Source organism: Aythya marila, assembly GCF_965140915.1.
Source record: "Aythya marila genome assembly, chromosome: 6".
In the NCBI taxonomy this organism is placed as follows: Eukaryota; Metazoa; Chordata; class Aves; order Anseriformes; family Anatidae; genus Aythya; species Aythya marila.
The window spans coordinates 17,691,241-17,763,329 of record NC_139047.1 but is presented as its reverse complement, the minus strand read 5'-3'; the positions used below and the strand labels follow the sequence as shown (position 1 = coordinate 17,763,329).

General features: G+C 39.3%; 1 protein-coding gene across 3 annotated transcripts; it reads right to left on the bottom strand.

Annotated features, from left to right (window-relative positions):
* Window positions 1-35,654: 35,654 nt before the first annotated feature.
* Window positions 35,655-71,226, bottom strand: SP3 (Sp3 transcription factor). 3 transcript variants are annotated; one of them, XM_082762988.1, is made up of 8 exons: window positions 70,968-71,226; window positions 70,480-70,604; window positions 70,158-70,268; window positions 58,987-59,077; window positions 57,715-58,881; window positions 46,437-46,629; window positions 39,446-39,642; window positions 35,655-37,428 (listed from the first exon to the last, which is right to left on the bottom strand). In XM_082762988.1, the coding sequence occupies exons 1-8, from the start codon at window positions 70,972-70,974 to the stop codon at window positions 37,112-37,114; spliced, it is 2,208 nt and encodes a 735-aa protein (XP_082619114.1). In that variant the 5' UTR covers window positions 70,975-71,226; the 3' UTR covers window positions 35,655-37,111. The 3 variants fall into 3 exon arrangements, with proteins under 3 accessions (XP_082619114.1, XP_082619113.1, XP_082619115.1); XM_082762987.1 differs by having other exon boundaries at window positions 57,715-59,077; window positions 70,968-71,225; XM_082762989.1 differs by lacking the exon at window positions 70,158-70,268 and having other exon boundaries at window positions 57,715-59,077.
* Window positions 71,227-72,089: the final 863 nt, after the last annotated feature.

Here is a 72,089-nt window from a genome sequence, read left to right as displayed (position 1 = left end):
AGAAGTTAAGGACAGCAGAAAATGACAGCTCACAGTGAATAGATGGAAAAAGCCTCATTGCTCCTCTTGAGATGTTAGCCTTCTTGGCATAAAACACTGGATAGGGGGTGACTCGGGTGGGAAAACAATTACATTCAAATGCTTAGAGGGAAGGTCAACTTAAAAACAACAAAAAAAAAGTAGCAAAAGTAACAATACCTGAAAAAGGTCCAAACTATTTGACAGATCTGTTTACAGATGGAATATCACTGATGTCTTTGATTAGTCCCTCTGTAATATCACAGAAATTGCTACTGACATCGAGTCCAAAGGTTTAAAAGTCATTTCACTGCCATTAAGAACAAGCTGCACTTCAAATAAAGAAGTGGATTTAAATGTTGTCTCACTGCTTTCAGCCAGATACTGAAGAGAACACTTGATAACTTTGAACAGCCCATCTACAATCATGTGGTCTATGTATTCAGTGTACAGTTTCCATTCATCAGAAAGAGGATCTGCCTGGAGCAAATACTGATTGTCCTGGAAAGAGTAATTTAGAGAATCAGTAACAGGGGTTTAGAATTGCTCTTCCCAGTGTGGATTTCTTATCCCAGCTAACTGATCAGTTGAGGAATAAAGGAACTCTCACTTTGATGAAGAAAAGCATTCCCATTATTTACAACATAATTACCTTTTCATTGTACTTGTAAAAATTACATCTGGAACTAATTACTGAAAACTCTTTTCCTTTGGAGTTAGATTTGCATCAGCAAGTGCAAATGCTTGAAAAGAGTTTTAGTTTTGTTTTGTTTTTGTTTTGTTTTATTTTTTTATTTATTTTTTAATTATTTACATCTATTTATGGACAATTGCTACTCCCAGTATAAAACGTTTACTGTACCTACTATCATGTTGAATGTCTAGTGGGTCTTTTCTACTGTTTCTTAAATCACACTCCCTAGTTTTTTTATTGGACCGAAGGAATTATTTCTGTAATCTTTCTTCGCACACACACACACACACAGACAAAGTTATGTTTTTGTTTGTTTTTCTTGTCAATGCAACAGCCAACTCCACAATATGCATGAATATTCAGATTATCTCATCCACATTTTAAACAAGGTCACCCTGTCTGCTCAATACAATCCCAGAGATCATCACTCTGCCAAGTCAGAGGCAGGCATCCGTTGTTTATCAAAACTCTCCAATTCACGTATAGAATCATAGAATGGTTTGGGTTGGAAGGGACCTTAAAGATCATCTAATTCCAAACCCCCTGACACAGACAGGGACACCTCCCAGGTTGAATCCACAGCTTCTCTGGGAAACCTGTTCCAGTGCTTCACCACCCTGTGAGTGAAGAATTTCTTCTGAATGTCTAATATATACCTACCCTCTTTTAGTTTAAAAACATTACTCATTGTCCTATCATTACAGTCCCTGACCAAGATCCCTCTCTGCTTTCCTGTAGGCCCCCTTTAGGTACTGGAAGGCTGCAGCGAGGTCTCCCTTTCTCTTCTCAAGGGTGAACAACCCCAACTCTCTCAGCTTGCCTTCACAGACAAGGTGCTGCAGCTCTTTAATCATCCTTGTAGCCCTCCTCTGGACTCATTCTAATAGGTCCTTGAATTCTACTTCTCTTTGCAGTATGGTCTTCCACAGCTTCTGGCATACCTTTGCAATTACAATTAAATTTACAATAAAAACAGAGCAGGAAAAACTTACTTCTTCTAAAGTTATCAAAAATGTTTTTGAGTAGATTCCTTCCTTCTTTGTTCAGTTTATTTAGTCAAGAAACCTTGAAAAATCAGTTGTACTGAAACAGAGTTTACTGGTTATGCATTGATATTTTCCCTTAGGTGTTAAAAAAAAAAAAAAAAAGGGGGGGGGGAAAATCAAATGTACTCAAACTTCTAGCTTTAAAAACATCAAGTGCCAAGTCCTCAGTCAGTGAAATCAACCATGTTAATATTAAATCAGTGAAGTCTGCATCCTATTTATGTATTAGTAGAGAATCTGACTTTCAGAGTAAACAAATGTGCCAGGATAGCCTGGAAAGCTGAATATTTCTGGGTGTCCATAAGACAGATGATTGCGCAAAAGCAGGACACTTTCTCTACACTGCAGCTCCTCCTCTGTCTTTCTGACATAGCTTCTATGTGAAACAGATTTTAGTTCACAGGCAATGGAACCAAACTGGTAAAGTTCTGAGTGTGGAGATTACCCTGTTTTAAAATAGGATAATACCAGTTTGCTCCTATTATCTAACAGCCTGTTTAGACCTCAAAAAAGTGTATTTTATTGGCTGTGTATATGCAGACCAGAACTATCTTACATAAAATCAATCCAACAGAATATCTTTGATTAAAAAGGAACTTACAACCTTTACAGAAAAATCCAACATGTATCTGCAGGGTTCCTGAGATGCTGTTTTCACTGGCAAGAAGTCATCCAATCAGGAAATTGCTTTCTTTATTTCTACAGTAGATGATGCAGCACTCCCAGTCAGTACTCACTACAGTAATGACCATAGTTTTGTCAGCATACATCTCTGGGAACTGGACTAAAATCACCAACAGACTTTATTCCAGTCCCTGAAAACCATTCTTTTGGCCTACTAAGAGAAGTTTCATCATCTGTTACTAGTCTTGTAAAGCACTTATGCTTGATTTCATAAAGTTCCTGATGGGAAGGATTAGTTCTGTCCCTGCATTTACAAATTAATGCATTAGGAGTCACCCTTCTGTATTCAAAGAAAAACATACATACACTCAATAAGACTACAATGTATGACTAACTACAAACTACAGAGTAACAACCATACAGAGGATAAGATAATTGGAAAAATAGTTGAATACAGTTTGGTTTTGGTTTAGCGTAGCTGAAGATTTGGAGAGATTATTATGGTTATGTCAGTTTTCTAGTATGTATTTATATTCACATACATCTGTCAAAAAGAATCTTCCTTATTTACCTAGTAAAGTGTCTCTTGGAATACAAGAGCACTGCAACTGCTTTGTGTTAGAAAGATGTTTTAAAATCTCAAGATATTTCACCTCTTGCAGAAAGCTGCAGAATAACAAAATGTTTATTCAGAAAAAGGCAATCAGACACTAAAAAGCTTGTTCAAGTTATTATATCATGAGTAAATCTTACAGTATTTACTGAAGCAGAATTTTCATCAGCCTCCCAAAAGCAAGAGCTTCAAGTCTTTATCATCAGTATGCTTCAGTTCTACTCACTTCATTTAGGTCCCACAGCCTCTAATGTTTCTCAGGGAACAGGTATTGTAGTACAAATACATGATCCTGTAACATTTTTTTTGCACCCTGAAGTAAAATCATACGAAAAATGATACATAACTTGCATTTATCTCTACAGAAAAAGAGAACTTTTAACATAAAACAAGATAATTGCTAAAATAATTAAAATAAATCCATATCATACTGATATTTACTAATGTGTTACTTTATGATTAAAATTACTTCATACAGTCCAAATGCCAGAGAATGATTACATAGAGGTCAAATGTATAGAGAAGTATATTTTGTGATCTTTAGAAGTATACATACTGTGTCTAGCAGAGGTACATTTCTTCACCATATCAATCCATCCATCCCACTGCTCTCTCACATTTTGCAAAATAGGATTTGTTTCCACTATCTGCAGTGTTCTACAGAGACAAAAGAGATTTCACCTCAATGTCATTTTAAGTACACAGTACAGCTATAACTTCAGAAAGTGCCTGAAGTGTTTTAAGCCCTGTTGTACAATGTTTTACAGTAATACTTATAGATGATTGATGTGCTTAAACTGTGTTCTGTGCCTGAGAAGCCTCTCGTAACTCGTGAGACTATTTTAAACTGCCTGCACTCACTGGCATGTTTTTTTATGAAGTGCATCACATCTTTTCCTTAAATAAACAGAAACATTTATGGTGATAGACTGCCAACTTTACCATTGTATAAGCTGCACATAAAAACCAAATTTGCTCTTTGTGACTAAACGAGTAAGTAGCTTCAGATCCAAAACAGTGCCTCCAGGCAAAATTCCTAGAGACTCCATAGAACGTTATACTGGGTGGCAGAGGAGTTTCAGGTGCTCCAGGGACAGGCTTTCATTTCTCCCCTCTGTGAAACATCCATCACTCTAGAAAGAATGAGGCCTTCTGCTGGCTGCAGGCAAGTCCAGTTATTGCAGAAAAATCCCAGTGGCTTTTCTGACAGGCCCCAGAAAGGAAAACACATTTCTGAAGCCTGGAGAGTTGCAGGGTACTCCTTGGGTGAAACTGCAAGGAACAATGTATGGATGACACTAAAACAGAGGGGGCTGCAAACACAAATAAGGACACTGTTGTGTAGTCACAAGGTCCCTGAAGAGGATATGCCTGTGAGACCTCATTTGTTTTGTCACCTTGCAGCTCTGTGACTCTTTAAGATCACCCTGGAACCTAGTTTCTGTTGTAATTACCAAGATAACAAATTACTCTTCTTTTAGATTTTTCTTACAGAGAACATGCATCTTCACATTTGTGATTCATGCTCATGGAGCAGTTTATAAAAATGAAGAAGCATCCTATGAGAACTTTATGAGCACATTTCCACATTTGTCACTCATGTCAAAATATACCTGTAATTGCTTATATAAAGATCTGCAGATCTGAATTTTTAGAGACAGGAAATAGAGCCAAAGTATAGCTGGATACATCAGCTTTCCTTTATGTCTAGGCAATCTCTGCTGTAATTATTTTCCATTGGGATTCTAACGAACTGGATACGGCCTATCAAATTTTTGTATAATTCCATTTATCCCTTAAGTGTTTTGCTTTCACTGAATTTCATCAGAAGGTAATTTGGTTGTGAAAAAAATTAAGAATTCTGAGCATCTGCATACTCATTTTAAAGTGGAGGTTTAACATAATTTGAATTTCAATGAAATAAAATGAGAAAGTGTTCAGATTTCAAGTATTTTTAAATTTCTCATGAACATTTCAACAGCCTACGGAATTTGTGTTTTGGTTCACAAGAGCATCCGCCTTTTAAAATCTCCCTGTTTTCTGCTACTATTGCTACTCTGTCACATTCCTTATTATAGTATTTCCTTTCCAAATCCTAATGCAGGGAGAATTAATCTGCCACACTCAAAAGTACCAGTGTCTTATTTCCACATAGGCAATAGGTATCACTAGAAACTTGATCAGTGGAGAGAGAATTTAAAACATTCAACTTCCAAATCCTACATATTGTCCAGAAGAACTGGCAAAATGCCACAGTAAATCTCTTCCAAATCAGCTAGATCATGAAATTCTCACTAAATATGCTTGTAATCAAGCTAGAAATACCATGAAAACCTGCCTCTCTTTCAGGACCTTTAAAGAATTCTGATTTTGGTTTTGTTTTGAAGCAAGAAGTACCAAACCTGACAATGCATGAAAATGAGCCACGTTACAAAAGCCAGTTCAGCATTTCAAGAAGATCAGCAAAAATCCACTGGAAGTTTATACTGAATTCTGTTCAGTTTTACCAATTTTGCTAATTTCATTATCGGGGGGAATATGTTGCCTGACTTTCTGATTACTTTAGATAAAGAGTTAATAGCCAGACAAAATTTCATTTTTTACCTTAGCAATTGCTGGCTTGCAATTGAAGACACTGTTCTTAGTTTTTTTAATGTTTCTTTCAAGGAGAAAACTTTGCTCCTCTTGTTATATAATAAATAATAAATACATAATAAATAATAAATACATACATAATAAATATCCTAATAGGTACAAGTATGTACCTGCAGAACAGTAATACTACTAAAAACACTGCACAGCATAAAACAAAAGAAGCCCTTGGAACTAGACTCCTTTGAAAATATGGCATATAACAGAGAAAATCGGTAGGTATAATCCAGAAAACAGGCAAAGAAAATTACTATGCTCCAGAGACTGTATATAAAACTGTAGAAAAGACATAAAAATATAGAATGGAAAATACCTAATTAATTACTTAAAACTTTTGTCAAACACAAATTCAAATAAAACATAACTCTCTGGAAAAAAAAAAAAAAAAAGTGGTAATAAATTGTATTAATAAGAAAATAGAGAGTACTAAAATTAATAAATGGTAAAATTAAAATAAAAGAAATTATTAATAAAATAAAAATAATAATTGAGATAAAATTAATAAAAGAGAGGATATTTTCCCTATTTTTTGTCTTTGATTCACTTCATAGCAGGTAATTTCTGCTTCAAACACTGACAGAAGAACAGCAAAATTGGGGTAAAAGCTGGAACTCATGGCAAGCCTCTTCAGCAAATTACTAAATATATGCAAATCTGTAGAAAAATCTTTTAGCAATAAAAAAAAGAACTGCTACTTAATTATAAACCATATTACTCTAAAACCTGATTTTTTTCCCATGGAGATTGCTTTACAAATAATATTTTGTTAAAATTACTTCTTACTATCTTTTTAATTTTTTTTTTTCCTTTTCTTTTTTGGAAATTTTTTCCTCACATGGAATCTTATTTTACAGTTAGATTAATGGATTGTGTGAAATGCTATGGTATGAAGGGTGGGGAAGAGATTACTAAGAACCAAATGATGGGAATGATAATAAAGCTAATAAAAAAGCTATTCAAATACAATATAGGAATATAAAAATAATCGAAAAATTTAGCTACTTTTAGCGTGACTAAAAAAATGAATACAGAAGAATTTGCACAAACCATTGTAGACCTATTCCAAACTGCAAAACACTGGACTCGTGTTTTGTATACATGAAGACTAGTAGTATATGTGAGGAAACACAGCATTTTTAGGCAGTGCTGTGGCCCCACAAGCAGGGATAGATGCTTTATTAGGCATTATCTTCACTAGCTGTTTTGCTACAACAGTGGGCAAAGAAGCCAGTGGCAAAAAGCTCTGAGGAGACTATTCTGGCAGAAAAGAGGAGGACATCTGTACTAAAGCACTGTATAGTCATAGTTTCTCCACATACCCAAATAGTCTCACAGATCTTGATGGACTGAGACAAGAAAAATCATTCCTTCTCTGATCTGGTTGCACCCTTCAGTTAAGATCACTTAGTAAAATGCTATCAGGAGGAAATCCAAGAAATACTTAACTGTTCTGCACCTTCCTATTGAGCCTGTGACAATCCAGTTTGTCACATAGGAGTACTCACAGGCGTAAAAAGTCTTCTTACTTAGCACGTGTTGTTGCTATTCTCATGATACTGTGAGAAATGGCACTCATGCAACCACTTCTTCAGATGCCCGTAAACCCACTCTGCAACAGACAAACTGCAGATGCTTCATGGACAAATTCAGAAAATGCAACCAAAAATTTTACAGAGTGATTTTACATATTTTTTCCCAATAATATTTCCCAATAGTATTTGAATATGTATTATACGCAGCGGCCTCTGTTTCTGAGAGTTTGTGGTTAAATATCCCATAAAAGGTAACTCACCTCTTCTATTCTGAACTCACTGTAGCCCTGCTGACAGCCCAAATTACAGCATTTTATTATATTGCATCTTTACTGTCTGTTTTATTTATCTCTGTTGTGCCTTCAAGTTTTTGGCATCTATTCAAAACCTTTACCTGTGTCCTCCTGCTGTTTGTCCTTCTGGTAAACTGTTCTGTTTCTTCTGTATTTTTTTATTTTTTTATTTTTTTGCTTTCTACACAGAGCAATAGCTCTTATTTTAATATGCTACAAAGTTCATTAGTTTACAGAGCTTATGAAGACTCTCAATGACACCAAATTGTGCTTCTGAATTTCTCGACAGCTGCAAATATAGCCTGTGCATTCAATTACTAGTTTTGACAACCTATGAAACACTGTTTGTAAATATGCTCTTTATAGTATAAAGACAGCTTAATTTTAAGTGAAATATCACAGTAAATGTGTACGTTGACTATAACCAATTCACAATTCAACTGGTTGTGCATTGTCTATTTGCTATTCATGAGAATTTCACATCTTGTCTATTTTTATGTCTCATCACAGGTTCTGATAAGATAGCATCCATAAAAACTGGAACTTTTCATGGGATATCTAAGTTTGCTCCATGATGTAACAGCTACATGAACTTGTTTCTGAATTTCTTTGAAGGAGGACATTCCTCCTAGATCTTAAAAGCTTTAACAATTAATGCCTTCACTTGGCAACATATCCTATTGCATAGCTCCTAGAAGTAAGTACTTTAAGTCAAAAAGTCTTCAGTTAAGTTTGGTTTACCTCTAGAGTCTGAGGTCACAGACCAATCTCACCACAGAAATAAAATAACATACTTTCATTCACTTCAATGGTTGCGCAGATGTGAATGATTATTGAGCTTCATTTGGTGACATTTAATTTTGTCATTCTTCATATCTATTGCAAAACTTTGTCTTCCTTTTTAATGTTTCTGAAGAGATTTTTATCAACAACTTCTTGTTTAGTTGCTTGCCTCTCTGGAAGGCAATTTCCAAACAGTAACTTATTGAGAAAAGAGCTTTTACCCACTTCTGTTTGGATGAGATTTTATAAGGGTCATAAGCACCAGAGTTGTGTAAAAGCAAAAGGAATGTGGGTGGTAATGGTCCTATGTTTCTTCTGAAGCTTCCCACTATGTTTAAAATCTTAAGTATCAGAAGTGAATTGGACCTTGAAACTGCATCACATATCAGATAAAGTCCTATGTTTCATTGTTCTTAATTTTATGTGACTAGTGAGTTATTTTGCCGAACTTACATGCTGGATAAAATAGAACTAGCTTCTCCTTGTGCTGGTAAAACTCACGACCTTCTGAAAGTATGCTGATCACTTTCCTCAGAATCACCCTTCTAACATGAAGAGAGTGCTTCCCATGGTCCTGTCAGCCATATTCTATCATCAACTTTCTTCCTCAACCTCAGAACATCGTCCATTTTCTATGTGATTTTTTTCCCCACCACAGTTCCCCCTTTGTTCCATCTCTTCTGTGTCACATGTAGTATGTTTGTATGCGTATACAAACTCCTTCTCCTACCTCTTGATTTTATGATACATCTGCTTTTGTGTTTGTTGTACTTCTTGGGATGTATTTCTACAGTGTTGATGGTAAACCTGTTCTGTCTCAGCAGGAGGCTGCTCCTTACAGCAATTATACCTGATGACTTCCTTTCCATTTTCCCTTCAGCTTCTCATGAAATTGTATTTTCTGAAACCCTGTGAATTCCCCCTTACATAACTCAATGTATTCAACCACCTCTTTTCCATCCAACTTGTTTTCCATCATCTTTTTCATTTTGCTAGATAGTTGGCTCATTTACTCATGTATTATCTACTCCACTACTTTATATTTTTGCCCACTATTTTGACTGTCATTTCTTCAAGATTTCCAGGGTTTATTTGAGATCAAGGTACACAACTCCCACTGATTTTAATAACTCCCACTGACATTTATGTGAGTTTTGTGGCTAAATCCCTGGCAACTTAGAAAACACAGGGCCTGGTGGCTATCATTTATACTTTGTACTTCCAACAGGAATTTAGAATCATTTTTTTTTTTTTTTTTAAAAAAGAATAACCCTTTTAAAGCTTTTTTCTGGTTTTGTGATCTGACATTACTCTGACTTTTAATAGCTGAGGGACAAAAGAAGACATTTTCTTGGAAGTTAGTCTTTGAGTTCTTCACATCCACGTTCAGAACAAATTAAGAAAGATTAGTCGCTTCCCCTTGAGTCATGGCCAAATTTTACCCTTGCTATTTATCATTGCAGTCTATGGTGGTCTTCTCATTTCTATGGCAGATGAGCACATGTCTTGAATAATGAATGACTCTGCCATCAAAAATATGCAAATTTTGTTCTTCATTTCAATATTTGGACATATCAATTTCAATTTCCTAAATCATCTCTTCTAACTTGAGCTATTAATGATGCTAAGACAATTATCAAAGTCTACCATACTGCCTATTGTTCATTCTGCAGAAACTCCTATTTTTTCTGGAATGTCAAACTATTTCTGTAATTTTCACATATCAGTTCCTTATTCTTCCACAGAGTTTGTGTATCTAAGTAGTATCCTTGGTGTGTACAGATAAAGGACAAGGAGACTTTGTCTGAGAAAGCAGTATTTTCTAATAGATCATCTGATATAACTAAGAACAACAGGTGAGCCTTTAGGTTTAATCCCTTTATCTGTAGGTTAATGCTGTATTATTTCCATCAAGACTACAATCTACTAGCAGACTTTGGCCACCTAAAAATGTGGTTTTCTTCCACTTTATTCCTGCATCTCCAAAAGCAGTTTCTCCAAACCTGAGCATTTTTGTACCTATGTTTCTTTCCAGAAATCAAACCATTTCTCACATAGCGGCAAGTGCTAGTGTGATTGCAGACAACAGCATTTTGCTGCCCAGCAGTTTACAACATATGAACATTCGAAATACCTAGCACAAGTGGGAACTTGATGTCTTTATTCAAGGCCGCACTGTGATTATCCTTTATATGATTTCAACAGAAAAAAATAATGAAAGGATTTTAAATCATAGTATAGGATGCTGTAGAGCAAAAGACCAAGGTGTTGGCAGAGCCCTGAGTCACCTATCCAGGATCAGTGATGAAACTGGCCATGAAGAAAGAATTCAGATTCCAGAAAGTTCCAGGCACTTGGATGCACAAATGATTTTGCATCTCCTGTATCAGAGAGGTGACCCACACAGTTTCTCTCATTGTGAGCAAACAGAATTATATCCACTATCTACCATTGCTTCTTAGACAAAAAAACTATGATATTGGAGTCAGGGTCCCTATATATAAAGCAACTTTCAACCACAATGACTGATATAATACATGTCTTTAAAATACTGCAATATTGTTGTATAAACAGATTTTCAGCTATTCACATTGATTTTCATTGAGAATGAGGGGATATATCTCATTTAGTCCATATTCTGCTGTTTTTCTTTTACCACTTCACAATGTTCCTTCACTCCAAGAAATTTACTCCATGTGAAAGAAAGCTTTACTGTAAAAGTTGAGAATATTATGCAGCAGCAAAAGACTTGGGCACTGAAGAAGGAATATTAGCCAAAATTATGCATTTCCCAACATTTTATGTTCAATTCCATGAAGGCTAAAAGTTGCATATACACCAAATATAACAACAAACAAACAAAAGCTATACAGGTAGAAAAAAAAAAGGGGGGGGAAAAAGAGAAAAAAAAATGCAGGACTGTAGGTGTGGAAAGATGTTGGCTGCAGCATAATTTATTTTCATTCTGCAACCCTTATTCATGTTATGTTGAATGTTAGCATCCAATCCTGAAAATTGCTCCAGGGAGCTAAGTTTTTATTGGAGGTTTGCCTGGAGCAGTTTTCAGAATCAGGGCCTGACTCATCAGGTGGTCCTACCAATATGAATTACATTAGTTCAAAGCACAATTCTAATACAAATTAATCACAGCATGTACTCAAATATTTATCAAATGTTTCTTAACCTAGTAATTAGGTTAGCAACTCTCAGACTATCAAATTTTAAGATACAAAATAGATTAAATGTTTTACCTTAAAATCGGATTCCTATCCTTCCGACTTCTGAAATGCAGGATTTAATATTGTTCCTAAGTGGTGATCATTCACCTGCCAAGTGAATCGCACGTAGAGAGATTCCCACATTACAAATGTATGGAAAGTTCTACCTCAGAATTCAATTAGAAATATCAATACTTGCTATTCAGAGCAACAGCTCCAAATTAAAGCTCTTTAATTTCAGATTATAATTGAAAGTGTAACCAAATTATTGCATACTCGGTCACTTTTGGCACCACTGACACATACAAGAACTAATCCTGTACCTGTTGCTCACATTAACACTAATGCATGTAATCCCATTCAAATTAAGGATGTGTAAATAAAGATTACTCACGTAAGTAAAAATTACAAGATAGGGTAGATAAATCTCCTGAAATTGAATGATACAATCCAATTAGTTTCTTTCTCTTAGGTATGTGGTTACACACGCCTGGCTGAAACTAAAAGTACAACTGAAAGTGTAAGACCCTAAATAACAGATACTGCATAAGGTGCAGTCAGCAGCCCTGATACCAGTTGCTGAGTGTATGAAAAAAGCAGTTCATGTTTTCTAACATGCTTATAGTGTTTAAGAGGCTCCTGACTGAAGCATAGGGCTCAACGTGCTTAACTATTACTTAAGCAGACAGACCCTACTACCATGAGCAGTTCCTTTACAGAGAGTGAGATAGAAATAAACATTTGCAGGATCACACCTAGAATTCTCTTCTCTATTATTCTGCCTCAGTTTTATATCTTCACCGCACCACTATTCAGTCACAGCCCAGATGACTTAACAAGAAAAGGCATTATAACCAAGAAACTAGCATATCACCATTCTTCTTACAAAAGGCTGAATAAATATGCTATGAATATAAACTAGCTAGATTCTGACTACATTTTTCCAACATGACCAGTACCTTCAAACATTTATGTGCTTAAAATCTTCTCATGCACAATTCCACAACTGGTACTGGTTCATTCTAACTACACTCCTGACATACAGCCACAAATGGAACTAGCATGGCTGAGCTGGTGAAGAGGGCAATTCACTTGTGCAGACCGAGAGTTACTTCCCAGTGAACTTCCCATGATTTCTAGACACCCTGAGCCATAAGTCATGCCTTCACCTGCCTCGATGGCAGCTGGACTCTTTGCCAGCCCTCCTTACAGTCCAGTTCCTTGAAGTACACTCAGTCCTTCAAATGGCAATGTAAAGGCAATTTGTAAGGTTAATTGAAAAGTTTTGTGAATTGACTTTGTAATCCATGTCATCACTCTCAAAAGGGTAAGTATTTTTATACAATTTGTTTAAAAAATAAGCAAGCCATATCTAGATTGAGCATGTGTCTTCTGTACAAGAGTAATAACCACATTTCACCAAAAATTGAATAAGTCTATCGTGTAAATGAAGGACTCCCTAAGCACACATTAGCAAGAGAGACTGTAGCAATCTATCATTTCAATGATTCCTGAACAACAGGATCTGTAAGTAATTTTGATAGAACAGACTGTGACAGCTTCATAGGAATTATTACAAGTTGCACAGACAAAAATCTACAGAAATCAAAATAGGCTGCAGGCTGTTGTGTCAGTTCACATATGATCAAGCATTGAAACTAGCCTTGCTAAAAATTAGTGAAAAGATTCTCTGGAACAAACAGATAAAGTGATGGTACAGGGATGCCTCAGGTGTCACATATAAGTTAACCACATTGAGAAAACCAGTCTTGTTGTTACAAAAAGTATAAATAAAAACAAAATATTTCTTTTCATCTTTCAGAAAAAGCTAAGCAAAGCACTGTACTTCTAATCTTATAACTACTATTAAGAACGGTATGCACATGCATATATAAGCAAGCTTGAGTGACTCCAGACAGACAATCTGTGTAAGAACAGAAAAGTCTGGATCTTTTACCCATCACTTCTGTCATTTGTCCTTGTATGTCACCTTACACTGAGATAGTCAGAAGAAATTTGCCAAATGGGACAATATTAGAAAACTGCACCAGTTGCCTTCTTGCGGAACAATTCTAGTTTTTGGAAAATATTTCTCCGTTTTACAAAACTCTCAAACAAGACACTTACAATGAAATACTTCAAAGATTGTTAAGAGCAGACAGTAAAATATGGCCGTCTCCCCTTAACTTCTCTGCAAAAGAACTAAGAAATTGCTGTCTGTGAAAATGAATTACTAGAATTTATCTGCCAATCCCTACTTGTGAATAGTCAGAGATGAAATAAATTAGAAATAAATTAGAATTGTTCAGAAGATCTTGTCCACAGTAGTATAAACTTTCATGTCAATATTTCTTTTACTACTGACATTAGTGCATCCTATAATGCTTTATCCTAAGAACTTTCTTTTCCTCAACATCATGTAAGATGTAGTAAATATTTACATCCTCACACTTCACTCTCCTCCCCTGTATAATGATATTCTGCCACACCTGAACTGTCTTCATCTAAAATCTGATTCATTAGTGACTTTAAGACACACTGAGAGGCTTACTTAGCAGAATACCAGAAACAGCTTTTGCAAAGAGCATCCTAAGTGAAGCGTTGTTATAATCAAATTCAACTTTTCCAGAAGGTACAATTACTTTCATATGTATTTCTTCTTAAACATTAGAAAGAATGACGCTGAAAGTTTTTAATCAGCAAAAAGGCACTGTTATCCACATTTAAGTACAGCAGGGATATTTAACAATGAGTCTATTTTTAACATCTGGTATTTGTGATCTGGAAACCATGTATAAGGATAGGATTAAACTGATTCTTATCAGACAACAGAAAACTGAGGGTTAAAATCTGCATCTCTGCTTTGTTCCTGCTCTCATGTGCCAAGGTGCAACAAAGAGACCTAGCTCCAGGTGATTCCATTTGCCATATGCACTGCATTTCCTGCACATGCTAGGAGTTGAGAACAGCATTTCCAGGTTTGCAGCTAGTCTGATTTTCTTGCTTTTTGTCAGTTTAAGCCTGCCCCCTCCTGTTGTTTAGACATTTTATTTAATTTGTGTCTTTCAATATTTTTATGCCAAGGACAATTAAAAACATACCTCCAAAAAAGCACAGGAGGAATGGAATCATTCGCTGAGAGACTTACAGCCAAATTCAGCCCTTTGGAGAATCTGCTCATGGAAGCGTGAAATTTTCACAGATGTCTGTGTAGTGCAAGGGTAGCATGACTGACTTGTTCTGCTGCCCTTGCTATTCAAAATATTTTGGTGTATGGCTCTGGTTGTGGGGGGAGCTTCTTTTTCACAGTGTTTCAAAACATAAATCAGCATAGACATTTTCAAAAGGGGGAAATACTAAAAACGCTGACCCCATATGCTGAGCTTTAGCATTTTGGAGTGGTCCCACTGACTCTGAAGTCCCTTCTTCATTCAGATGTGAAAGGCACAGCATCTGGTATGGGCTCAATTTTATGGCTTGATTTTAGGAGGTACAGCTGAGCTTTTTTGAGGCAACTCAGACTGATGAACCTGTACTGAGCTCAGCCATGGAGGAACGACAATGAACACAGGAAGCAGAGGTGCTGCGGGGTCATACAGCAGCCAAGCTCTACAGAGCTTCAACACTAGTGATGCTTTCAGGGAAAGGAAAAGAACAGGGAAACAAGACCAGACTAAATTTCCATTGGGGATGCGCTCTTGGACAACAGCTATTATTGTAGCTACCATGTGGTATATCTTCCAGTACAAAAACATCCTACATGCAAAGGGCAGTTCCTCAAAGAGTAGTCAGACTTGTCACGGATCAAGCATTATTTACCCAGGTCTGCAGAGGCGAAGACGTGGATCACTGTCAGTAACTGTATTCCAGAGCCAGGATTTCCTCCTGGAATTTGACATGATGATGGTCTGAGCATTGCCATTAAAAAAAAAAAAAAAGATAAATCCAATCACAGAATCACAGAATTTCTAGGTTGGAAGAGACCTCAAGATCATCGAGTCCAACCTCTGACCTAACGCTAGCAGTCCCCACTAATGCTACAGGCTAATCAATTCTCAGATTAATTTGGAAACTAAGAGCCTAAAAAAGCAACCAGCACTGGTAAATATTTTGTATCTATCTGTTACTAGTCACATGAAGAACATTTTCCCCTCTCCAAATGTCATTACTCAAATCTCCCCAAAACATCCAAAACATTTTTAACAAATTCCATGCATAGGCCTGCTTTTAGGAATCAAGTTACACATCTACAAAAACATGAATCAGGGTCAACAGTGCTTATCCAAAAAATATTGCTTCTCAAAAAAAAAACCCACAAAACCTAACGTCACAATCCAAGTCTATTTCATTTCCACATTTGGTCAGTAAGACAGTTTTCTGACCACATTTGTGTAATTAAATAATATTGAATCTCATAAATACAAGAGTTCTCATCTCACAGGAATTGACAGCAAAGTTGCTAGCTGAAGTTTGGAATTGATCACACTTCTATTTATATCTAACACACACAACATGTTAAGGCTTCTTCCCCCCTTCTGTGTCATCTCCCCTCCCTATAGAAAAAGATCTGGCAAAGTACATCTGTTTCACAGTAAAAATAAGATATTAATACTACCCAGAAATTGAGCAGCTTCCCAGCCTTTGGGCAAACTTTGGTGAAGTACACTCTGGTTTACACTTGCTAATTCTGCCAGCTTCCTCTTACACAATTTACATGAGAATATGTTCATTTCCATGTAAGTTATGTTGTGAGGTGTTTTCCAAACAGCTTTCCTGAGTAATAAACATCATCCGATTGTAAAGCTATACCCTGCACTACAAATTAGGTTTTGAGTGTCTGTTTAACAAAGAAAGTACAGTAACCAAATGTTATAATTGAACAAAATGGAACCTGGATACAATTCCAGCAGGTTACACAGCATGCTGATCACTGGGAAAAAGAAAGTCTTTCAAATAGTGTATTAGTAACCCACTAACTGGAACGCTGGAAAAAATAATGAACTGTATACTGCTTTTCATACTGAACACACTGATGCCCAAAAGAAGAGGAAGAACTTTCCTGTTACAGAATTTAACTCTGGTGCAGGAAATACACCTTCTGGAATTCCAGCTGGAAGGCAGAAAATAAGTGGTATTTTCTCTTTTTCCTGGGAGAGCTCTTTAAATTATCAAGGTAGGGACTCCGTAGGATGCCATTTAACATAGAAGTTGTATCAATCATACCTGCTTTTGGAGTGAAATTGTCCTCAGCTGCCTTGATTTCAGCCACTCATGGCTCTCCTTTTACCACTTCCCAACCATTCTTTCAGATTATCAGCACAGTTCAAAAGATGAACACAGGCTGCATGCACAACTCCTGCAATTGAGAACAGGCTAAGCAAATGCAACATGTTTATACTGCCAGGGCACCAGACAAGGGCCTTTGTGTAAATGAAACACAGGTCTTGATGGCCTAAGGAAGACGTAAACAGTGCAAATGCCTTTGAGTTACCCTCCATGTGTATCATCAAACTACTGACCGAACTCCCAACATCTTGTCCCACCACTCACAGGATCCAGAGTTAACTCTGCCGCTGGCTGCCCGAGAGGACAGTTGTTCCAAACTCCTTGGCAAGAATCTGGAAGTGACTAACATAGAAACAGATCCCAAGAAACAAAGGTTCACTCTTCTAGCTGAATGGATGAAAATCGCTTCTCGAAACTAGGACCACGGGTAACATAAAACATTAATTGCCCAAAGAAAGAAAGAAAGAGCAGCGATCTCCCTTAAGCATGGGAGTGCATACAATAGCAAACAAAAAGCAAAATATTATGTGAGGATATTCTGGGATACAGAGAGTTAATTGTTCAACAAGAAATTCTATCACTGTTCAGAAATGATCTACGTAGTTGAGGCTATAATGTAATATGCTGCTTTTAAAGGAAGTTGTCAGTGTCTGATGGGTTTTTATTACAATTGCTCACTATAAAACGCACTATTTAATTACTGGCATGAAAGTGATTCTAGCATAAAGGAAGAAGGGGAAATGAGACCTCTCCACCTTTTTAACAGTTAATGCACTTGTGAACATAAAAATACAATGCTTTTTCATGTGTATTTTTAATGATGCATTGCATTTTCTTAGATCTGTGGGATATATTTTCTATGTTGATCCCCTTAGATATGATGCCATATCTAAAGCAATATACAATGACAATATATAATTGAAATAAATCTAAAATTGTTAAGATACTGGTCAAGAAGAGATTAGTGATTTTGTGTGCAACTTAACAGTCCATTAAATGACATGGCTAAGTGCTCAGCTTCTAAAATACATTATCTTTCCTAAGACATTTCAAGTTGAACTCCTAAGATAAGACATCTATTTCCTAAATGATGAATTAATACTTCTGCAATACTGTGTATAATCTGGAACTTGACATTTTTTAACCAGCCAACCAAATTTCAAAACACCCATTCTGCAACAGTACACAGATACTGTAAATTAATTGTCAAAATAAACAAACTAACACAGAACATTATGACAGAAAATAAATAATTTTAAGTGTCAGTTTTTCAACAAAGCAGAGCATAAGCCAGAGTTGCTGACAAACAGTGTTTTTTGGTTTGCATCTTAAAATCTACAAACTGTAAGCATACATGGCTATTCAGTGTTTATATCCATTATCAAAGAAACAACTGAACATAACGTGGGTTGTCTTTACCCTGACTGCAAACTCTTGTACCAGGACAACCATATCTATTGGGAAAGCAGTATTATTTGGAAAGAGGCCAGATCAGACAGATGGCAGAGAAAAAGGGATCAGTGAAATATTCAGTGTTGAAAAGTTTCAGTAGCAATGTAACATTTAAAGGACAAAGACAAAGAAACTGGTCATTATCTTGAGCTTATGATATTGCTAAAGACAAAGAAAGGTATGGCATAAAAAAAAAAAAAAAAAAAATGTTTCTAGATTAAAACCAATAAATATAATCACCTGTGTTTCTGAGAAAAAGATCTGAAATATTTACTAGAAAAATGGAAAAATTATCTTAACGTATAATCAAAAATAATTTACTGTGTTTTCCAAATGAATATACGGTGGATAAAAAAATCATTCCTACCTTCCCTAATTTTTAACAAAAGTTTTTGAAATTGGGGTAACGTGATTCTTACTATTTTTATGATCTCCATGTCCTTCCATAGCTTTCAACTTTTTAACTATGATAAAAACGCGAATGATAGACTCAGTTCAGGTGTATGATCAACAGGCTACGCACTTCAAGTCCCTGCTCTTTATTTCATGTAATGCTGCTCACAAAAACCTGAGATAAGCAGACACTATCTGTTTTTTCATGTACTGAGCTTATGGACGTACAGTGAAACCCTAAAGTAAAGATTTAACCAGATTTAATCAAACTATCAAAAAGTAATTCAAGCAGATCTGCTTTTCTTTCCAACACCACACCGAAAGTTGATGTGACTATCATCTAGCCACTTTGACTCCCCACCCACGTGATTCAAGGAGATTGATGAATTTGAGAACGAAGCTCCTTGACTCATACAACTGCATCCGTAGCATTCAGGGACATAGGAGGCAGTTAATAATGCAACAAGCATCTGCTGAGACATTGGGGGAAATCCAGCTGAACTATAGAGAAAGCAATTATCTTTTGCAGACCCTCAGAACTGTTGAGATCCTTGGTATCAGGACTCCTGGAAACATTTCTGTATTAAACCTAAGTCATGTACATAATCTTTGTACTGGATCCTATCCAGCACAAACACATGGGTAATATGGATCCCACTGTGCCAATCATCATGCTACACAATTATTTTCATTTGTGCTGCCACAAATAAATAATTGAAGATAAAAGTGGTACTTCTGGTATGAAATCTAGCTTTTGGTGTTAAGATTATTTCTTTGTCCGGTGACATAAAAGTGATCTGTATACCACTATGTGGATAAAACAATTTAAAAGTTTCTCAGAACTAACTCTGTCATCTTGGACAGCAAAATTACTGTTGGAAGGAGCCACCCGAACATTTGTTTTCGTTATAACCAAATGCACCATCCTCATCAAGATGATAATTTGACAGGGGTTTTTTGTTCAACTCATGACAATTTATCCATGTCAGTGTTTATTATCTTACTGTCATGAAAGCTCCCATGCAGGCTGCCAGTTCATTATCTATACACAAGTTTAAAGCAGTGCTTTGCTTTATCGAAAACGCCAAGCAACTTATCATTTTGTATTTGCCAAAATTATCTTGTAATAGGTCACTGCTGTGGTGGGTTTTTGCATTCTAAAAGAAAAAAAAAGAAAACAAACAATCTGTGCTGAATCGTTTCCTAAAATATTAGATATCTAGTGGATAAATATGGTTCTGTTAGAGTACAGTGCCATTGTTTCAGCGGAATGTATCCCAGAAGAAAAAAAACTTGGCTAGTTATAATGAAGACAAGTATCAATTCTTAACTGTGTTTTCTACTAATTTGTTTTATAAATTCTCAGGTGGTGGTTCTTTTGTTCCCTTACAAGAAAAGAAAGCTGATTAAATGTGGTTTTATTAACAAAATAAGGAGGCTTATAAATGCTGAGTCTCAGTACAAATCTGAACATTTTACACACTATTGTGGGCAAGTAACAAAGACAGAACAAAATATAACAATAGGAATACAGCCATGTAAAGAAATACAGAAGGCCACATGCAGTAGGACCCTGCTCTTCAGTTATGAGGGAATTGGATTTCTGGCTGCAGTGCATTCCTTCAAATTAAAAGATCTGTCTTGAAAAAAAACTTTCAATCTCTGTTGTTTTCCTACCACCTAACTCTAAACATATCCACCATCATATAATGCTGATAGATGGTTTCTGAAGTTGTTTTCATCTTTTCTGCCCAAAACTTTTCTGAGGCTCAACAGCCACTGAGTTTCTCAGTCTGCCTCAACAATGTGCCTGTGGCCTCCAGCTTGGCAGCTCTTCAAGGTCTACCAGGTATTTTGTTTCCTTGTGCTCCCTTATCCACATATGAAATCTCCAATATTAAGCCTATGCTACAACTTCCTCGAGCCTTTGTCCTCGGGTAGTCTCTCCCTGCTCTAAGCAGTATCTCTCTTACCTTCAAACACAAATTCTTCCAGTGCACATGTGCAAACCCAAGAACTTCTTCAGTTTCCCAAGACTTGATTCTTTCTGTATGTATACCCTCACCCACTCTCTGACAGCTCCCTCTGGATCACAGAATGATAGAATCATAGAATCAGTAAGATTGGAAAAGACCTCCATGATCATCTGGTCCAACCATTACCCTGCTACCAATGTCACCCACTAAACCATGTCCCTAAGCGCCAGGTCCATTTCCTTAAACACTCCCAGGCACAGTGACTCCATCACTTCTCTGGGCAAAAAAAATAACTAAATCCCAAGGCAATAGCTGATTGTCAGTATGGCTGAAATAGAGCTGTTACTCTCCCCACCCTTTTCTCACTCCGAGTTCATCTTGCATTAGATCTCCTGTCATAACCACAGTGGATAATATTGCCATCCTGCCCATCACTCAAACAGAACTGGGACATCATCTGTTCAGGGCCCTGCTATCTTCAAATTCTTCCTTCAAACTCTCTTTTAGCAGTGTGCCAATTAAGTGCACAGAAAACTGCTGTGCTACCTGACCAACACTGTCACTGGGTCATTCTGCTTCCCTATCTCGATGCCCATCTGTCACCTCTCATCTCACAGCTACACTGCAAGGTCTTGGGACCAGGGATGGCCTCATGTGTTTGTACAGCACCAACCACAGCAAAGCCCGCTGCACCACTAGGATTTCTGCAGAGCAGAGAACAGTACTGCAGACCACAGCAAAGCATCACTGTGGTAAGAGCAGCTGCCTCTCTCAGCACAGCTATCCTTACTGCATCAGGGAGAAAAACCCCATCAGACCTTTCTTCCCATGTGTGTCTGCTTGCAGCTCCTCTTAACAAAACACTGTCTGCTTGACTTGGAGGCAGGCGCTTCAAGGGATACATCACTGTCTCACACTCTGTAGTCTGTCAAACACTCAACCCGCTCTTTTCCCTCATCAGAGAAATAATAAGGTAAACCTTTAAAAGATCCAGCAAACAAAAACAGTGTCAAAACAAGCATGGGCCAGATCCAGAGCCTTTTATATTTAAAGGAAATGCTAAATTTACTTTAATGGGCCTTGACAAAGGTCCGCTGTTATAAAGAAAAACAGGCTTTTGCTGAAATTGGTCGAGTCATCACAGTAAGAGGCAGAGCACTCTTCCAGTCCCACCACTGAGTTATTCAGCCATTCCCAGCCACCTGCTGGCAGTTCACACTCCCTCTCAGGGCTGCCTTCCTGTAAACCTAACATATTCCAGCTGTTCTGTGGTCCCAGGCCTTAACCCTTGCCTCCCCTTACAGAGCTAAAGGACTTACTGTCTTCCTCTGCACCATCCCTTTTCCCCACGCAACTTCGTGTCATGCTTTTCTTGCAGCTCTGTGAGGAGGCCTAAAAGAAAGTTGATCTGTTTAGATTGCAAAGAAAAACAGACTGTAAAGAAACAAATTATCTGTTCTGAATCTGAGTATTTTGCAGTGATTTCATATTTTAATCCTAATTCTAACATGAAAAATGTGTCTTTAGCACTGTCTTCTCTAATTTATACCTTAGAGAACAATTAGTCTTTAAGTCCTAAAACACCAATTTTATTTATACATATATATATACACATTTCCCTAGCCTTGTTTGATAGGAAAATTGCACCTTGGTATATTTACAATATGATATTGTAGCAGATGCAACCTTAGTACTGTTGCCATTTGTTACTGGTCATCATGAGAACAAAGTCAAGAAAAAACTCTACAGTTTTTCGTCATGAAAAGAAGAAAAAGCTTCTTTTGATTTTACTAACCCAAACAAAAAAGTATCATGAGAATTTCATATGCATCTTCTTGTCAACTGCTTCTGACCCCAGACACCGTGGTTTATGCAGACTCTGTGAGTACTTACCCTTCAGCTCCGTCCATTGTTCCCACCTATAAGAGGAAGGATAAATCAGTACTTGCTGCCATGAGCTTCTCAAGAAGTTTACTTTACAGCTTTGCAATATACTTTTTCACATCCTCAGACACTGCTTGTGGCCAGCCATCATAACTGTTTGGGCTGGAAAGAACATCAGTAGCATCTATCAATAAGTCATATGCAGGGAAATAATTGAGGTTCTCAAACGTGAAACTGAGAGCTGGCAGGGGGAGAATGCGCTTCCAGAAGGAATCTCTCACAATAAGAGGTCTACAATGAGCACACAGAGACCAAGATAACATGATAGCACACATTTAACACCCGCCTCACATTGCAACTGTTCACATTTGACAAGTTTGTTTATATTCTCTCTGTTCTGTCTGTTTTATGACAGGACACATGCAGTACATATTACAAAGTCATTAGCTGATATACCTTATTGCAAGACTGTCAAATTCCTACACACAGAAATACTGAGGGCTGAAAGTAAGATACTTGTGAATAAGTATGAATGGTGGTCACCAAACATACTAACAAGGAGTATAAAGCACAACTGGGACTAGGTGTGAAATTCATTCACATTTTGAATGTTACTTGTATAAAGTGATATATATCTATATTCTTGATCTTTACAAATAGTTTTTAAGTTTTACTACTTCAAAGGGCATCAGGAGCTGACAGCATAGAAAGTAATTAGAGCACAGCATATCCACAGAAGGCATTTTGATAGATAGATATAGAAAAACAGGCATATCATGGATTACCCTTAATGCAGGAATTGTTTCAAAGATAATTCAAAATTCTGCAAATGAATTTAGAAAGAAGCAATGAAAAATATGGGGAATCCTATGCCAATCACAAAACAATCCAGCGGATGATAAATATTCTCTACAGAGCCCAAATCCACAGGCTTTTCCCTGCCCATAATGAAGCTAATCAATGAGATATAGGATCTGATTTGGATATTTATTTTAAGATCAAGTATAAATTTATCCTGGGTTCCTTTTACCTTCTGTAATTTGGGATATTTAGATCCAGCCTCTTAAGCTTTCTATATTGTGAGACCCTTTGAAACTTTTCCCTACGATATGAGCACATTGTGAAAGGAAGGCTTGTACTGCCTACCAACCCAGATGATAACTGACATTCAAGACAGCTAAGATGGCAGTTGCATGGGTTTTTGGTATATGCTTTATTTGGAAAAAAAAAAAATAATTGTCTATATGGAAGTTTGAGAAGTATTGATTTTAACCCTGGGTTACAAATCTCTCCATTTCATTTTTCCATTTGACTCTTTAGAGAGATCTATAGAAACACTGAAATCATGCACTTCCTACTCAAACTTCATCTTCTTACGGAACTCGGTATGCTAGTAAAGTAGCCTTCAGTTGCCAGATTCTTAAAATGGCTACAAGAAGTTGAAAGTATGGGGACTCAGGGCAAGAGGCATGACCATATCTACTATCTATCTTCTCTTTATCATTTTGAGCAACTGGTGCCCTTAGTATAAGCCTGGCTTGTAGTGATGATTATGCCCTTCTAATATACTGTATAGCATGTACAGTATATTAGTCATGGTTGGATCAGATGACCTTGGAGGTCTTTCCAACCTCAGTGATTCTGTGATTTTATGATTATATGAACAATGAAGTTTAACAGAGATGTTTCAGCAAGTTCGTAAAAAGCGGTATTTCAACTTAAAGCAGAATCTGTTTGGTCCATAAAAACATAGTGATTGCTATTACAAGTTCTACGTAAAGTATCTAGAAGTACTCAAAAGACCTCCTCTCTGGGTTAACTGGCATTTTTCTGAAGATATTTTCTAGTTTGTTTTCCTACTCAGATGGCTTCAAATTGTGATTCGGGCAGCTGGAACCTGAGGGCATATTTGCTTCATTACATATGTTATTTTGTCATCTGGAGCTGATTTTTTGTTAATATACAGATGGACACAGAAAACCTTCAAAGACCTTATAAATAGATTTTGTTTTAAATGTAAATACCACACTGGTATCATTAACAGCTAAGCTAGCTTGTTTCTCTTAGCATTCTACGCCTTATATACCAATAATCTCAGGGGTTTATTTTGCCTGATATAAATTTTCATTAAGCCTGAGGAGGGCTCTTTCTGTCTTTCCTGACTGATTCAGGTTTAATTGGCCTCTAAGGATAGTAAGCTGCTTGAGGGTTCTTTTAGGATCTGTGTTCCTCTGCTGCTTTGCCAAATATTTTTTTATTATTATTATTTCATTTAACAATTTGTTTCCATGAGCTTCTTTTCCCCATTTTCCTCATCAGAGACAAAGCGGTTACATTTTTTTTTTCCTCATTATATTCTATAAGCATCCCCCCAACAGTGTTCTCTGAAGAACCACTATTTTGCAGGTATCTCCACCTTTTCTCACCTTTTCTTTCCAAGTCTGTTCTGGTATGTCCTAAAAAACATTTAGTCAAAAGATTTTGTCTCCACTCCGATCTAGCTGAACCTCCATAGAAGATGTGTGGGCCAACCATGCTATTTAACCTCTTTTCAGCAAGGACAAACTGAGTGTAAGTTAGTCAGAACATAATTGAATCTGACATAGAGACAGTATGGAAAAAAACTCTTATACAAGGAACTGAAAATCAGTTCCTTGTATAAGGAGCTGAGGTAAAATCAGGGAAGACTGGGATTCTTCTGTGATTTCCTCTAAAGCGAATAAAGACTTCTGCTATCATAGTGCAATTTCCTGATTTTTTTAAATTTTCTTCTGTGTAGGTACAGAAGCCTCCACTTCAGCAATATATTATTTCCATAAGCAGTACTAAATCTATTATTTGCCTGCCGTACTTACAATTGTGCTTCCAGTGTTTCAGGAATAGTGCCATTCTGCCACAGTAATTAGCAGATTTCTAGGCTGGTAGCTCACAGGTTGCCCTTTGTAGCTAGTACTCTTCTATTCCTCTATGCAACTTATTTTTTATGTTTTATTTTTGTTGTTTTTTTTTTTTATAATAAAAAAAAAATCAACCATAAAGTTTGTGGCCATCATAGATGATCAAAACATTCAGATCAATGGCTATTTCATATGGCTGAGTACTCCAAGAGCCAAGCTCTGTCTGAAATAGATTCTGAACTCTCACAGGTGATATTCAGGTTTTCAGTAGTGTAAACTACAAACTTGGAATCTACTCTTGTAGGCTTTCATGGTCTTATCATTATTCTGACGTTCAAGAGCTTTTAAAAATGGAAACCACACCTCTCACAGGATCTGGTGAGGTTCAGGATAATAATAGCAGAAACTATCTCAAGAGGAGTGTAGCAAAAGTCAACAAATTATTGCACAACATTTGTAATGTCTGAGTACTAAAATGTGCACATAAAAGATAAAAATGTATACTTTGTACTTTATGTAACAGGGACAGGAGACAAAGGAATGGACTCCAGAGATAAAAAGAAAGAGAAAAAATTGGGAGGGGACAGATAAATAAAATGTCAAAATGGACAGAAAAATGAATGACTGTCTTCTGACCCAAGTCTGGCAGATGTTCCCTATTAAAGAAGCTGTCTCAAATTAACACATTGAATTAAATTCTGTATCCACTGAACATCAAGGAGGATGAAACTCCTTGAAAAAAATCACAATCTTTAGGATAAAACCAAACAACTGGATAAGTGTTTAAGACTGCCATTAGAATAGTTTCTGTAGTCTTTCTTGAAATGGAGAGAGAGAAGCATGGAAGTAAGAAGTTAAATGCAACTTTAATTATTTCATGCAAATATGAAAGCTTACCTGGCTGAGGAGAAGAGGGTATGTTCTCCCAGCTCACTTGCTTGCTTATAACCAGTCTTGGACCCTTTCACTACCTTTGTCTTCCTAAGAACCTATAAAATTTTCATGTTCCAAGAAGTGGGAATCTAAGATAACAAGCAGTAATATTTCATTGCCTTTATAAGTTTGCATATACAAAGGCTATAAATCAAAGGATACAAGATCTCTTTCACAAACTCACATTACTCAATGAGCATCAAATGCTGTACCTGTATCTCAGACTGTTTTTGAAGTCTTGGGCTGACAGGACCACATTTTGCTTGTCTGCTACACACAATCTGCATGCACTGAATTGACAGATCACAAACTGTGCTGACAAACATAGAAACAAAACAACAACAAAAAAAAAACACACTAGAAAACTTTTGGTCTCTGTGGTCTTTTCCAGTCTTTGCTGCTTCAACTGTTTGTTAGATTAAGTGCAGGTTAAAGCATGCTCAAAAGGAAATGTCATTTTAAATTGCAGGGATCACTAATACATACCTAACAGTGCACTTGAAAAACAAATCACATTATGCATGCACACACCAGTCTTTAAGCATTCAAGCTACAAACTGTTTACGTTTGAAGTGTCAAATGTGCGTGGGTTTTTTATAATTACATGATTTTATTATTATTTTTAAAATTTATTGTAATATTTTACACCTATTTACACGCTCTGACTCTGAAATCTATGATTTTTGCAGTATCCGGTGCTGAATTTCAAAACTAGCCTGTTTCTAAACTATGGAAAAAGTCATGAATGCTAGGAGACAACTTACAGCCCTTGCTCAAAATTATAAAGGTGTTTCACTTACTCATTTTATAGTGTAACACTGAACTGAGCTTTACCGTGGAAATCCATTACTATTGTTATAAATGTAGATGTAAACCTTACTTGTACCAGTCCAGGACAAAAGGTCAGATGTACCACCAGCGTAACAAGCTCATAGAGTCTCTAAAACTACATGTATTTCACAGAGATGGAAGAAAACATCTGACGGGGAAAAAAAAAAAAAAAAAGAAAAAAAAAAAAAAAACACAATGAAGAAAAAGCAGCTTCCTAGGGAACATGGAGTCCATTTCGTCATGATAGAAAAACACCCTCAATAACCTGAGCCTCAAACTCCCTTGAGGAGCCAATTTCCATCCACCCTTCGCCAATCCTCACGCTTCCTATATAGCAAAGGTCAAATGATCCACACCTGGCAGATTTCACTTAACAAGGGTGGAACCAAGAGACCTTGTGGAACAGGCTCATCCACCTGGCTTCAATGTTTTAAGGCCAATTGTTCCTTATCACTAATAGAAATAACCTGACAAGGGGCTTAGTGGTTAGAGTTGACCTAATTAATTAACTACAAAAGGTGCAGAAGGGTCATATTTCTGTTAGTCATCCTGTGAGGAAAATTAGTACAGAGCCTGTCAAAATAAATACAAATAAACAAAACAAAATTAACAGCAAAATTGCTATCACTGATTTTCATCTGTCTAGTTACAACAGATAAAGAATATAGCAATCAGAATTACTTTTCTTGACATTAATGTTATTTAAATTTGCTTCTCTGAGATCTCTTCTTTATGCAGGGCTTCTCAAAATCTAGCCCCAAAGACCTCTGACTACACTATTTACTTTGGCTGTGTATAAACTATCATGTATAAATACCAGGATCCAGATCCTCACTCACTATTCAGGTCAAGGACTGGGTTGAAAGTTTTGGCTTTGATTTGGTTACATGCCTACATTGCTTTTTTCTGGCAGGTCATGGGAAGAAGATTGGCTGGCTTGGGGGAGCTTATGTAGGCGTGGCTTTTAGGCTGCAACCAAAGTGTCTCTCTAGATCTGGAAGTTTGAAGGTGGTTGCAGTCTCCAAGCTCAGATACAACCACATATTAGCCTGGTGCAACTGATTTTTGTTTTCCTTGCAGTAGCTGTTCCTTCACCTTCTCTTCAGATAGAAGGACATGCGTCTGTTTCACGCTCCTTCATTAGTAAACAAACCAGGAGAGATTAAAGCCTCTTTCTTCAAGTCACTAAGATACCTGCCTTTGGTTTTAGTGAGAATTCAAGCCCTAACAACAGAAGAGAAAAGCGTATCTTTCTACTTTGTCAGCTACTGGCAGACATAGGGAAAAAAAAAAAAAAAAAGAAAAAAAAAAGTTGTTAAAAAGTAATGTTTTTAGGACATTTCACCAAATATGTAATATTTAGTAGTAACCAGACAACAAATGAAATGGAAAATGAAACAGTAGAAGGTACTTGCATGGCCTTACTTTACATGGCAATTGACAACAACCACAATCTGCAATGATTTATAAGTGCCTTACACCATTCACCATTGAGACAGAAAAATGGGATTCCCATATTATCTAAAGGGAGTGCAATCCCTCTCAAAATAGGAGAGTCTAGGGTACATTACTGAGTACTGAAACTCTTAAGACTAGGCAACACCAAACTCAACTGAGAAGGGAGAATGAGTCTCTGGGTCTTCATGTAGCAGATCTGTTCACAGAAAGAATCCCCCAGGATCCTTCAAGAAAGGAAACTCAGATTTTAGCCCTAAGCAACTATTTTTAGAGACAGTCTGAGAACTGGTTCTTTTTAACCCAGGGCCCATTTCAACATCTTCAAAGCTAAAGGAATGGTTGACTGCTCTGTTGAATTGTGTTCCACGCAGAAAAACTCATGTTCCTATTAACATAAAGAGCTTACTGTCTTGCTTCTGTCCTAAAGATAAGTTTGGATTCAAATGTACCCTGTCCAGGATGAACACCTACCTTTACTTTGTGGGGCTCATAATCTGCGTAAGAGATTTGTAACTTCAACCTTCATAATGTCTCGTCTAGATGAAGGGAGGAGGTTGCAGATGTATAAAATGGCAAGACAATTTCCAAAAATATATTGCATTGCCCCAAAAGTACTTTAATGTATTCCTGCCAGTGCAAAAACTCCTTTGCAAACCACAGCAGATTAGACATTAGGGAAAAAGCGTGGAATGCATTGTTTAACATTTGTCTTCATACTTCCAACTTTGTGAGCCAGTCAAGCTGAGATGACAGCTTGAGATCCCAACCGTGGCTTAGGATATGCTGTGCACCATAGAACTTCCTCCTCATAAGACACCTTGTTTAGGAATTACATACTCTGGGGCCACCTGACTTTTAAAGTTCTTTGAAAATGTTCCTAGTGTTTTGTGTTAAGTCACACTGCCTTAATCCAGAACTTTTTCAGCCACTGTTACTCTCCCAACAGAGTGGTTCCAAAGAGTGTTTATCAATATGGAGATCTGGGACAGATCTTACCTCCTTAACAAAGGCAAAACACATTTTTGCAATCAATAAATTATTTATAAACATGCATATTTAATTACAATTTGTTAAAAAAAAAAAAAAAACATAAAAAAAACCTGTTTGTATAGCCTTACTTGTATAAACTTATGTAGATTGGCTAATGCAGATTTTAAAATCTACGCAGTGACAGGACAAGACACAAATAGCTCTTCTACCTCAGTTAACATTCACAGAGGTGAAGGCTCCTCACAGTAACATCAGGCCGCAGTTAACTCCTTGCTCCTTCTTTATGTGTTCAGCATTCAAGAGCAGTGTCCTGTCTGTTTTTCACGCTGCATCACTTATACACAGGCCAGAACAAAGTTTTGACCATTTCTACCCATACACTTTTTGTCTACCACAGATAAACAAGATTTTGTACAGGAAACATCTGCTGCTCTTGCTCAAAAAGGCAGGAGGAGCGACGAGGCTTCTAAGAAATTTGGAGAGTTGTGGAAGTTGTTAAATGATGCTGAAAACAAAGGTAGTGAGAGGCTGGGACGTGACAGTTCACCTCCTGAAGCCAGAGCTCATCTAGGAATCCTCTGTATTTATGTTTTGTATCACGCACAGAGTTAAAACTGTAAAATACACCAGATCTGCCAGTCTTCCCGCACTAGAAATATTTCTCACAGCTACCTACTCCTTGCTCTGAGAGACTTCAGAGGAAGCTAGAAAACACACCTGTTCTGAAGCTCAGATGAGTAAGTATCTAATTGGACATTTTAAAAATCTAATTAGCACAACTGAAAATTGTACTATTTTAATTGATTTGGGATCCCACTTGGGGTGAGATTATGCTTTTCTTTCTTTCTTTTTTAAAGGAAGTGTAAGAGAAGTAATGGCACAACTAAATATTTATATAATTTTAAAAGGTGTGTTATTTACAGAAAATACCTGAGTAGCTCCTCAGGAAGCATTTCAAGCTGTTTAATAATTATGCATTTAGGACACATATTTAGTAAAAACATCTATGAGTTTACACAGCAAAATCACTACTAAATCCTGTTATCTCAGAAAGCAGCTTTGGCATGAATCACCACAAAATTATGGGCTTTTTTTTCCCCCTTGGATTTCAGCTAATAACAGACATGTATGGCATTGGCCTGCGTGTGACAGTGTTCACATTTGTAGCACTCCTCACTATCAGGGCTGAAACATCACCTCAAAACAAAGCTGGACGCCGCGTGCTCCCATCCCGACCCACAGCCCACCCTAACCCCCACTGCCCTCAGGCCCTGCTGGGCCCGCTTGCTGTTTCTCATTTCTACATACCATTTCTACACAGAGCTTGTGTGCCTTGGGAAGATGTAGGGGATGGTGAACAGGGTGCATAATGCCCTCCCAGCAGGTCTGTGAGGTCCCCACCACAGGAAGGCCTCACCTCACCCAGCCGCGGCGGCAGGACCCAGGCTGCCCTGAGGCGGCTGCTGGAGGAGCGGTTTGTGGTGGGTTCATCTCCAGAATAAATAAAAAGCCTAGATATGTGCTCTGCATGTGTGCATGCACCCATGGAGGCAGGCACAGCAGAGGTGTGGCTGGGGAGCCATGAGTCTGGGGGCAGGAAGCTTGCCCGCTCTGAGGTACTGCAGCCCGCACCACCATCACAGGCCAACTGCAGCCTTCTTGTGTGGAAACCAACTCTGACCACAGCAGGCAGACATGGCTAACGGGGGCCAAGGGGAGCTGAGAAATAACCTTCTCTCAGGCAATACGTAAAGGCAATATGCAAAAAAGAGACATGCAGGTAAAGAGGTAAACAAATTTTGCCACAGGACCAATCCTCTATCTGGTGCTTAATTACTAATCCAGTTCCTAAACCCTGGTATCTCTACATTTAAAATGAAATGACAGGATTCAGCCAAGATACCTCTCAAGTAACAGTCTACAGTTGAGTCATTAATGCGTATATGTTTATTTCCATCGTAAATAGCCATCAGTATTGCATATTGCTGGATAAAAGCTTTATAAGTCCTCAACCAATAACGCATATAAATGTCTAGACCTCAGCCTAGCAAGCAGGGGAAGAACAGTACACAAAGGTGTGAAGAATCAAAAGGAAGTAAGGCCTGCTATGAAAGCATCATGAATATAGGAAAGATTTATACAAATTTACGCACAAATTTAGTGCTGTAATAGCCACACTGTTAGCCCTGCTCCAGCCACAGTAAAACAATAAATGCTTATTTATATAAGGCAGAGGTCCCAGGTGGGATCCAAGGCTTACACAGTAAGAGATACAGGCCATGTCAAATCAGCTTGTGCTGAACACTTCTGAAAGAGATGAACAATGTGACCCATGAACTGCAGAAACTTGGAGGAGCAGAAGGACTGGAGGAAGGCCCAAGAGCAGATCATGGCCACACTAACAATACAAGAAATGGCTTCTTACCTTTCAGAAGCTGTAGTTTTCACTGATAAACCTTCCATTACCACCATTCACAGCACTAGAACCATACTCTAGTACTGGGGAAAAAAAGAATGGTTGATAGAATATATATATATATAGAGAGAGAGAGAGGAGAGAGAGAGAAATAGGAAGGAAGGAAAGGAAGGAAAGGAAAGAAAGGAAGGAAAGGAAGGAAAGGAAGGAAAGGAAGGAAAGGAAGGAAAGGAAGGAAAGGAAGGAAAGGAAGGAAAGGAAGGAAAGGAAGGAAAGGAAGGAAAGGAAGGAAGACACCCACAGTGCATGAAAGCAATAGTTTTGTTTGTTTTTGTATTCAGCTATCTCCCCTACGTACTGTTAATGACTCATGCAGGGGCCTAGACAGAGAAAATAGAAATCAGGAATCAACTTATCCAGCAAACTTAGAAGCATCTTACCAGAAACATCATGATGCCTCACGATGGAGTGAACACATTCACAGAACACGTCCTATCAGAAACATCATCATGTCTCACCCTGGGGTGAACACGTGCAGAATCCCAGTGATTTTCCCTACAAACCTCTACGATACTGTCTTTTCTTAACACAGGAGGTGCTAATAGGTTTTGACTGGCAAGGATATTTCTGGTTTCTGGGTGAAAACAAAAAATCTTCAAATAACATTTTACCTGCTGCCCCACATATATACAAAGAGAAATGTGTGTAAAATGTACATACATTATATATTTTGTACCTAAAAAATAAATTACGTATGCGTTCTGTAAGTACTTATTTTCCAAGCACAAAGGCTGAGACACTATCCAAAAATCATACAGCACAGTTCTAAGCAAAAGGACAGCTTACATTTTTGGACTGGTTGGACTGGGGGGGGGGAGGGGAATCATTGAAAACATTCAAGGTGTTTTTACTTACTTTTTTCCTGGCCTCCTGGCCATCTCAGGAATTGGAAGGATCATTATAGCTGGACTAGAGAGTTGGAAGGCTTCCACAGACCACTGTTTACTATCAGGAAGGTGTGGTCACAAATTTTTGTGATTAATTACTGATCCCATTTGGAGCAATTCTTGGGGATGCATAAAGCACTTACACATCTGACTAAGATTCTAGCAGACTACCTACAGACATGGATTATAGGAAAGATGTGCAAGAATAGTAATAATGAACAGCAATTCTGGAGCATCATAATGAGGTGGTCTTTTTATAAAAAATATCGTCTGCTATATAAGATCATGGTCAGCCACGTCAGTCTCTTCTGCCCTGTTCTGCAGTGCACACTGCGCTTCTGGTGGTGGTAAAAAGCTGGAGGAAAGAGAGCCTTACACTCATTAGTTCGTAAAGAAACGAAGAACCATTTGACAGGTGACTGACTATTAGGTCCCTTCACCTCATTCCCTGACACCCTGAACAACTTGTTGGAGAACATATCAGAGCTTTCCTGAAGCCATTGGGAAGGTTTATGTTACTGATTCCAGAATCTGAAAATACCTCAAACCAAAGCCTGTTATTTCTTGTTCAGACAAGCTGAAAGAGCTCAGCAAAGTCCCTTCCCAGAGGAAAATCTGCATTTTTGAAACCAGAAATCTTGCTCTTCACAAGTGTTTCTGTGATTGCATCATTCTCTTTACAATCATGTTGTCCCTTGGTTTTGTAAGCAGTAATGAAGAAAAGCTCTTCTCCTCTGCAAGAACTGGTACTAGTTTGTAACTTGCAAGAATCAAACCATGAGTTCAGTCAGGAATGAGACCAGGAATTTAGATTACAGCAAATGTACATCCCAGCCTTGTACTTACTGAAAATAAGTACCCTGAGTGTTGAAATTGAAAACATTGTCCTCTCAAGCTCATGCTCGCTTGCAGAACCAGTTTTAAGGTCTCCTTAATTACTGATTACACTAAGCTGCAAGAGAGACAAATCATCCAATGATCTAAAGGCTACCATACCAAGAACGAATTCAAGTAAGAAAGCCTCATATGAAAATAAGTATGAAAAATTATAAAGATTGCACAAATAAGCAGCAAGACACACACCAAGCAAGCATCACCAGGAACCCATGAAGAACTGTGATTCACAGATAAGCTCTGAAAGCCTTCTATAGAGTGCACAACTTAGTCTTGGTATCATATGACTGCCTAATGCAGACACAGAAGAAAGCCATAATGTGGCAACAATCTTAGAATACACCAAAATTTTTATACCAAAGCTAGTGAACCTTTGTGCTAGGGGTGAGCAGAGATCTTTCAAAAAATCATTACCATGCAACATGTGAACACATGCAGTAGCATTCTCAAATACAAACACTATGGCTGCAAGCCATTAGACAGACAGCCCTTAGACTGTAGGCTTTCTATCAAACTCTTACCTACACATTTCCACTTACTTTCTTCCAAAACTTACACCTTCTGGCATTTCCGAAGAAAATATCCTTTAAAAATTGTGCCAGCTAAACATCAATTATATTAACCTGTTGATATACTGAGTATTGAAAGTTCTGAGAAATGAAACATGGTTTGCAGTAAGGAGGCATCAAAACCCTTGGCACTGAAACACTTTACTCTATGGACGTACATCAGTGAAAGTGTAATTCCATAAAAATTCTGCATTGAAGAGCAGTGTCATTAAGAAATTAACCCTCTTCCCTCCGTCTTAAGTAAAGCACTAATACAGCTACAAATAAAGGGAGAGATTAGAATGCATGTAAATCACACTAAAATGCTCTGTGAACTAAAACAGCTATTGGAAATCAAACCCATTCACCTGTCAAAATGAGGTGGATTCAGATTATGTTAAAATATTGACAGCATCCGTGGAATGGTTCAAGTTTAAGCAGAACTTCCTTTTCTCTTAAGCTGCTGCCTTTTAGCCCTCCCAACCAATTGCACTCTCTCATTTATTAACTAGATTAAACTGATAGTGAATTAACTCCATTTTCTTTTTACCTGTCGATTCCTGTTTCTCTGAATCTTGAAAGATTTGCATTAATTTTTTCTTCCATTTAACTGCAAATGCAGAAAATCTTCTTTTCATGACTTCTTCCAGTTCTCTCTCTTCTAAGCTGAGCCCTACCCGGTTTATCTTAAATTATCGTGGTCTGTCTTCTAGCTGTTTGATACTCCAAGACTTTAGGCTTCTTTTATCACAAATACATTTAGTACCAAATGCAACCATTAGCCTCTCTGATCTCAGTTCTCACTGGCCCTTCTTACACCATCTAAAATTTTCACCTCAATCTTCTAAACTCATTTTTCCCCCCTTGTCCTTATCATTTCTTCCTATGCTTTAAGCAAAAGGCTATTATAATTTTTAGACATAGTTCACTATCAAGTCTGTGTGTATTATGGCACTTAAGTGTAGGGGGATTTAAATGCAATTTTATTCTCATATTCAATAGGATAGGGCCTATGTTTTCTTCACGCTTTACTCAGCATAAGGTTAAAAACATTACTACAGCACCTCCACAGTATAGTACATGCATGCCTGGGCATACAGAGATTTTGGAACGGAGGGAGAAAAAGGTGCTATCTCACCGTCTCTGTGCCCACAAGGAAAGGAAACACTATTTCTGTTTCCCACCATCTAAAGAAAAATAAGAAAACATCTCAGGCAATTAATATATATTATGAAATTACGCCTTATTAGTTAACAAGAATTACAGTAAACTCAAGTCAAAAGAAAAAAAAATAGTGTTTTATTAACTACCACACTGTTATAATACACTTTAAACGTACAATAAGGTAGCCTTTAAATTTGAGGTGGTTTTAAGAATAACAAATGAACAGATTTCCAAATGTTTGTAAATAGGTGAACTGCAGTAATTATTGTTGTACATTTTTGGAAAATGGTATAGCACTTACAGACTGGCTATATAACTTCATTTTGTACATTTTTCTATAATTGAAAATATAAACAGTAATTAAAAAATAAAAAGAAAATTCAGCATAATAAAAAACATATATGTTTATCAGTTAAATGTACTGGATACATACAATTTTTAAGGGAAGAAGCAAAAAAGGAAAGATGGCTGATATTTAAATGCAGATTGACTAACCAAAAACTAAACAACAAACAAATAAAAACCTCATAAAACCCCTAGTTCACTATGACTATATCCATATGTTTGGGAGTACTGTCAATATGGAAGTGATTTTTCTGTTGTATTTGCATATGTTATATTTTACTGGTAATTTACATGATGGCTTTTAAGGCCCTGGCAGACAGATGTTTTTGGAAAAAAGATTTGATAAAAATCACTGCTGCGACGCAATACACCTTATTTTTGGTCCTCCAATGTTCAAGAGAAGGGATATACTTCACTATAACATTTGCCTTACCACCCAAATGCCTCAACCTATACATATTTATTTTTTTATTCATTTTTTTTAACATTTTAAGTTTTTTAAACATTGGTTATATTGCCCACCTTGGTTATTGAAAGAATATTAACAAGACATCATTTTGGCAAATTAAATCTTAAACATGGCTTTTCAATAGGATTTAAAAGGTGACTATCCCTAGAGTTCCATGTTAAAATGTAGTTTTCAAAATCTTACAAGAGTAATGCTTAAAATATTGTACATAGTTAACCTAATTAAAATAATTAGCTTCAAAATGACAAGTTGATGAGCTAAGTAAAGCCTACACTATGTAACATTTGCTTGGAAACTTGATTTGTCAGTTATGCATAATAAAAATTCCAGTCATCAAGAAAATTACAAAATTTCTTTTATCATAACATGATTTCTTTTCACCCATCAACTTCTTTATCTTACAATAGATAAATACCAACATGTTCTCATTTTTTTTTTACACTAAACCACACAGGATTGATGCATTTGGTTAGACTACCATTTCCATCGTTAAATTCTTTTTTTTTTAATATAACTTGGTAAAATTTCATCTCTTCTAGATTCCAAAAGTACCTACAAAACCCATGCAATTTTACCATTTTAATATACTATGGAATATCATACAAAGTAAGGCATTTCAGTGTCATGTATAACCAAGTTACTGTCAATCCAAAAATTTTTGCACATCAATAAAAAGATATCTAAGAACTTAGGAACAATATTCTTCTCACTACTGTATAAAAATAACCACAATTAATAGGTATCTTGTGTAATATTTACTCCATTGTCTCGTTTCCCGAAACTGTGACAAGCTGTAAAGGTATTTCAGTGTTGGTAAGAATATCTTGATTGCTGGTGCCAGATGTATTAACAGTTCCTATTCCTGAAACAGAACCTTGTTGAATATTTGCAAGGATAAGTGTTGTTCCTCCTGCAGTAATCAAAGTATCATCAGGCGTTGCTTCTACTGATGCCAGCACTGTACTGCTGGAGTGAATGCCTTTTTTATTCTGATGTGTTTTAATGTGTTTGGCAAGGTGGTCACTTCTCATAAAGCGTTTTGAACATTCTGGACAGACGAATTTCTTCTCACCTGTCATATAAGATAAGAAAAAAATGTTTTCAAGAACATTAGAAAAAATTCACATACACACCAAAAACTGAGATAACTTAGTGCTTCTAAGAGTCAGAATTCTAACAGCATCTTAAGAAAACTGCTATCCAAGATGATAAACTTAAATTGTCAATTAAATTCCTAGATATTCATACAAATCATTTAAAAGAACCAAATTATTTTTCTGTCTCTCACTGAGCTTAGGGAAATCTTTCAGGCAAGATAAAGAATATCACAATCTGATATCCTCAGCTGCAGTTATTACCAATAAGTAACTTCTAAGAGGAGAACAAACCCTGCAGAACAATGGACAGGAAAGATAACATGAACTGCAGAATCCCACTTGAGACTGACAGGCAGGACCATAGGGCAATTCAGGTTGGAAGGGAACTCTGGAGGTCTCTAGACTGATCTCTCAGAACAGGGTCAGCAATGAGGTCCGTCCAGGTTGCTCAGAAATTTATCCAGCCTGGTCTTGAAAGCCTGTAAGGATGAAGACCACACAAGCTCTCTGGGCATCCTGCTCCAATGCCTAGCAGTCCTCACAAGGGAAATATTTTTCTTTGCATCTGGTATGAACATCTCGTTTAAACTTGTGTCTGCTGCCTCTTGTCCTCACACCAACACACCACCATGAAATGTCTGGCTTTTTCTTCTTAATGTTGCCCTTGCAGGTTCTACAAAGCTGCACTTGAATTGCCCACTCCCTGCCATTACTCTTTGCCTAGCTGAACAAGCTCAGTTCCTACAGCTCCCTGCTTCCCAGTCATCTTGGTTGCCCTCTGCTGAACTCGATCCTGTTGATTAATGTCTCTCTTATGCTGGGGGCTGAAATATTCTAGATGCAGTCTAACCAGTACCGAAAAGGTCATAAACACTCTCCTAAATCTAGCATCTGTGCTTCTGTTGACACAGCCCTGTCCATCTTGGCTGCTGGATCACATCGTTTATCAAGACTTCTCTAGATCCTTTTCAACAGAGATACTTCTCCAACCAGTCAGCACTTCACCTGCATTGATGCAATGGTTTATTTCATCCCAAGTGAAGGACATTTCATTTATGGCTAGGAACCATTAACCATTCCCTCTGAGCTGGATCATTTAACCAGCCTTTTTTTTAATTTTTAAACAAACCAAAAAAAGATCTGGCTGTCCAGCCAGCCAGACCATAACATCCCCGATTAGATTCAACCATCCAACATGTCGAACAAAAGCACACCATTGCATACAGAAGATGAAATAATTTTCATAGACACTGCAGTTTTGCAGTTTTCTAAGCAATGCATATGCAGAAGCACAAATTATCTACTGTCATTGGGTTTTTCAAACCATCTAATTTTAAAGGTAAGCATGCTGTAGTTTGAACATTCTAGAATATTATCATGGGTTCCGTTTGTAGGAAAATAGTAATACAGACAATAGACTTGAAACAAACCTCTTCTTAAAAAGATGGAGAGCTAAACTAATTTCTATTCCTTGTATTAGACAAAAGGAGAAGTGTGAACTTCGGGTGCCAGTATCTCTAACAAGTAGTCTAACCACAAAACTAGAAGATGTAGAATGATGCACCATCAAATGCTCTTCCTTGATTTTGTGAATGACATCTAATCCCTTGGACATCTAGCCCTCCACTTTTCTTTTTTCTTTTTTGCTTTTATAAAAAGGGAGAAAATTATTAAAGTTAAGATGTTTAAAAACAGTTCTAATCTGGTTCAAACAAATCAAACTCATCACTGAACTTGAATCAAAGTTTTCTGATTAAGCTAATTTAAATATTAATTTTAATGTCAGTTTTGACTCAGAAAGGTTGCGTTTTGTCCTCCTCAGATCTACTAAAGGAACTAAAACATACACATACCTTTAAATATTAGCTGATTTTAGAAAAGCCACAAAACAGTAAAATCAACCTAATACAAAAATGTTTTCCAAAGTTATTTATCCAAGCCCTCCCCATGTCACTCCTTTAGTAAAAGGCACCGGAATCAAAAATTGAAAACCTGTGTGTGTTCTTCGGTGTCGCTGAAGCTCATCGCTGCGAGTGAACCTTTTGCCACAGAACATCCAAGTACAAACAAATGGACGCTCTCCAGAGTGCCAGCGGAGATGAGCTCTCAAATGCGAAGTCTTCCCATATACTTTGCCACATCCCGGTATGTGACAAATGTGTTGCTTCTTTTTTCCCAAGTTTGAGCCTCTGTTAAATAAAAGTGAAGTTATTCATTGTAAAGCATTCCTCCTAAACAGTGGTCATACATAGAACTGGGGTTAAAATATACCAACAGGTCTATGAAAAAAAAAAAATCTGAGCGGTTGCCCATTTTTGTTTCAAATATATTCAGAGCCTGGTACACTCTGCAAAAAGCTGGAAATAAGAACTATAATGGTATCTCAATTCTGCAGCAAATTATAAATTCAAAAGCATGTGAAATTTAAATGACAGAAGTATAATCTTTAGCAAACACACATGTATATAAAGTTAGAAATACAATAATTACAGCAGTATTATTTTGATATTGATGTGCCCGTATCTTAAATTTCTCCCAATTTCAGTTTTTATTATGCCAAAGACAGTTTTGGCAAAGAAACACAAATCGTTACAATTGCCAATAGAGAAACTAGAGATTTTGGCAACTGGGAAGATAACAGATGGGACTTTTGGCATCTTGGGGAAACTTGAGAAACAGTTTCAGGTTGGAGGATAAGCATACTAACCTGCAGATTTCCACTAAAATGAATGACAGTGAAATAGCTGATCTTGCTGACATTTCAATTAATTCCTTGGTATTTCAGAAATAAAATTCATCAAATATGAACACATAATTCCTAGGAAGTATAATCTAGACACTTGAGCTTGATGCCTATTTTCAAGATGCTACCTCACTGAAATAGTAATTGATTACATTCAGTGTAAGCACCTAACACAAAAAGCATAGCTTTTTTTTTTTTTTTTTTAATTTAAAAAGTAAACAAACAAAAACCACCACAGAGATAAGAACTTATGAGTACTCAAAGAAAGATCGGTCTGGGCAGTGCACAGCTGATGCTGTTATGTCAGTGCAGTTATATGAACAGTACAAAGTAGGAGACTGAAAAATGCAGCCAAGCATCAGGACACCTTATACAACAGCAACGTTAACTTAGAGCAGCTTCAGTAGATTCTGAAATCACAGTCTTCAGCACTCCGTCCTTGATGACTAGGTAGAGAATTTTTAGTTGCCTCATCAGGACAATTTTTTTTTCCTTAAATTAGGGTTCTCCACTTCCTCTCAACAGTCCAGTGAATGATTTTCCAAACAACTATTAAACCTAGATTCTCATCCCTGCATTCAGAACATCGCTTTTTCACATTCGATGTAATCTAAAGGTGACAGAAGAGATTCTGCTCGTCGAATTTTTTTGTTGTTACTGCTACCCCTCAAATCCATAGCCTCATGGAAAGTTCATCTGTCTTTTCCAGCTCGTCTATAAATTCCTTGCAAAGAGTACCCTAACATCTGACCTGACACCTTGAACTCTTTCATAATTATCAGTACTGGCAAAAATATTTTTGACTTTTTTTTTTCCAGTGTCCCAAAAGTAGATTGTTTCTTTGGCCCAGATGAATACCGACTTATTTTTTAAACATCCCCCCCAACTGAAATGCCCTTTGCTGCATCTGAACTGTCATGTTCACACTTGTACATGGCCTCCCCTCAAGCCAATATTAAAAGACAAAAATAAAATCTAATTTTTATCTTTGTACTGTGCCACTTACAAAAAAAATCTCAATATTCACAAGTTTTGAACATTCAGCCAATCACAAAGGTATTTAGGAAAATGTCTTCAGAGCGCCCCCTTTCTTTTCTAATTACTCAGCATCCACAAAAAGCTAGGCCAAAGAAATCTCTGTAACACAATTCAGTCTACCACTAACAGGTTCAGTAGCATTCATCCATCAGCCCTGAACACCCAATTCTCAAGACTCCAAGGAATAAATTTTCTTCGTTTCCCCTTTTGTCTCACTGCAACCAGTTCCCCAGTTCTCAGGCTCAGTTCACCTTCACCTAATGTTTCAGTTCTAGGCACTCAGAATCATAGAATATCCCGAGTTGGAAGGGACCCATAAGGATCATTGAGTCCAACCCCCAGCACCACACAGCTCTGCCCAACAATCCAGACCATATGACTAAGAGCACAGCCCAAACACTTCTTTAACTCCAAGAGGCTTGGTGCTGTGACCACGTCCCTGGGGCTCCTGTTCCAGTGCACAACCACCCTCTCGGTGAAGAACCTCTTCCTGACAGCCAGCCTGAACCTCCCCTGTTGCAGCCTGACACCATTCCCTCGGGTCCTGTCATTGGGCATTAAAGAGAACAGATCGGCACCTGCCCCTCCACTCCCCCTCGTGAGGAAGCTGTAGGCCTCCATGAGGTCTCCCCTCAGCCTCCTCTTCTCCAGGCTGAACAGGCCCAGTGCCCTCAGCCACTCCTCATACGTCTTCCCCTCTCGGCCCTTCACCATCTAGAGGGGAAAAAGTCCTTCAGGTCTTCTTGTTTGGTAGCTCAAGGCATCCAACAATTGTGCTGACAGCTTTATTGGTAATACAGACAAAGGAACACCCACGTCTCTTCCGCATTATACAGTCTTGGTAACCAACGGGATTCCCCATTAGGATTCTGCTATCCTGTATCCTTAATTGCCTGTCCTACTCCATGTAACCCTACGAAGTTCTCAATCTATGCTTATAACAAAATATATTTCCGCATTTCAAAATCTGTATACATTTTTGTATACATATTTTTTTTTTAATTATTTGGTATTTCATCCTCATATGGTCTCCAAATATGCTACGATCTCCCCCCCCTCCCCGCAATAACCAGTCCAAATACTCTGGAACTTTGCATGACACAGTACACAAGTGTGACACAAATCACATGAAATCACATCCAATTTTGTTAAAGTAACTAAGATTCCTCAGTCAATCATTTGGAGTTGCTTAACTGCACCTTTAGTCTAGACTGAAGGAAGTCATGGTTCAATTCACGGTCAGCATATTGTGCTTCAGAGGTAGTGTACATAATCCTGAGCACGTCACCTGATTGTCGAGGGAATTCCTCAGTGGACTCCGCAGTCCAAAGAGAAGAGAAAGTTAGGAATTCGCAGAATGAGATCTGCAGGACTACTGTGAATGAGTAACTGAGTGTATTTACTGTACACAGCTTCATACAGGCATCTGCACGTTTGCTTCATGCGTGCTCTAAAGTAACTGGATATGAGCCAAATTCTGTCTGGACGCTTTGCAGCTGTGACAGACTGGCACTGCGCCCTAACACGTCATGCTAGGAGGCCTTTCTTGCTGCACTGGCCAATAACCATTGCCACTGAGTAAAAGGATATGACTCACACCTCAACTGGAGTCTTCAAATCAATTAATACATTAAGTATTTTCATAGCACATTTGAGCTTTATAAAGACAGGAAGCCACACTTCTCAGTAGCCATACAGAGTACAATGGTTTCAACATGAGATACCTTCATCTACAAAGAAACCAGACTTTCAGTCCGGCAGTACTTCCAGGAAAAACATTAATTATTTCAGGGGTAAAACAAAAGCTTTTTAGTTATTTTAAGAATGTATATTTTAGTGTTAAGTATCTGAAGTGGTACTCAGCAACACTGTTCCTCTGTAGATCCAGAGGGTAGTAGTTACATCCCAATATAATTGCAGATATAATCGAGAGGACAGTGAAACTTTCCCCTAACTTCTGACACCCTAACAGTAACCTTAATACTATCCAGTTGGGATCAGAGTCATCCTCTGAGGCACATATCTCTCTTCTCTTTTATTCACCATTTACCATGTAAGCTTGAGGCTATAAGGCTTTAATTTACACATCTAGTACTCTCTCCCTACTTCACAGAACTGTTAAAAATATAAATTCTTTGAAGACTGCAATGTGTCCTAATTCTGCATTGAGAATCAAAAAACAAACAAACAACAAGAAAACCAACCCTCAGCTCTCCTTTGCCCCCTCAAAAAAGAGGATACAAAAGAAATGCCAAAATTAAGACTACATAAAAGATGAAATTATGATGAAGTCCGCATAGGTGAGGCCATATATACTATATTTTCCTACCTCATTTAGCACACAGGAGGGGTAGCATTCATTGAGTAAACTACCATTCAGCTTTCTCATATTGATTTATTGTTTTCCTAATCTTACTAGTTACATATTAGTTAAATACTATCTTAACAGAATTATTAATTTCCTATGTGTTTTGTCCTCATCAAGAACATTCACATCAGCGTCTAAGCTTTTCAGAAAAAAAGAGTTTATCATCGTGCAACATACTTATGTATTAAGCTTGAACTAATACAATCATTTCATACATCCAAACTTGAGGCAGAAAATGATTGAAATTGTCAAACAACCATCAATCAAGGGAATCAAGCTCAATGTAGCAAAAGCTTGATTTTTTTATTATGATTTTTTAAATACTGTAGACGTTCATAGTTCAGCTCAATTGACTCTTTACAGCAATGAACTCAGTACTACTGCAGTGAAAAAAGTGGGGCAGATAGTACTAATACCTCCAAAACTTCAGAGACCCTTTACTCCAATCTCCTATTTAAGTCCCTGTATGCCTTCCAATTTCTGCAGTAAGCAAAGCAGGTGTCAACCATTATACTGTCCTGACTCAAACCCTGAGCATCACCCATCCCATCCACTGAATAGTACTGGGGTTGTATGATGTTTTTTTAAATGCACAATAAAAAGAATTTAGAATAAATAAAAATTTAGAATAAATAAAAATTTAGAACAATTATATAAATTTAGAATAATGTATATATTTGGAATAAATTAAATTTATTAATAAATTTATAAATTTAATTTATGAACGTAAGTGATTGTAAATTCTAATAAATTAGAATGACCAAATTAGAATTTGGTTTCTATTTTTTAGAAACAAAATCATAATGCATATGTGCAATTAATGTCACAAAGGATATCTTAACTTTAGCACTTTCCAACTTTCAATTTTTCAGTTTTGTAACCTTAACATTTAAAAAATTCTGATTGCTATATGAAGAAATTTATGGAAGCAAATGTCCTATTGACTGAAAGTTAAAGTCATCAGCAGAGTTGAAAGACAAAATAAAACTCTGCATTACAGCACTAGAGCCAATGGAACAGCTACAGAACGTTATCCATGTGTATCAGAGTGAGAAGGAAAACATTCCTATGGTGGGTTTATTGCTTTTTGCTAGACTCTGAAGGAATTTTACATTCTGGTGGAAACGTTGCTCTAGCAACTGTAGGCACTTTCACTCTTTTTCAGTTTCACTACCATTCCTACATTGTCTCCTTCGCTATCCTGTTTCTATTCCAGTCCTAATTCTCACATCCTGACTTCCTGTCCTACTTTTCTCCTTGCTTTTCATGTTTGATGTATCCCAGTCCTTCCGTTAACTGTGGAGTTCAGATTCACACCCATCTCACCTCTACCCTAGCTCTGACCTCAACTCCTTCCCCAGTTCCAAACAGAGTTTCAGTCAGACTATGTACACCGTTCTCCACACTTTCTCAAAACCGTCACTCAGTAAGACTCTCTTTCTTGGGCTTCAACCTTACGATTTGGTGTTATAGCAACTTCACTGAGGAGTAAGAGTAAAGTTTAAAGTAAAGATGTCTTTAAGTTAAAGCCACTGCAGGCTGGAATAGAGCACGAAGAAGAGGAACTTTATAAGAGTACAGTCATTGCCTGTAACATTGTAAGAGTTTTCTCCTAGACTGAAGCAAATCTCAATCCAGGCTGTCCTTTGGGCAAATCATGGCACAGCCAAGGCTCACCGAGCCAGGTTTTCAGTGGACTACATGTAGGAATTTAAGAAAAAGCTGACTTAAAAAGATGCTATATGATTGTAACAGATATTATCAATAGCTTCATTTGTGATGAAAACACATGAAGTGTTTTTTTGTCTTAAAAAAAAAAAAAAAAAAAAAGCTTTTATTTGCCTAAGCAGACCAAAATATTATCTCCTTGTGCTTACAAAGAAGGTATCTGGAACTTAGAGCAAAAAAAGCTCAAAAGGCTGGACAATATATGTATTTAGCCAGTACATGTTTACAACTCTTAAAGCCGTGGAACACCGACAGGTTCTTGAAACAGAACTCAGTAATTTACACTATAGTTCCCACATACATAAGACTTCCACTTCAGAGAACAAAGTATTATCAAAATGGGCAAATTTCTGTGTAATAAAATAAAGTCTTTGTGTAGTTATATCAACACAAAGTTAGGCTGCCTTTTGCAAGTGAAAATATTCAGTCTATTATCCCCATTTCCTCTCTTCTATCATTTCAAAATATCACAATTACAGAAGTGTTTTAGAATAGAATAAAATCTTTGTATGCAGCCCTGAAGTCTTATACGAATAGAAACTTAGTATCTTTGCATTTGCCATATTTACACTAAATTTGACTAAAACAATCAGTCAATTAAAAAATTTAAATTTAGGGTTATTATACAAACCTTGTTTTTCTTAGGAACCTAGCAAAAAAGAAAACCAGGATAACTGTATTTTTAGAACACTCCAAAGCAATCAAACTGGAAAAAAAAGCTCAATCAGTGAGGAAATGCAGGAATACAGCATTTAATCAAGTCCTTGACATGTGATAGGAAGCCAATCACAGATGCGCATATTCCAAAATATTTAATTTTCATATTATTTAGAGCAATGTACTCCCCTCACTTGTACTAGGTGGCATCTAACTCCAGATTTTTCCAATTAATCTTAATGGAGTAACTCACAGAGGATGGAATAATTTCCCCTTCCATCTGCAAACCCAGAAATAAAGGTGGCTGTCCTTTAGCACATAAGCTCTTTTGCATAAGCCCATAGTTTTCTCTTTTTATAGCCAACTGTTATTAACTAAGGCTCCTTTTTTCCTCACTCATTATTTGCTTTTATTATTACATGCATTATATGACACTGAAAGATACATACCTTCCACCACCTTCTTTGCAGTTGGGACATGTACAAGCTACTCGTCGCAGTCTTTTTCCTTCTTGATGTGGTTGGTCCCCTTCCTCATCTACCACCTGTACTCTCAAATGTGTTAGATCATTGGTATTCAGTGTAGAATCACCACTGAGCTGCCACTCTTCTGGATCAGGCTCCTCTTCTTTAATCCTAATATCTGAGGAAAAGAACAAAGACAGATCCATAAATAGCCCATTAAATACAGAGAAGGAAACCATTATGATCAAATCTTTTTTACTGTTGAGAGCACTATGTCAGTCAAAAGTCAACATACTTTAGTGCATACTGACATTGCTTCTGTGCCCTTATAACCTGTATGGTATTTAAAAAGTTTATCTTACTACACAATTCAAAGTTGAAGACATGCTGTAACAAAGTATTAAACTTCAAGTTTGAACCATTCTTGGTAGTGAATGCTGTCACCTGGAAGATTTTGGCTGCTTGAAAGATAGGAAAAAATGAGGAACAAGAGGTTGAAAAAAAAGAAAATGTAAACACATGTTTCAAATGATCCTGAGTATCCATTTATATTCCCAGAGGGTTTCTCAATTAATGTGACACATAGTAGAAACATCCTTTCTAGATGATCTTCAGGATTTTTTCAGTATGCACAATAACGAATGAAATAATATAATAAATTAAAGGTTTCAACCTAAGACAGACTAAGAAATACAATAAAAAAAACTCACTCCTTTGTTCCCTCTTCCCCTTCTCATCTCAAATTTGTCTTTTTTTTTTTCCCTTAAACTATTCAGAGAGAAGAAAAAATTCAGGGAAGAATGTTCAGTATTAGAAAGAAGTAAACAAAACCCAAACTACTTTAAGGTTATTTTGAGCTGGTAGTCAAAACAGGTCTTTGCACTTTCATGAAAGCAGAATAAACGTCTCAAGTCTCAACTCACAGGATACGCATTCACAAGTACGTGTACTCTACCTCCCTTTCCAAAGAAGCGTCTACATGCCCCTTAAATAGTACACGTTTTAGGAAGAAGATGGAATCCTCTACCACTCTTTCATCTCACCTAAAGCACACGTTGAAAAGCAAAGTCCAAACCCCAAACCTATTAGGCAAAACTTAGTGTCCAGTGTGAACATTCAGTGCTAAGCATCTGTTGGAGGTACTACCTCCAACTAAAAGGTAGAGGACTACCCTCAAGTAAAAGCTCTATTTTCTACCATCACTGTCCTCATAAACTGAACATAAACATCACACAACTTTTAAAACAGTCATGTGAAAATAAGCAGTTAGACCAAACTCAGAGAATAAGTGCTGCATATTACACACAATACCACCAGCAGGTAATGAGCATCTATCAGCTGTTGCTTTGAGCGCTCTTTCTGGGCAGCCACACAAAGCTACACAACATTCATTCAGTCTAATCCAAGAACCAACAATAGTATCACAGTACACTGTGAGACAACTATTTCAACAACTTTACATTTTAACGGGAATATTTTTTCCCTCCAGACACTACTCTGAATTCCCCATGAATTGGAAGTCTGAAAATCAATATTTATAAAAAAGACAGTTTCTGTACAGCATTTTAGAAAGCTGAACCCCAGCTCCCTCTTAGATTCAGCACTCTAGTTTGGATTTTTTTCTTCAGAGAAAATGATTAGCCACTAGCACAAACTAATAAACAAGCCATCAAAAGTGTTGTTGTTGTTGTTTTTTGTTTGTTTGTTTTTTCTTTCCTTGAAACTTCAAAGTAAAAACTGTGTCCCTCCTGGATGCGTTTAGCGACAGATTTCTCTGCGTAATTGACTCTCTGAACATGTAGGTTTTCATCCTCAGCACAACCTCCACCCAAACCCCAAAACCTTAAGTGAGCACTGTGGCAATTCTAAATTCTTTTAAGGAGTCAGTGCATCAGCTACTACCTCTATAATGAAGAGGAAGCTAAACAAATTGCATAGCAAAACATATGAAAAACTCTACTGGGCCAGATCATAATTGGCAACTTCTCCCAGTAAAGATCAGGAAATAAATTAATGGTAAAACATGTAAAGAGTAATAATTACCTGGTCTACCTTCCAAATGATGCCCAGCATGCGTTTAGAGACAAAGGATGCAGCCACACTAAAAATCTCTTGGTGCTAATAAGGTGTCAGTCCACTCTTTCCCAACACCATAGCCTGCCTTCCTTTTGGCTACATCTATAACCACTCGTGGGATTGTCCTGTAAATTACATTGCTGACATAACTTGAGAATTATTTAACTTGAGGAAATCACTCCTTTTGGGATACAATTACAGGTCAGAACCAAGGAAGTCTAGATTACTAACTGTTTTAGATGCAAAAGGCAATGCTAGAAACTAGACTGAAGGAAAAAAAAAAAGCCAATCTGAGCTGTGGGAATCCAAAAACTAGCACGCTTACTTTTGCTGATTCTATGCATATAGTAACATCAGCAGAAGTACTGCAGTAAGCTTTTGCACTGTCCAAAGTCACCTGCACACTAATTGAGCTCTACTGCTACAGTAAGAAGCTCAAAATTTCAGACAGCGACCTAAGCGCCTTTCACATGAAAGGTATAAATTTTGCTATTAAATGAACAGAAAAAAATAAAGACCTGCCTATACGTACCTCAGAAACATCACATTTTTTCAGGGCTCCAACTACCAGAAGAAGAAAGAAGATATACTATTAAGCATATCAATATATTCACTTACAGCATCTTTAGGAAAAGGCAAAAGCCTCATTGACTCTTATGCAACTGGGCACTCAATAGGAATTCAAACACAGCAAAGCGATAAGGTTGCCAGCACAGGACAATTCAGCCTTGTGTAGATGTGCCACAAAAAAAAAAAAAAAATCAAAATAAATAAGATCTCCAAGCAGTTCTTTAGGGCTGGCTATGGTAGGTACCACGGTTAAAATTCTTTGACTGATCAAATGTTCCACAAGGTTTTCATCTAAAGTAAGAGTTGAAGTAATGCTAATCAAATAAAGCATTGTTTTAAGAAGGTAATTTCATCATCATCTTATTAACATTAGATATAAAAGTCAGTAATTTAATTCAGCTAGCACTGCATACACATACTTATAAAGAGATACCAACATGGCCCAATGAAGTAGAAAGGATCACATCAGGGATGGAATTGTGCTAACACCACTACTGAAGACAGACATTCCATGTAACACAATTTCCATTTCCCCATACCCACATTATATGGGCAAATCACATCTGCAATAACCAGTGACAAAGAAGACAACTGTCTGTGCATTCTCCTTCTAGCTATGGGCCTCACTTCTAACAACTTTGGGGGCATCTGAACATGCGCACCAATATTCTAGATAAAAAGATGATCAAAACACTAGATGCTCCAAACCTAGTGCACAGGTGGTATGGTCAAGCTCGGAATAAACTTTGAACATCCCGAAGCCTGTCAGTTCTCCATTACATATGCAACATGGAACTGCTCTGCTGCTGAGTGAGGTACCTGTCTGGACAGTGGACAACTGTAGACAGAGCTGGACAAGAACTGAGGAGGTACACAGACTTCACAATCCCTTCATAACCCACTTTGTTTCCATCAGTATCACTCTATTCCCAATTCCCATTTAAACGTGTAGTCTAGGTGAGAGTGGATCTCATCAAATCCCACAGTGAATCAGACAGCCTTAATACAATCCTTAGCAGCAATGAGGCTGCTGCTCTCTGAGCAGATTCCACATTATTGCAAGAGGTAAGGGTAAATCCCATCACTATTTTGTGGGAGAAGGGGGTGTAATTTAGACATTGGAATGAAATGAAGAGGTAGAAGGGAGAAAGCATGGGGAAGAGCAAAAGTTAAGAGTCTTCTCAAATGCAATGCAACTGCAGATTACGCAAATTCATATAGATAGCAATGACACCATGTTTCTCCCTTGGTGTTCCTCTGGATGCGTTCCATTCTAATTCAGTACTACGTTTCACACATGCTCTGCAAAAAATTGGGACTAAAACCTTTTTTTTTTTTTTAACATAATCCCGAATGCCATGACAAGCACTGATAAATTTGAGGCAACTTTCATTCTCTACCAATTAAACACAGGCAAAATGAAGGTCACATTTGCTTTAGTACTATTTTATTTCCGTGCTTTCAAGTTTCTGTATGTCCTTACTTCTTCACTACATTCAAGACCCAGTCCTAAGTATGAAAGAGAAATTCAAAGCTACTATTTCAAATGAATTCTTGCTATCTTAATGAGCTAGATTTGGTTTAGCATTTCCTTTTCTCAAAAGGATGCAAACTGGTATCCTGGTGCATAATTGTTCCAAAGCGACCATTCCCTAATCAGAGAAATACCAGAGCTGGCTTCAACATAGACCAAGTTTAAGTGTATTTGGTGAATAAAAGTAATAACTAGAAGATTCATTTTCAGTGCTTCAGAGAAGTTTAACTGATAGGATGAAACTATGCAGGTCAAAATGCAGCTGAACTGTTCTTGAATGTATTTCAGCTACAATTTAGTGTGGAAAGAATTACCACTGCCCACTGATACAGCCAGGTCACTTACTCACCTCATCAGGTATCAGATGAATGCAGTACTTAAACTGAATCAAAACAGTAAAGAAAAACTTCATATTCTATCTTGGCCTGTTTCAAGTGGGACTTTAAGAAAATACCATTTTGTTCATCTCTGAGAAAAGTTATTGGTTTACCCAATAGTCATAAAAACAGATATAAAACAAGAAGGGGTGAAGATGCAGTGCAAAACCTCTTCATTTGTATACTTCACCACCATCACCATAATTTTGGGATCTATCTGCCTCTGCAGACTGTCACAGCAAGGTCCTCTTGGAATTACTTGTAACTGACTCCAAACCGTGGGCTTCCAGTTTAGCTTCTTTTCCTAGATGCTGAAAACCACCCTGCCATTTAACTCAACTAAGATTTACAAGTTCCTGATCTGAGAAGCAGGAATATGGTTGTTCAACTGAAAACAGATTTGTATCAGCGTTGCACATACCTTCACACCAATTTCCTCACAGCATCACAAATTGTCTGTCTATAGTTTCAATGTCTTGTAATCAGTCATGCCTATTCATTTATTTTTCCACATAGATACTTCCTTTCCCACCCCTCCTCTCAAGAAAAGAAAACACATGTGAATTCCCATTTTCTTTCCATCTTGTTCATTTGCCTTTCACTGTTCTCTCTACAGAGCAACCACCATTCATGCCCTCAACGTCTTGATTTATCTTGCTTTCATCTGTGGATGTGAGGAAGCTTCAATAAAGATTTCTTAGATACTGCCTTTGTTCATTCCCATCCAAACTAACCTCCTTCTAGCCTAATTCCTATCTAAATTAAACCCTATCAAATTGGACAGCTGTCCAAGTCATTCAGACAGGAAATTCAACGAGGTGAATGATTTCTATTTTGATTTGCCCCTCAAAAGTTGTTTGAATTTAAGCTATGTCATAACTTAAAAGGAGAATAGAAAACACATTGTGAAATGTCATCTTGAAATACTAGTGAAGCTCAGCTCAGAAGAAAGACTGTCATCTAGTTTCAACAGAGCAAAATCACACTTTAAGCTTCTAAGGAAAACAACTTGTGTACAAGTTGTATACAAGTCTAAGAGCAGGACCTCACAGTACTGAATATTGAAGCAGTACCAGCAAAATGATTAAAAACAGAGCTACAGATCTCTTGCAAGAAATTCAACATAGCGTATGTATTTCCAAGTGATCCCATGCATTATTCTACACCAACTTATACCAGTGCTATCATAGCACAAATTATGCATCAAAGAACGCTTACTTACCCTACAGCAACTTCAGTTCTTCAAAGATACACTGTCTACAGTGTCTCAAGATTTTGGGTTTGTTCTGAAGGGTAGTATCTGCTATAGCATGCCCCTATTTTTTTCCTTATTTTCTGTTGTTGAAAATTTAAGAGGGAATTGCTACAAAGGGGGAAGAAGAGTTCACCATACTCAGTACCGAAACCAGGAACTGCACAAATAGGTAAGGAAAGCAGGAGGACACTGAATTCTGGGTCAAATATTCCTAACTAAGTGTACTAGAATGCTACTAGAATCAAGTGACAAAACTGTCATCAGCAATTCAGAAAGGCAAAACTGTACAATTTCTGTTACATATTTGGCTTTAAAGTGAAATAATAGTTCTGTCACTAGATGAGAATGAAATGCTTTCCACTGACAATAAATCAGGAAAATGTAAAAAAAAATACTAAAATAAATACCCAGTAACAGATCAAAAGATCTTAATCAACAGATTAAGATAATTTTCATTCAGTAATGAGTGCTCTTGGTGAGCACTCCTGGCATTACAAAAAGACTGGCAGTGTCCTTCCTAGAAACTTCAGATGCTTTTTATGAGCCAGATGCACTAACGAGTTAGCTTGAGAGATCAGAACCAAAGTATGCAATCCTGCGAAGAAGGTCAGAAGGCAACAAAGCCATACAGAACCTGAAGCAAGGGACTTACAGTCATGAGATTGCACAAAAACAGAAAATGGGTTGCCAGCCTTCTTTTTAAGTTAAAGCAGTACTGAAAATAAAATCCCTTGCCTCTGATTTCACGGATACTTCCTATGCATCCATCCCTACAGGTGTGAGGGAGTTCTCCTCTTGCTTCATGTGAGAAGGATCTTTGAAACACAAGTGAGGAACGGGTACCTGAAACCGGGTAACTATTATTTTATGAACATCCTCAGGATGGCTGAGCCTAAAGTAACTCAGATTGACCTCCTTAAATTTGCATCACCAGACACTCAACCTACATGACAAAATATTCACTTAAGGGCAACATACATGCACCTTGCCACCGTGGGCTGCACGGAAGTGAATTAGGCTGTGAGCTGTTTTAGAATACAGAGAACAGAGAAGTGCATCAACCACAGACATTGAGGATGCATATTAAGATTCAATCTTTTCTAGAATTCAAAGAAAAAAAATGCAATTTTTTATACCACAGCAGCAGATACTGCATTAAAAAAGACTAATTAAAGTTATACAAACTTTCTTACACTTGAAGTGAGTTAATTTGCTATATGCTGTTATAAGCAAGATTGTGAAACACAACTATGATCATCTAATTCTTCCACAATTTATTAATTTCCTTTGAAAATGATGAGAAAATAGGGAATGTAATTCTTGCATGCTGAAAGCAAACTGTTTACATAAGATTGCTACATAAATAGCTCTAATTCCTGCACTAACTTAAATCTGTCAGTTTCCAATTTGAGTTTTTCATATCAAAAATAGAACAGTGGAAGTACCGTTTTAAACTACATTGATTTTACAACATATAAACTAAACGCCTCAAATTTAAGTGGGATAGCCCAAAACAGATGTCAGATGAAAATAATTATTTAACATCATAGCTTCAGCTTACTTGATGGATTTCCTAAGACTTGTTTTTTTAATTATCAGATTTAATTTCATACGAATACCATGCCCTTCTTGCAAAAGCTTGGAAGAAAGGATGTCTTAGAAAGACAAACTGCAAAACCAAAATTAAAATTAGTAAAATTTTGAACTGGAACTTGAAAAGAAAAAACTAAGCTGTGTAACAGTGAAAACTAGCCAAAACCTTTTATAAAGTTCTAGATGCCAGAAGAAAGCTATGCTTTAAGTAGCATTCTGCAGTACTTCACCAGAAGCATTAGAACACTGAAACAACCACTCCAGCAAATACAACTGTAAATATTCCATTTTTAATTATCGGGGTGGGGGAGTTAAACTGTTTTACCTAATGGATGTCAGACATCAGCCTCACAAGACACCAGCAGATGAGCAAGAAATTGTTACTTAGGCAAGTATTTACCTAGAAAATTGCCCTTTTTTTCTGGCCAAATTTAGAATAGGTCAATTACTTCAGCACGATAGAGACTTCAGGTTCTGGCAGGAATGGAATGAAGTCCCCACCACAAATAGCCAACCACTCCCACTCTCTATCAACTGGAGTAAGTTGATCAACAGGCATGATTGTAAGCTTCAGTGGCAGCAGGCAGATGAGTCCCTAAATAGCTGTACATACTCCTGCAATGGAGGAGCTGGGAAGAAAGATGCAGAAACGAAGACCTTGAAGTCAACTCTTGAAAGGGACCCCTCCGACTTCATTTCAACTATAGACCAAATGGAAAACTGTGGGGTTTTATTTTTAAATAAATTAATCTTCCAGCTGAGCGTGCCTGGGTTGATAAGCAACAAAGCCCCTTCTTAAGCCAGTGCTACTTCTTCTCAGGTCACTCACTAGTTTCTTCAGATGCCGCTGGAACAGTCAAAAGGATTATTAAAAAACATTCAATCCAGCTTTACAAAATGTGAAGTAACCTAGATCAGACCCAGTAAAGTTATCTTTTTTCAGGTAATAACCAGTCCAAACCCATGATTCAGTATATTAATAACTTAACTTAGACACTATTACTATTTATTACTGTACTCTGAAAGGAAAGTTACTTCATATAAAATATTTGAAGAAGAAACCAATGAAGAAACAAATACCTTCCTTGAACAGGTGCCTTGCTAAAAAGCAATGTGAACGGTGTGCCTAATGCCTCTTCTTGTTACAGACAATGCAGTATTTTATTACCAAGTGCCAATAAAAGGAGTAGGCTACTAAAGAGTTTTCTCAGGCTTAGCTTCCTCTCAAGACCAAAGGACTGAAGCTAGAACACCTGTGAAAAGGTGTTCTCTCTCTGCCACTGGTAACACACTGATAGCATTTGATACCACCTCTTTGTTCTGAAAAGCATTGCTAAAGAAGGTTTCAGATATGACAAACCAACACCTTTCCCTGCTCTACCTCGTGACACGCTGAATCCACTGGACTTGTTGGACAGAATCCACTCATTTAACTTAGGAAAAGTGAACTTTGAAAGAGCCAACAACCAGTGCTGGAACCACCCAGCATTTATGCCAGCTTCAGCATGTGAGCTCAGCTTTCTATTTCTACTTGTGCATTTATTCTTCAAAGTGAAGAAAGGGTGCCGTACCATACTGCGGGGTGTTATAAAAAAAAAAAAAAAAAAAAAAAAGAAAATCACTGAACAAGATTATCTTAGACAACCTTGATATAGACAAAATGAGAGATTCATATGGAAAAGGGAGTGAAGGTCAGTCAAGATAATTCCTTTTGAACGCTAGATTGATCATTACTTTGGAAAAGTCAGTTTCCTGTGATATAAAGGAGGGACCAATTAAATTCTCCCCAAATTTAGGGGATGGCAGTTTTAATGCCTTCCAGTCCATATATCACTCCTAGACAAGTAGGAAAAATGTCACCATAAATCTCTGCCCTATCTTTAATATAACCAGGTGTTTATAGCTAGTCACTTCAGGCAATAGTTTCTACTCTTCCCTGGCTGAATCTGCCTGTTTAATCACATTTCTTATATCCCATTTATTCACTTCCATTCACATGTGAAATTCCTTACAGCAGAACACTTCAGGAATGCTTGATGGAATTCCCTTGCATTTGATTATGAACTGGCATCAGAACACTCTCAAAGAGTGTCAATGGACAAGCTAACATACACACAGCTGGTTCAACTTCTTTTTCACATGCCTTTTATTTTGGTTCTTCTCTGCTTTATTTTATTTATTTATTTATTTATTTATTTAATATTTGCTCTCAAATGTATGCTACGTTAACCCATAAGCAATAACCACCATCTACATGATCCTGCCCATATAAACCTCAGAAATAAAGACATTCTCATCTTTCTTGTACTTCAAGTTAGCTGTAAGGCTCTTTTTCCAATGGTTGGAAAGACACCATCAGACACATCACATGCTTTTTGTTATTGCTGTCTCAACCCACTGCCCTCATAGGTAATAAGGTGTGACAGAGACAAACCAAGACATTCTGTTTTCACTGGAAATAGAAAATCTAAGAAAGAAGATTACCCATCAGAGCAAATGCTGTTGGCAGCACACCCATTTATTTGCTGCTGTTGCCTACAAGCCAATGAAAAGCAGGTTTATCTAGGTCTGGGTAACTTCTCCTTAGTAAATCCATAATATAAAAGGCATTTCCAAAACACAAAGAACTAGAAAATCATCCCACTTACTATTTTAAATTCAAATTTTGGGATCACAAAGGAAAAGTAAGCTTATGACATACAAGATATCAACAGCAGCAACTATGCAAGTATTATAATCTGTAGGCCTTAACTAAGCAGCTCCTCTAGGCACTTTTACTTAATATTGCGTCCTGCTCACGTGTTTAAATAGGCATACAATACAAAACATTTATGCCTTGCATTACACATGTATGCTTCAGTATCTTAATGAAGCAGAGCCTTGGATCATGTGATTACAGTAAAATAGCAATTCCCAAGCTACTTTGTGCTGCATTTCCCTCCCAAATTATCTCTACTACCCACTCTGCCCCTCGTAACTAGCCTGAGCACAACGCCAAAATGATTAGATTAAATGGCTTCTGGCACAACAAAACATCTTGAGGCTCTCTTATTGTTGAACCTCTCCTATTCTTTCTTTCAAGTAGCTAAACCCTAAAATTGGGAATGCAGTGTATCAAATCTACCAAAAATAAACGGGCGTGTGTATTTTCCTCACATTAAGAAATTCCTATTTTAAGAAAATCACATTTCTTTTCTGCTTATAGAGATAAAACATGCTGTGATGCTCATCATTAAAAATTGTACATTCTGAAACATAATGCAAATATGTACTACTGGAAACTCATCTCATACGTGTTGTTAAGCACAGCCTCCATTTTGATATTCAGATGCTCGTTTCACTTCTGCTTATATGAGTGTTGTACATCCTAGTAACACTGACATTACATCAGCAGGAAATTAATTTAAAAAAACATTGGGTCAATAACAGCATCTCAGAGGATCCACAGATTTTCAAGAAAAACAATGGTAAACATATATTTGGATTTTCCACAAAAAATTCACCTATTCGTTACAGGTAATGCTAATGACACTGCTTTATTGCGAGCATAGTTGCTTGTCAGGTTTCTGTAAGACTTGTAAGTACTGACAAACATTGTATTAGAAGTGCAATTAACTGATATGACCAGTTGAGAGTTACAGGAGTTTATAATAACACAAGTGGGGTAGGACCATGTTCTACCATTACAGTTGTTTCTTATGCAACAGTACTTTCAAATGAAATCTATCATTACTTTAACCCACTGTATTTTGAAGGCTTCTGCAGCAAAAACAATAGCGTTATGATTATCATCATTCAAACCAAGTACATACAATAATAATAAAAAACAAATTTATGCAAAAAGAATAAAGTAAATACCTGCAGGACTGCCAGCATTTTCTCCTTGATGCAGCTGAATACCAGCAGAATCTATAGAGTTTACTGTAACTGTCTGTAGATTTGGCAATTGAGCAGTGCTTAGACTAACTGGAGTTGACGTCAACGCCCCACCTGCTGCAACTTGACCAAGAGTGAGAGTCTGCACAGGGGTTAGAGTTATTTGTTGACCAGGTGCATTCTGAATTTGCAAGTTCTGCAAATTCTGAACTCCTTGCACTTGAAATGTCTGCCAGGTTATCTGCCCAGAAGGGGTCACTGTTTGTGCCTGAATTAAAAAAGTTCCGGGGTTCAGCTGCAGTTGAAGGTTCTGAAGAGCCTGTTGAGATATACTTTGACTTGCTTGCACACCGTGGATTGTCTGTTGCGCAATACCTTGTACAATCTGGGCTTGACTGGTTGGCTGCTGAGACTCTTGAAGCTGTATGTGTTGTACAATTGGCTGTGCTGTGGAGACCTGAATATTCTGAGCCTGTGTATCATCAGAGACTGATGTCTGAATGTAATTTCCCTGAAGATCAGAACTGTGAACCTGACCACTGGTTGTGGTCAAGTTGTTTGCATTTTGTTCCAATATACTTGAACTGTCTATGGTAACGGGCAATTGTGATGAAGATGATGTTGGCACAAACAAGTCATTATCAGTGGCAGTTTCTGTAATTTCAGGAGAAACTTGCTCACCAGTCCTTTCAGAAGTATCTGAACTATCCATGGCCTGTCCAGTATTTATCAAGTGCCCATCTGCATTAATGCCTGCTGTCATGGTTTGAGAACCACTGCCAAGTCCCAGAGAATCTAGATCAACACTATTGATGGGTACAAAAGTAATATTTCCTGGCAGTCCAAGAGGGACGTTAGCAACCACTTGTGCTTGGCCAGGAAAAGACGAACCACCAATTGCAACTCCCTGAACCTGGACTTGACCAGACTGTGATAAGATATTCTGAATATTAGTTGAAGGTGTTCCAGAGGCAATGATGGTTTGATTAGAGCCAGGAATGATCTGAATTTGACCGGTTTCTTGATTTATACTGCTATTATCAGAAGAGGCTGCAAAGCCAAGTTGAACTTGCTGACCATCCGCTGTCTGGATCTGGGGTATTACTTGGTATTGTACGTTAGACACTGTACCATTCGACGAATCTGATCCTGGTGCAACAGAAAAGATTTGTTGATTTTGCAAACTCTGAATAGGAAGGACATACTGCCCACTTGAAGTTACTGTGGCAGCACCTGGAATCTGTACTATATTACCAGCTTCATCCTTTATAGTGGCAGGAGCTGCAGACAAGACCTCCCATCTATTTGGAGTTCCTGCTAATTGCACAGAAGCCAAATCCCCTGTCTGAATAAAAAAAAGAAAAGAAAAGAAAAAATTAAAACAAGAGACATACAGATCACACGCTAGAACAGTCATGCAATTCAACACTAGAGATCAATACACTACTGAAAAACATGCAGTGCAGCCCACGTAAACAACAGCAACTGAATTAGAACTACAAAGTACAGATTTTTGTTAAGTGAGCTAATGCTTAAGTCAGGGTAACCAACCTGTGGTTCGTGAGCTGCATGTGGCTCACAAGCAGATCAAATGCAGCTCCTGTGCCATGGCTACATCAGGTGACCAGCAGCAGAGTTATTCTGGTGGGATGCTGCTGGGTAATCCAAACCCCTGGCTGTGGGAAGAAGGGAGCTGGCACGGGCTGATGAAGTTGCCATCACCAGGTTACCCTGGGACTCAGCTACATGCCTTACCGAGCCTTGCACCTACTGCACAGCAACGGAGGAATTCCTGTGAAGCCAGCATCGCCTCCATCTCCTAGAGTTCCACTTTTGACTGTGTTATATATGGTATATACGTGCATATGGTGACTCTCAACAACACGGAGAGCGTTCAGAGGTAACTTAGTCATCGGGTCGGAAAGCCCAGATAGCCTCAGTTTGAGTTACACATAATACAAAGTCCTAGTATTTATAAGCTTATAGGAGTTACTGTTTCACTAGGCAAAAACGCCTCTAGAACTAAGGATTTTTACACTGAGATCACGGTTGGATTAGTCATATGCATCTGTTTGGGAAAAAAAAAATCTATCTGCATTAAGTTGGAACAATAGAAAAGGTCAGTGTTTCAGAACAGACCCCCAGAAGGTTAAACATTAAAGAACTTAAGGATTGATGTAGTATGCTTTTGTTTCTTATTCAGTAAAGAAAAGGTAAATTGCACTTACCTTTCTTTACCAAAGCAAGCTTTTTCAGAATAGAGTATTAAGAATTAGATTTAACATCCTGCAATGCTTAGATGTGTGTAGTCAATCAACTTGGTAATGTAAACGACCATCACTTTTAAAAAGATATACATAGGTTTCTCCTCATCTGTTTTATGGCACTACGGTAAACCAATGGAACAATTTAATATTTAGCAAAAAGTAAGTAACTTGCCTTACAATTCATTAAACTTTAATTGTGAAACAAATTTTGTCTCTTTGGCAGAGTCCACAGTAGGTAGAAAGAAAAGCTCTGTCTTGTCCTTCTGCACCGATCCCATGACTGCTCCTGTTACACAAGTTACCGGAGCATATCGCAGCTTCCTTCTAATGCTGCATGCCAACTTCCTTTAGAATAAAACCTGGATATGCAAAATATAGCACCCAGCTTATTCTCTTCTAGCATGGCATTGAGATTTAGCCAGCATGAATGAATTCTGTGGCACGCATCAGAGTGAATTTAGTCTACGACGTAGGCTGGGACGTCTCTAGTTTCAGTTTCTTATCCTATTCTGAGCAGCAACACCAAAACGTTTACATATTAAAAAACACTCAAGCTTAAGAAGTATTTTCCTTTTATAATAGTTTTACTGCTCTTGGTAAGCTTCTTTTCCAATAAGGAAACCCACATCTTGATTCTACATTCCTCTCAAGAGCTGTACAAATAAAAACTTTCAATAAAGAAAAAAATGCAAGCCTTCCTTTTACCCTTATAGATACAGAATCCTTCAAGTAATTTGTTAGTAAATAGACACAGCATCACCAAAACAAAACTAATTTTATGGCCTTAATGCTTCCAGGAGCAGAAAGAGAAAAAGGGGTCTTGATAATCCATCCTACTATTTCCTTTTCCTTATACTGATTACACTTCGCCTTAAAGAACAGTTTTAAATCCTTTAGTCTTATAAGCTTGTAATTTACGTGATTACAAAAATGTTTGTCAATATTCCAAACTACACCTTCCTATCTAGAAAAAGGCAAAAAAAAGTCCATTTTCCTCTACTACCACTTCAGCTTTATATTCTTGTGTTTAATTATTACTTACAAATAGGTACTGGTTGCTGAAATACTGCTAAGAAAGTTCCTAACTACTCAATCTGCTAATATAGAAACATTTGTTAACTGGAAGTTTTATGAAGTATCAAAAGAACAATAAAAGTCATAGGTAAACAGCATTCAGAAAATACCAGAAGCAAAAATATGATCATTATATGTTTAATGCATGCTATCATAAAATAAACGTGGAATGCAACATGCTGATAGTGACTGTTAGAACAAGAGAGAAAGGAAGATTAATGGAAACCACTGCAAATACTACTCCTTTCTGATTTAAGATTATGTAACCTAAACATGTGATGTTTGGTTCTACAACTAGACTGACTTCATGAGCAACAGCATGTATGTACATAAGAGCATCCCCTACAGAAACTGTTCAAAGGGAACCTGCCTCCTTCACGGTAGAGAGATGACCTACCATGTTCTTCCACTCCTCCCTAAATGTACATTGATTTCCACATCCCATTCAATGACCTTTGGTCTTTTTACCTTGGGCACACACCTCTCCTCACCTATTTGTGACACAGTGAAATCTTCCCCCAAATCCTGCTCCGTTAGGGTTTTAGCTCAGTACAGGCACTCTCTTAACAGATGCACTTGCCAGTTCACAGAAAAGTTTAGGAGGGTCATGCATGTGGATACAAAGCTATCGCTATGTATAATAGGTGAAACGCCAGTTGATCACACATTGCCCTTACAGCTGGCTATATCAGAGAATACCAGATGAATCATGAGGAGGGAGGGGCAAAAAGAGGGCGAGGTTTTCAAGAAGCTATCTGCCAGCTACCAAAATTACTAGTATTAAAGCATGAACAAAAACTTTGTATGATGGTAAAGAGTGTTTGAGGATGATTTCTAACCTCAACTGGTCATCATCCTGTCGTAACAAGCTTGACTGCTATACCCTTTCTCAAAGACTCTGGAGATAGCAGGACACTTACTGGACTCCTTTTCCTGCTAAAAGGAGTAGTCATCTTTCACTGCATCCTCAGCAATTAGGAATTATTTTAGTAACTCAAATTTCTACCACTGATGCATAAGCAGCAACATCTACAGCCCACTCACTCATCTTTACAGTGCAGTCCTAAATAAAATACTTTGTTTGCTGTGTCTTGGCCATCCGTGAAAAACACTTCGAGAGTATAGATAAAGCAACAGTTCTTCTCCTTATTGACTGATACGCAGGCAGCAGTTCTGTGGAAGCTGCTCCTTTAAGGGCAGGCTGGACAGTTGCAATCCCAACTGTGTGTCAAGAGGAAGGGACAAAGATCTGAGGAAAGCTCAGCACCAGCACCGCTTAGCCAAGGAGGAGGGAACAGGAAGCAACTGGGAGCTTGCTGGAAGCAGCAGCAGGAAGCAAGAGAAAGAGGCAGCAACAGAGCAAAGAGAGTAGCTGGAGCAGGGCACAGGAAGAATTAAAATCAAGTGGTATGTCCACCTGAAGGAAGGTCAAGTGCCACTGAAGAGTGGGAGCAACAACTGCTATTCAGCCTGTCTGTTGGTTCAACAAGCCTTGTGTAAGTTCCTGGCGGTAAAATAAAGAGATGTCTCTGAGCCAAGACTCTCATGCCTGAAGAATGAGGGGTCATGATAAATAGAAATGCAGTCATGGTCTTGTTTGTTTTTTAAGAGAATATCAAAGCAACATTAAGTTGAATGTGGAAGGAGAAAAGAAACACACAAGGTAGATAAAATACCCTTACAAAGTGCTCTAAAGCATGTTGAGGGATGGGAGTTGAGTTGGGGAAAAAAAAAGGCCTTCAATCAAAGTAAAACCATCCCTGTGGTAACTGCTACATGGTGTAGGCATCTGCATTTCTACAAGCCAAACGTGGTCAGCTGGACATAAGTCATTAACCATGAGTTCTCTGCTCCTAAAGAACTCCAGAAGTTTCTCTGCACCAGTCTACGGTGGCTTGTCTTTGGCTGCACTTCTCAGAAGCTCAATTTTCCCCCCTTCAGTCCTGGAGTAAAAGCATCAGCAAACAAGCAAGCAGAGGTGGACAGATGAGTCAGGAGCTCCTAAACACTTAAAAATCACATACCTAATGAACAAGATTGGCCAGTGCCTCATCCAAATTGTTGTTTTATGAAAGACTTAGGGCGCTAATGCAGGAGTTTAATACCATGTGTTTACCAAGCTACAATAAACTATCTGTGCATTCTTGGGTTATTACAAATATAAGATAAAATGCACCTGCTTCAACTCCCTCATTAAGGTATGAGCTAACACATTCTATCTTGTATTTGCCACAGGTTAAAAACGTGCTTAACAGTAGTCACTGTGGTTCAGATGACACAAAGCTTGTTAAGGCAAATTAATTCTGATGCATGTTTCAGAAGCACTCAATTCAGAGAAATACATTTTTCCAAAGCAAAATTTTAGAAAATAAAAGAGTGTTTCAGGGAAGAGGTATTAACCACGGGCTGCTTAAAATATTATTTTAAAAAACAATCCCAATCTGGCAAAACACATTTAACATTAATTCCATCTCATTTAAGGAGGGTCCACATCATTTTGCTCAGAATGGACAATTGGGCCCAAAACTCTAATAAATTCTTTTTAATCACCAGAAGTCCAGAACCTGTCTATATTAGGACAATACAACGGCCTTGACATAAGTAAAAACTAGAAAGCTGCAGTAGGCGTTTTTAACCAGACTGCATGTAACTTCATTTATTAATTATTAACCTCTATATATGTATTAAATGCTATGTAACTGCATGCCAAACTAAAATTTTGAACAATTTCATGCAAACTTCTACGCATTTTCCTCATGCCTTCACAACTAGGTGCTGAAAGCTCTACCAGATCATCAAAATGGTTAAGAAAGAGGACCTGGGGCCAGTCAGCCTCAACTTGACCTCTGGGAAGGCAATGGAGCAAATTGAAAACCGCTTCCAAACACATAAAGAACAAGAAGGTCATCAGAAGCAGTCAGCCTGGACTTACAACGGGGAAATGATGCTTAATTAACTAACCTGACAGACTTCTACGGCAAGATGACTGGCTTGGTAGATGAGGTTTCAAGTGGATATCCTTTACAGCTATCATAGCTAGACTTTTGACACAGCCTCCTGCCGTGACACCAAACTGATGAAGTACAGCCTTGACAACCATACAGCGGGGTGCACTGAAAATTTGCTGCATTGCCAGGCTCAAAAGGTTGCAGGCAGCAGCACAAAGTCCAGCTGGGGGCCAGTCACTGTACCCCAGTGGGTCCATACTGGGGCCAAGGCTGTTTAACTTCTTCACCAGTCAGTTACCTAGGTGATCAGACAGAGTGCACCTTCGGCAAGCTGGCAGTTAATACCAAACCGATCAGGTGGTTGATACATCTGATGGTTCTGCTGCTACTCAGTGGGACCTCAACAGGATGGAAAATTGGGCTGGCAGGAACCTAACATTTCAACATACAGAAATGTGAAGTCCTGCACCTGGGGAGGAATAACTTACACGCACACCAGGACAGGCTGTGGGCCAAATGGCTGAAAAGCAGCTTTGCAGGAAAAGACATGGGGATTCTGGTGGGCACGTTCATCACGAGGCAGCAACGTACCTTTGCAGCAAAGAAGGCCAAGATCACCTTCATTAGTAAGCACAGGCCAGCAGGCTGTGGGAGGTAATCTGTCAACACTGTTGAGGCCACATCTGGAGTGCTGTGTCCAGTTCTTTACTCCCCAGTGCAAGAAAGGAATGGACATACTGGAACCAGTCCGGCCAAGGGGCCTAAGGATGATTTAGAGACTGGAGTATCTGACGTACGAAGAGACTGATGTACAAAGACTGGATGAGAGAGCTGAGGCTCTTAGTGTTTCCAAGAGAACACTTTGGGGAGGGGTCTTAGCAATGTTTATAAATATCTGATGGGAGGCTCCAAAAAAGATGAGAGCCACGTTCTTCTCAGTGACACCCAGTGGCAGGACAAGAGGTGACAGGTGAAATTGGAATGCAAGGAAATCTGTGTAAATATGAGAAGACTATTTTTTTTTTTTTTTTTTAACACTAAGGGTGATTTAAACACTATCAGAGGTTGCCCAGAGAGGTTGTGGAGTCTCCATCCTTGGAGACATTCAAAAGCTATTGGACACAGTCCTGAGCAACCTGCTCTCATTGACCTGGTTTAAGCAAGGGGGTGGACTAGACAGTCTCCAGAAGTCCTTTCTAGCCTCAATTGTTCTATGAAATATTTCTGTGAAATCTCACTCTTCCTGCATTAGTCTAAGGGTCAGAACTTTTTGTTTCATTTTGTTTTTAAAAATTGATTATTTATTTTTTTAAGTCAATTTATACTTTCTCTAATACCACAGGGAAGAATAAAACCAAATTTACAAACATCCTCAAAGCACTAGAAGAGAAACCCCTACACTTGGCTCCGACCGAGGACTAGGAAGACTTAACTGGAAGAGGAAGATTAAAGAACATTTTAAAGGATGAGCTCCCAGGCAGCAGCAAGGGGGAAAAAACGGTTAGGGCCAAAACGATTAGGCACTCTTTCTACCTGAAACTTCTCTGTTTTGCAAAAATATAAAACAGAAGCTGGACAATCCCAGATAGATTGTGAATAAATACATTCTAGTGCATCTGTTCACCTCTAGAAACACAGCTTCAGGAAGCTGTATTATCACCCATAAAAGAGAAAATGGACGTCAAGATAACTTGGAGCTTCCTCAAAACCATGATACTGGCCAGAGAACTGAGAGGTATGGATAACATGCATGCTGCTCATCTGTATTTTTGACTACTACAAAACACAAAATTTGCAAGACCCTCGTATTTCTCTGTCCTACCAGCACTATAACTATTTCCATCTAGAACGAGATTCCAGAAGCCAGTTGCTTCTCAAATGGTTAAAGTAATGTTCTGAGGCATCAATAAACTGGACTTGAACATTTTCATTAAATTCTGTGAATCACAGATACTCAATTCTCAAGCTGAAGATACACCAAAGCAGTCTTCTAACACTCTAACCTTTATTTGTAAAATATGCAAACAAATGCTTTGTCTACAGCCCAGAAATGACACTCATCTTCCCCACATTGCTAATTATTAACCTCTACAAATGTTTTTAACATCTTGTTGGTAAGCAACAATACATACTAATCACTCCGCAGCCTTTTTTCTTTTTAAAACTGAGGAGTAAGTGCAGCCTGCAACGCACTGTTTGCAACTACCTACCGCAACTGGGGCAGTCAACTCTGACAGCTCCCATCTTTTGGCAGCTGTCAGAGTCAACAGCTTTCCCAGCCAGCCTGCCACGGTTCTTAATTCTTGGGCCTTCCAGCCCTCCCACCCCACGCTCCCATCGGTCTTGGGCTCTATCCTCACCTATCCCAGCCATGCCTGGCACAACCGTAACAATGACCCCTGGGAGCCTGGGAGCTGAAAGGAGTAGTTTGTGCTTTGCGTTGCAATGAAATTAGAGCGCACACACACCTGGTTACCATACAGCTTTGCAGGTGACCAAGACTTTGTTAGACTGCAATTTTAGAATGTTTCCTCTTTCGTTTTCTCCTCTATGCACGGCTCTGCTGTCTTCCACGTTGCTTCTCCTTTTCCCCTAATGCTAAAATCTTTGCAGATGTTTAAACTGGAATGAAACTAGATTCTTTTTCGTTTAGCTATAAATAATCCTAAATATGAACATTTAAGTAGAATTATTAGTCAACAATAAATAGTGAAAAAGCAAATTAAAGCTTCTCAGACTTCAAATTCCCAAGGGAAAGAGAGGCATCCACAGAGGTCAGGATACATGAGCTGTCACTCTGGGTCAGGCAGCAGGGCGCACCATCCCAGCAAGACTTTCGTACGCACCAGTGGTCAGCAGTATTTGAGCGGAAGTTTCCATGGCGAGCGTTTGAACAAACCATGGATACAGCAGTATGCAATGGAGGAAGTGATTCTCAGGTAAGCAGGCCACAAACTCAAGGCCATCTACATTTAAATGAAAACCAAGCAGGCAAAACACAAAGCACCGGGGTCAGATGGTTGTACGCAGGACCAATCACAGCAGCAAAGCCTAAGTTGAAAGACTGCAGTCCCCATCAACACACAATGGCAGGATCAACAGTAATGCTAGCTAATATTTTGCCATCCAAAAGCAAATATAGCCCTAATCAGAATCCTAGGCCAAGCCGAAAACCTTGTGGACTAGAGACAGCCTTTGCAGTTAGTTCCCTGCCAGAGGGATGGAAGGTAGGCAACGGAGCTAAGCCCTCTCCTATCTTCTTCACTTGCTTTCCATACCAAGCAGTTGCCACTTTCGGTAAGTCTTTGTATTTCCACGCTAATCCTTTCAGTGCTATAAAAGTGTTGTCTGCTCCAACAGCAGGCCTGGATTCAGACACAGACAGAGAATAATTTCAGTTGGAGAGGACCTCTGAAGGTCATCTGGTCCAACCCCCAGGCTCAAGGCAGGGCCAACTAGGTCACAGCAAACACGACCACATTTGCTCCGGCTCTTTCCCAAATCCCAGACACACGATATTCCCCACATTCCTATGGGAGTTCTGTTGTTGCTGTTGCTTTTAAATCATTCTCCTGGTCTCTTGGGGAGCAGCTGCAGCATACCATTTCAGCCAGGAAAGCAGCATGCAATAACTGGCTAGTCCAGCATACTGGCTCCAGCCCTGCCATTTCCTACCAAGCGAATGTCAGTAAAGCATTAACAAAACAACCCTAAAACACAGCACTGCTATCCTCATACATAAAAGCTCTTTGAGTGCCTCTAAAAGCAAATGCCTACTTGCTTATCTTCAACTATCCATTTACATGGCTTGAGAATCCTACCAGACCTTCAGCAGTCTGGACCACAATCCAGGTGTGGAAAACTTTGGGAAAGGATCACCTCCCAGTTGCTAAACTAGGCACCACCACCCATATGCACGTATCAAACCGATCCATCTGTAAGCCTGGGAAAGGGAGGAACACCAGAAACCCCATGAAGACAATAAGCCTGCGTCCCCGCATATAGACTTCATTTTCCCTATGACTTACAAGGCATCTACAATTCAAGCCTTTTTAGCTCCTCCTTCCTTCTCCCACTCCCCAGCAAGATGCATTCCAGGGATCAGAAAAAATCTGTATTTCATCAAAACTCTTTTGTCATTCTTTTTCACGAGGAACACATCTCAGGGACTTCCCTCCCTCCCCTCCCTTAATCAAGGTCATCTTAATTAACTCCAGTGTCTGGTTCAGCTACCATAGACATCTCCTCCAATTTATATTTAGATTCCATCCAAAATATTCTGAATCATTCAAGAGCAATGTTACAGCAGAAAAAAATTACCAGAATTGTATAACCTAACTCATGGCAGATATGTTGGAGAGGCCTACATGCACGTATGCAGACTAGTGAGTAAACCTCTATTAGTATTTCGTTGTAACTAAGGTTTTGGCCTCTCATAAATTGTTTCTGCCTTGCCCTGAAGAGCCCCTCATACATCAACCTAAGAGAAGTGAAAAAGTGACATTTCAAAACCTATTTTCCTGTTTTGAACTATTAGGAACTATTTGTCTTGTCCTGTACTAGCACTCCAGCACCGCTGCTCATGCTGAACAGTCAACCCACTCTCAAGACGCACATTTCTAGCTTTATAATGAGAACCACCTTGAGGTGGATATAGGAAAGCAAACCATCATTTAAGCATCGTTCATTTTTTGATGTGTGTGTTTATGCAAGAGACAGATCCGACATCCCACTTTTCAGCACCATATGCATCTGGTATTATGAAACAAGTTTTAGAGGCAGTAGACACTTAACAACATCTACAAAGGCCTTCAAAAGACTACAGCTTAAGAACATGAACAGGCTCGGCAGAAAGTGCATTTGAAAGGGGGGGAAGAATTTTAATATGTTTTCAAGTTCTGTTCTTAGGCTGCAATATGCCACATGACCTCAGACAACTATTTTTACATTCTTCCTTTACCTGAAGGGAAAAGGAAGCTGAAACATACAGATGAATATACAGTATGTTGAAGTTTAGCACTTGAGCGTTTAGTAAGCTTAACGTTACCACTAACGTTTTGACATGCGTAACAAAAAGGTCTGGCAGTGCCAATCTGCCATGCAGATTTTTTCGCCAATTTCCAGAACCATGAAAACGTAGGCTTTCGTACAGCAATTAAAAAATAAAAATAAAAAAAAAATAAAAACAGACTTGCTTAAAAAAAATGAAAAAAGAGAGCTTTGTTTCTTGTCTTAAAGCCCTGTTTGTTCAGAAGAGGTAGTATACGTGATTTCCCAAGTAGTAAGGCCAAAAAGACCTTGTCACGTCATTTTTAAAGGCATTCTGGATCCGCCCTTTCCATATACCCATATTTTTAGATACCATTTATTTTTAAACGCCCCATCTCTGCTGGCTTTACGAGCGTAAGCCAAAAGGAGAGATTAGGTCAACCGATCGAGGCAGATAGGAGGCTTTTGTTATGGAGATGGTTAAACTAGCCTCCACGGGAATAAATTTCTGGCGCGCGAGATCCATCTCGTCACGCGAGGTCCCAAGGTCATCGGGGCTCCTTTCGGAGCAGACGGCACCCGCGAGATAAGGGCAGAAACTCAGCCCGCGGTAGGCGAGACCGCGTGGCGACTGCGTCTGGAAAGCGCAGCGTCGACACAGGAAGCAGCTTTCCGCCGCCGCGCTGGTTGTCTAACAGCCATTTTACTTCGCCCTACATCCTCCTCGGCGAGGCAGCCTTCATTTTGTGCTCCCGCCCGGCCGCGCCGTCCCGGGCCGCCGGCCGCCGGGGGTGCGCCCAGGTGGAGGTGAGGCGCCTCCGGCCCCGCCGGGCGAGCCGCTGCGGTGCCAGGGCCGGGGGAGGGCGACTTTCCCGCCTGCCCCCGGTTTTGAAAGTAAACGGAGGCGCCGCCGCCGCCGGCGGGGGAGGGGGGAGCCAGGCTCCCGCCTCCTCCCGGGAGCCCGGCTCCTCCTGGAGAGGCAGGGGAGCCCGGGGACCCCTCTCCTGGCAGGTCGGCCCTGCTATCGTCCCTCCCCCCGGGCGGGCAGTGCCGTGTGTCCCGTCCCTCCCCCCGGGCGGGCGGGCTGGCTGGCTGTGCTGTCTCTCCCCCCGGCAGGCCGTGCGAGAGCGGCGGGGCGGGCACTCACCGCTCCGGCAGAGTGAGAGGCGGCGGCGGCGGCCTCATCCTCCTCCGGCGACGGCGGGCCGATCTTGCTGCAGGTGGCCGCCAGCAGAGCGAGCGGTGACGGCTGAGCGTCCTACCCACAAGGGGCGGGTTCAGGGAGAGAAAGTGGGTGGCGGTTAGTGCGGGACGGCGGCCGGGCTCCTCGCAGGCGCGCACACAGGAAGCGGCGGCGGCGGCACCGGCTCCCGCACCCGCTCCCGACGTGTCACCGGGGCGGGGGGGGGGGAGCCGGGGGCCGGGAGGGGGGGGGGGCGGGCGGGCGGCCCGGCCGGGCCTGCGCTTACCTGGGGGGCGGCCGCGGCGGCGGAGGCCGAGGCGGCGCCGTTGCCGTGCTGGAGATACTCGCCGTGGCTGCTGCTGTCCACGTCCAAGGCAGCCATTTCCTCTTGTTTCACGGGCTTCTCGGGAGCTGCGGGCGCAGCGGGGAGGGGGAGGGGAGAGTCACTGACGGGAGCGATCACCCCCTCCCTCCCTCCCTCCCTCCTCTCCCTCCTCTCCCTCCCTCCTCTCCTTCCCTCCCTCCCTCCCTCCTCTCCCCCCCCCTAACCCCAGCGCTCCCCCCGCCCTCCCGCACGGAGCCCTCCTCCTCCTCCTCCTCCTCCTCCCCGTGCTGCTGCCCCTGCCCCTCTTCTCCCTCCTCCCCCTGCTCCTCCTGCTGCCGCTCTCAGTGCCGCTCTCGCCTCGCCACCGCACGGACGGCTCCGGGGCCGGAGCGGGGGACGCGCAGGGCCGGAGCAGCAGCGGGGAGCCCCGCGGGGCGGCGCGTACGTACCGGTCATGGTGCGGGAGCGAGCGGCCGGCTGGCTGGCGGGCGGCGCGGGAGGGAGGCGGGCGGGCTGGCTGGCTCGCACGCAGGCCCCGCCGGCCGGGGCTAGGCGGCCGCCGCCGGGGACATGCTTATTGTGCTCGCGGGCTGAAGCGGCGGCGGCGGCCCGAGCCTTACTCCGGGCTTTTTTTTCCTATTTTGATTGACGGTGCGGGAAAGCCGAAAGGTGGGGCTTGCAGCGGGAGAGGGGGCCCGGCCGACACCGCCGCCCGCCCGCCCGCCTGCCAGCCCGGAACTCCCGCCTACGCCCGGCCGCGCGCGCTCATTGGCTGCGCCCCGCCGCCGCCGCCGCTCGCACCGGCCGCCCGGGCTGCCACTCACCCGCCGGGGGCCGGGGGGGCGCCGCGCGCCGAGGCGGCTTCCTGTTTGCCGCGGCTCGGCCGAGGAACAATGAGCGGCGCCCGCCGCCCCGCGCCGCCGACGGGCCCCGGCCGCCCAGCGCCGCGCTGCAGCCGGACCTGGCCCGAGCCCGGGCGGGCGGCGCGGGGCCACGGGCGGCAGCGGCGGGGGGCCCCTCGCGGCCGCCCGGCCCGGCCCGGCCCGGCCCTAAGATGTCGGCGCCGCGTCCCCGGGGAGCCCGGCGGGGGGCCCCCGGGGCAGCGGCAGCCCGGGGCCGCGGCCGAGCCGCCGCCGTTGCGTCAGGCGCTGGCCGCGGAGGGCCGAGGCCCCGCAGCCGCTTGGGGTCAGGCCGCCAGCCACGGCCCCTGGCAGCAGCACCGAGTGCTCGGGCGGACGGGCCCTTTTTAGGCGGGCCGGCCCTTTTTAGGCATTTTAAGGGGAATGGAAGAGATTCCCCTCGGCAGCAGCAGTTGGCGGCTCGTGTTACACAACAGAGAGGAAGCTCGTAACCCGGGTTGCTAAACTATGGCAGGAAATAAGTTCAAAGTGTACGGTGATGCAGGGATGACGATGGTTCGCGGGGCCTGTTTGTTACACCACAGCCCGCGAAGGCTTCCTGTGAAGCTGAGCAGCCCCAGCGTGGCCTTGCTGCGTGTCCAGGTGCAGCATGATGCAGCACCGTGCGGGCTGTGCTGCAGGCGGGACCCCAAGCTTTTAGACACCTCCAAC

Bases quoted from the DNA above. Each gene is read 5' to 3' on its own strand.
- SP3 (XM_082762987.1), bottom strand. The intron at 46,630-57,714 runs GTATTTACTTTA...TCTTTTCCTCAG, and splicing joins AAATGCTGGCAGTCCTGCAG to ATATTAGGATTAAAGAAGAG. The intron at 37,429-39,445 runs GTTTTCAATTTT...CTTATATGACAG, and splicing joins ACACCGAAGAACACACACAG to GTGAGAAGAAATTCGTCTGT.